We start from the raw sequence: 72,089 nt of genomic DNA, 5'->3' as shown, positions 1-72,089 counted from the left end.
ATGTTCTTCAGTCGCTCCTGAGGAAGGCAAAGCTTTTACTTACAAGTGCAGTTTTACTCAGAGAACTGACAGTAAGCATGGTGTTGTCTGTGTCTTATGAAGTGTTTTTCCAGTAACTTCCACACTGAATTTGCTTCAGTTATTTTTCTGTTAGGGCTTTATGTAAGGATTCAAACCTGTCTGGGGAAGAGTCGCTGGGCAAACATTCATTTGATTGGCAGCCTGGTCTTTTAGGACAGTAAACTGTGGTGTGATAACTCCTTAGAAAACTCAATTTTTAAAGAAACAGAGTAAATGAATGGGAGAATTGTTAGGAAACAGGAGCAGAATAGGAGAGTGTGTAGCTTTGGAAGGAAAGATTGGAAGGAAAAAGTTACAATATGGAACCTTTCTTGACCTCAAATACCTGTTTGCTGTTTTAGAGGCTGCCTTGCCTGCAGAAGAGAGAAGCTGTAATGTTTTCATCCACATCACCCTGAAAGAAAAAATGGCTGTCTGGCTGCTGGGCTACAAATGGCTCCTGAGAAGCAGAAGTGAGAGTGAAGGAAAATATCTAAATGCTCCATTAAATGTTCCAGGAAGCCTTAAATGAATAAAGGCTCTGAATGAGCATTGTGTACATGTATACATAATTTTTTTCACCCTCCAAATAACAGAAAAGTGTATTATCTTTTAGCTACTGTTCTTTCGTAATCCTGTAATAGAAACTACTGATATTATTGCTCATAAGGAAGAATTAATTCATTGCATAAGCAAAAAAAAAAATTTCTAAAGCAGATATATTTAAAAATGCATCAAGTAAAATGCATTGTTCATACTCAGAAATAAACTATTATAGACTATGCATTTGCACATCAAGGTGTAGCTGTAATCATTGCTATCAGTCTTGTGTTACAAAATTAATTTGGAGACTGTTGTATAACTTATGTTTGTGGTTTATTGATAAGGAAAAATCCTTTAAGTGTGTTGGCTGAGTGTATTTATAGAAATAGCAGGAAGTAGAAATGTATTTTTATCACCCAAATAAGCACAGAAATTTGTTCATATACAATACACATTTCTTGAGAAAGAATTAAAAAAAATTCCCAGTACCTCTTCAAGGTAAGCTTAACATTTTAGTTAATTTTATCCCTATGGGCAAGTGCAAAAGTCTGTAGAATCCTTAAAATTAATGCAAGCTTTATTTCACTTTTTAAGGAGGCCTCTGAGGGTTAATATAGGAGCCAATGTTCCTGCTCAGTTGAGACCATTGATAGTATAGGTAGGCTGAGCTTTTCCAGATATTCTAAGACTTCAGTTCAAACACATCTATTGCTAGTTCTATGTTTTCCTTCTTTTTTTTTTTTTCCCCCTCTATAGCTTTTCTGGGAATTCTTTCATCTGTCTTCATTCTTTTAACAGTTTTGTGGGCTGCTAAATTAAAGGGAATGGAGTTGCTTACCATTATCTGTATTGAAATAGAAATTTTTAAAAAGTCACTTTCAGTGGCATTTGATTTAGATTATGATGGAAGCATTATGAATATGTATTACATGAAGTTTGAGAGAGCACCTTCAGAAAAAGGAGAGTACTTTAAAAAGTCCTGTATATTTTAGGTCTTCTATTCAGAATAGTCACTGGAGTGAAGATAAGAAGTGGGAGAAATACCTAGAAAATATAATTTGCCAGGCTGTTGGAGTTTGGGTTTGGGAAGTTTTAGAAAGACACTCTACTTTTTCTTTAAGTACTGTGAAAATAACAATGGTCCATCCACTGGGATCACCTCACACCACATAACCTTTATTCTGGTGGTGAGTGTTCAGTTTAGTGTTGTTCCAATGAATGAGTAATACAGCATGCCAGTCTGGAAGAAGCCTGATGAAATACTAATGTTACTGTAAGTCCTACTGGAGAATATCTCCTGTGAATATATAAAAGACATATTTATGTTGTGCAGTATTTTGCATTAAAAAATTGTCTTCTCTGCATGCACATTTGTCTATGAGCAATAAAACTAGTCCAATACAAATCATTCTCATCTTTGCAGCACTATGAACAAGATTTCTGTATGGGGAGACTTAGCTATATGAAAAAGTGCAGAATAAATTTTAAGTCTTAGATTAGAAGTTTAATTTAGAGAAAAACAAAATCCATATATTTTTCTATTCTGGTGACAAATGTAGAAACTGAATTTATTTGAATTAGTTAGAAGGTCCACCTATGCATAAATCAACAAGTAAAGAAGACATGTATGTGGTCCTAAAGTTCATAACAACATAATTAATATAAAATGTATGACATGTGACACCACAGATGCTTTTTTTTTTTTTTGGACAGCTGATTTGGTACAAAGATTTTGCTGAAGAAGAAGAAATTATTTGTTAGTCCCATTTGAGATTTCTTTGCAAGTCAAAATCAATAAAATCATCATCATTACTGTCTGTTTTCTGGTAGCTGTCTTCTGCACTGAATATTAAAGAGCTTTCAGACTGACTGAAAAAAAAGACATTAGAATGGTGAGAAAATTCTTTTATATTTTACTCAAACATGATGTCTCTATTGATTTGTCAGAAAGAGCACCTAGAAGGTTTATTGTTAGTCAGAGGATTACATCAAATAATAAAAAGCTCTTTTCAAATTGAAGGAATTAAGACAAAGGATTAGAATACTCTAACCTTTACTGTCTGCCTTTTTAATGCTTTATGTTGTATTTTTCACATTTTTTTCAGAGACATTGAATATAAGCACTTTCTGCCCTGCTGCTTATACACATAAGGCCTTTATTAGCAAAGATTGCAGAGTATTTTTCCTGCCTGACAAGATTTCAAGGATTTTCTGACTAAAACCAGTTGCTGAAATACACTTCTACCACACTGACACCTTATTTCCATTCTCTAGCTCAGTAGCTGAACATTGTCTATGTTTTAGATAATCTTGAGTATTCTTGTTCAATGTTGGCCATTGCTATTTTCGCTCTGTTTTAAGGAGAATTATGCCCATAAAAGTGGAATATTTTGATGTTTTGCCAGTCCCAGTGAAGTAACCTTTAATTCCAGACAGACAGAAATTAAAAACGAAGGAAGAATTTACTTGCTGTTGTCTACATGCTAACAGTACAACATTAAATTTAGGAAGAAGTACAGAGGAATATAGGGATATATACCTTATAGCTATCTATTTGGCAGTCCCCAGCCCTGTTTTGCCCAGTTAGTGACCCCTGAGGATACTTGCATAGCCCAGTGATTGGAATCCAGCCTTAAAACAAAGCCTCTCCCATATCTTGGACGGTGGTTTTACTAAAGAAAATCCTGATTTGGGATCATTGATAACTTCATAACTTGACTTGGTACAGATTTCAAATTTTTCCAAGCTTCTGCTGCGATATGTAATTTAATAAGGAAGGCAGAATTAAGGCCTATAGTACCTTCATCATGCCTGTTTCCATTAGAAATATCAGTGACTGCTGGAACTGATAACTGGAGCCATCTCCTATTCATCCAATAAACTGGACTTGTTAACAATTGCTCTGGCAGTGCACTGTAAGGAAAGAAATAACACATCCACAGATTAACTCTCCTTTCTGCCTCATGGACTGTCATTCCTTATGTACAGAAACTTAGATTCAGTATTATGTATTAACAAGCAAGTATATTTAGTTAACTGTAGAAGTGAGAATAATGCAGAGACCGAGATGAGGTACAGTGACACTTATGTATTTTCAGGATGGGATCAAGTCTTTTCTGAGGGGTACCAAGGCAAGAGCATTATGTTATACATCCTGAGCTCAAGAAAAGCTGTTAATAGTGAAAATGTAAATGTTTTGCAACAAAAGCATCATCTTTGACTTCTTATTTTGGGTGCAAGAAGAAAGTACCAAATCACACCATTTCATATTTTCAGTATATTGACACCAACCAGACAGTCTATCTCTTATTCTTCTTTCTGAGATAGAGGAAAACCTATGAAGGCATGAAGAGCACGAGCAATCTACTAGATCTGCTGCTGTCTTGAAACCTAAAATGATACAATGTGCAAAACCCAGAAATGCTTAAGTTGAACTTCAACCAGTCATCAATGTTAAATGTTGATTGCTCATAATCAGGATGAGCAAAGCTGAATCTTTGATGAAATTCTCAGCAGTGACTTAGACAGCATTTTCTTAGTTTCCTTTGACAAGAAGAAATGAGGGAGGACTTTCAGGGACTTTGATTAGCTGATCAACAGGAACAGGCTAATCTAAAAAAGATTACCCCAAACCCAGTCCTGATGACAAAAAGAACAAATTTAAACAGTATGAGGATAACAAAGGGGCACTTTCTTATGGCTTAGTTGCCTCTTTGCTTGGTGTCTAAGCAACCTTGCATTCAAGGGGTACCAACAGGAGCCTTTTTTTTAAAATGTATGTTGATTTTTCTAGTGAAGAATAGACTCTTTTGACCTGAGAGGACTATTGGAGGAAAGGTATTTTAAAGATTTCCACTCAAGGGTTCTGCAGCACTGTAAATCAATTAATATGGATATATTGTGAGAGGTGCCTGTTTTTCTCTTGCCACCTCTTAGTCTATGTCTAGTTTGCAGAAGCAGCAAACCCTATTTGCATCAATGATGAAGGGTGAATGAAGATAAAATACAATTTTGAACTTGTTCTACCTCTTTGAAGTGACTCAGGCTTGCCTACGGGCATACTTTGAATCTGTGAGGCAAAGAAGCAGCAATTTGAGTGTCATCTTCCCTTCCTGTACACTGTGAGGCAAGATTTTCCACCAATGGGTGATTTTCTAAGTAAGTTTGCTAATACTAACAGTTATGTCAGTAACACATTTTTGGGGGGTTTGGAGGGACAGGTGTAATGGTATGGCATGCTCTTGTGTTCTTTCATTTACAGTAAAATTCATTACACAGAAGTGGTCCTTTTCAAATTATATGAAGTAATTTTTTATTATCGTCACAGTCATACATTAAACATATATATACACATATATACATATATGCACATATATACATACACAGTCATACACTACCTACCACAGGGAGAGGCCGACTTTTGGGACATACTACTTCTGATCTGCTTTGCTGTGACCATTAAATGCATTAAAGCTATGATATTTAAAACAGTGGATGAAATGGTTCTTACACTAACACTGCAGAAACTCTGGGTAATGATTTGCTCCTGCCATCTGTATATGTTTGCTTAATACAACGGGGCTTTCATTTGGTTTTGGCTTGTGGATGTGTTTGACATCTTAGTGTGAGCTGGAAGCTGAAATGCTGTAAGATAGTGAGAGAATGTTGCTTTCACAGCTGCATTTCCCTGACAAGTTAATCACAACCCCCCTCCCTCCAGCACTGCCTGATATGAGTAACTGGACATATCTAATGACTATCTGGTAATTAGAATTTGAACTCTTTTGCTAGACTAATTTATTAGTTAATATTATGTAAAATTTGATGCTAATATGTCCTAAAGGCTAATCTATTCAGATTGCAATACATAGATTTTAATAGTCTGGTGTGCTTTGGCAATCAGAAGGAATTATGTGATTATGGCTTCTGGCTTGAGCAATTAAAAAAGATTGGGTTTAAGTGCTCATTTCAAGGTTGTTGGGGCATTTATCGAAAGGGATTCCTATAGTCATTTTGTCTGTAATTTCAGTGTAATGTGGACCTGTCATAAATCACTGGTCTGTTTCAAGTAAACTACCACATGTCCCACATGGTTTAGGGTGGGAGAGCTGCTTAGCCCCAAATTATGACCAGTTCACTAGAAGTGAAAGGATTGCTCATCCCCAAGATTTTTTTTTTAGTTGTTACTTCTTTATCCAACCAAAGTATAAAGGTCAGAATTCATAGAAAACTGAGATAGGTGAAAGTGAAGAGGAGATATGGGATGTGTTAAAGTCATATCAGGGTTACTGGTAGGCTTTTTAGCATCATTTAGGGAGCTTATATTAAATTGCTTATCCACTATTACCCTGAAGTCCCTGGTTTCCAAAAGACAGTTCCCACTCTGTAGTACTGCCCTTCATACATTGCTTCTAGACATCATTTTGCCTTAAATGGTACAAAAATACACTTTGAACTGACTTCATTTTACAAGGGAATCTAGATTGCTCTGTACAGGTTTCTAATCTTCATTCAGAGACTTTTTAGGTCCCCCAAAATCTTATATTTTGCAAATTATAAGTGTACTTCTATCCAGATCACAATAAATAAGTTTGGGTAGCCTCAGGATTAATCTCACTCCTAGGAGAACCCTGCTGTAGTAAAGTCCATGAAATGATTGATGACTACTTAAGAGACCCATCTATTAGGTGGCTCTTAATATATGTGAAATATACTTTGCTGGCCCCACTCTAATTCAATGTTATCAGAATGTATGTGGCACCAAGGCAAATAGCTTACAATGTCTATCACATTTACACAGTTACATTTATTGACCAAACTTGTAGTCTCCTTAAGGAATTAAATCAAGCATGTTTGACAAAACCTGTTTTCTGTAAGATCATGCTGACTGGCACCAATTTTATTTCCTTCCTTTAATATTTTTGTTGACCAAGAACAGCAAAAAGCTTTTAGCTGCTTTACAGAAAGATCATTTTCCTGCAAGAGAAACTCTCCAGGCAGAAATCTTCAGACAAGCTGAGCTCTTTCTTCCTGTGCTGTGTACCTGTGAACCAAAAAATGAAGCACACAGGCTGCTGCAGTTGTGTCCAGTGTGCAAAATATCCCATCTGATTAGGATTTTAAACAGAAAATGTTCAAGTGCTAATTAGCTTTAATCAAATGGACTAGTCTGGAGGTCAGACTCAAGTACTGAGAATCCTATTAAAGTGATCAGGTGGCAGGAGTGACAGATACTTCTCGCGGGCCTATTCAAAACAAGCCTGGGGTCTGATCAGCTCAAACTTATTTAGAATGAAGGGCTACTCTCATGCAGAAGACTAATGCTGTTTCGAAAAATACAACGAGGTCTTGTACAACTACTTCCATAAAAAAATGGAGTTTTGCTTCCCATAAATACAATGATAAAATGACTGCAGAACTGCTTCAAAATTCAAAGCACTAGCAAAGCTGCTGAATGAACACAAGAGAAATCAAAAATCAAATTAAATGATGGATGAAGGATGTTAGAGAAAACACTTCAGGCCAGGTTTTCCATTGTTTTGTGCTACGCTTCATACTTTTGAAGAGTAAGGAGTGCTAATAAAATGGCTTCATTCTCATTGAGCAAGATACAGGTCTACGGGCCCATTCAGTAGCTGTTGAACCACCTCCTGAATTCCCTAGGCATCTCCAAGACCATAAGCACCTACTGCACAACATAGGGGACAGACCATAGTTTGTATCACCCATGACATGACATGTCACTGCTTCTATATTGATGTGTCTCCAGTCACACTGCAATCCAGGAACAAAAAGAAATGTGAGGGTAACGCTTCTCTAGAAAGAACATACAAATGAAATAGTAGGGTAAGCAAACTGTCGGTGTTTGGACCAATGCGTTCAGTCACCCAAATATACTTAGCACCTAATATTGCTTTTGGTACATATGCAGATCTGCTTCTCCAGGTAAGGTCTTTCAAGGGTAGGAATTCTTCTGAAGTACATTTTCCCCTTGAATTCAATTTCTATTTGCTCTCTTAAAGTGCCAGACACAACTTCTCCAAAAGACCTGCTGACACAAGGGCACAGTCCTGAAAATTAGTGGCTTTTCTTCTTATTCTGACGCAGTTCCATCCCTGCCTATAGCCTTCTTAACATCTGGCACTTTTTTCCTCATGTGTTTTGCTCAGACTCTATCACACAATCACTACCTTTTTCTTTTCAATCATCTGTTCTTTCAATTTCTTCCTGTCCTGGTTTCAGCTGGGATAGAGTTAACTGTCTTCCCAGTAGCTGGTACAGTGCTATGTTTTGAGTTCAGTATGTGAAGAATGTTGATAACACACTGATGTTTTCAGTTGTTGCTCAGTAGTGTTTAGACTAGAGTCAAGGATTTTTCAGCTTCTCATGCCCAGCCAGGGCACCTGACCCAAACTGGCCAACAGTGTATTCCATACCATGGGACGTCCCATCTAGTTTAGGAACTGGGAAGGGGGGGGGACAGGGATTCGCCGCTCGGGGACTGGCTGGGTGTCAGTCGGCGGGTGGTGAGCAATTGCCCTGCGCATCATTTGTACATTCCAGTCCTTTTATTACTACTGTTGGCATTTTATTAGTGTTATCATTATCATTATTAGTTTCTTCTTTTCTGTTCTATTAAACTGTTCTTATCTCAACGCACGAGTTTTACTTCTTTTCCTGATTTTCTCCCCCATCCCACTGGATGGGGGGGGAGTGAGTGAGCGGCTGTGTGGTGCTTAGTTGCTGGCTGGGGTTAAACCACGACACTTCCTTTAATCTATTCAGATTTCAATCTAATTTCAAGTGATTATTGTACAGTGTGACTTACCATGAGCTTGTTGTACATAGCCAATGCACCAAAACCTGCATAAAACATACTTTTGGTGGATAATTAAAAAAAGACGGAAAAGGGTAAATGCATATTTTATACCTGACAAAATTCGTCAGTGTTTTACTCCACTTAGAAGTTCTGCAGAAAGGAATGTGTATCAAGCCAATAACTTCAGTTCAGTAACACATTACTTCAACTAATTTTTATTTTGACCACATCATCTCCTCTTATTCATAGTTTATCTAAATAATAATAGTCAATTATTTATAAAATTGGAAAATCTTCATCTAATCTGTTCTGGCATATGCAAATGTTTGCATTAATTAAACTAAAAATGAAATAGCAAGAGAAGTATTTAAAAGCATCCAAATGATCTTGTTATGAACGACAATTATACCTTAAAGATTTGAAAAACCTCTGTATCTTGAGTGAAATCCTTGCCCTTCCAAAATCAAACATAACACTTCCATTGCCGTGGTAATGGGCTAGAATTTAAATTAATTTATTCAGATAATAGTGCTGTAAGCTACACAAACATTGAATGTTTATGCAAACTAACTAGCTACAAGGATGCTTTTAGTTGTCTGATTAGATGCCTTAAAAATGCTTGTGACTTAGGGTATTAAGTCCTAGCTGAAAAAGATATGACCCTTAGAATAGGGTAGTGTCATCACGTATTTGTTTGACCCAGCAGCCACATCGAATCAACCAAAACAGTCTCTTTCGGATCTCATAACCTGAAAAAAATAGGAGCACTTAAAGGTTTTTCTTGCTGAAAGAAAAAAAAAAACTCAGGCTGAAAAAAGGAAATGAGACAAAAGGGCAGATTACAGCACTGGTTACACAAAATTAGGTCTGGAGCTGCCTTGCGTTAAATGCTGCTGGAAGAAAGTGAGACTCACTGCTCAAACGTGCTTCTCCCACCAGAGCACCCTGACAACCATACCATAATACAGTCTGTGTAGTTTGCACTTAACCTCTTTGTTCAAGGTGATCTACCATAAATAATATCTATCCATATGGCTATGTCTGCATTAGTGGTTAATGGAGTGGATCAGTAGATTGAAGCAGTTGCTGCAGATGCTCTTCACGTCTCTGTCAAAGGCAGTTTGGAACGTTTATGTTGTCCTGGGCTTGATCGGCTCTTTTGGACTAAAAGTCTGTACCTCTGCAGTGGTGTGAAACTTTCAGAAGGTAAATCTGTCCTGCAAATCTCCTTCTCAAGTGTGGATTCTTCTGGGAAATACTACACTGTCCTCGTGTCATGCAGGCAGCCTTCATAGACCACTGCACCTCTCCTCAGACGTGCACTGTTGCCCAGGCTATCCATATCCATCCCTTTCAGAGGGAACACACCAGAGCAGCTCCCTGAGTGACTCTGGGGGAAGGTGTTCACCTGCCTCCTCTCCTCTCCAAAGAAAATGTGAGGATTTTTCAGAGAGTGGAATAGCTTCAATAAGAGGAACTGCCAGGAATCTTTCCCCAAATACCACGCTGCCTTCTGCACATGCAGGTTCAGGCTCCTGCCACCTGGGGACCAGGGTCTTTCTGCTCTTGGTGAGTGCTCTAACAACTATATCCCTCAGTGAAAGAGGGTAGAAACAGTACCACTCTTCCTTCAATATTTTATGAATCTAGTTCATTCACATTTTAAAAACCCCAAACTATGAGGAATTCATTGCAAAGTTGTGAGCAAATTCCAATGATCTCAATTCTAAAATGATCTTAACTACATTTTTTCACCACAGCTAGTGAGCAAAAAATCACCAATTCCTAATTAATGATTTAGCCCTCTGGGAAAGTTGATGAGAGGGGTTTTTTGAGTCTTAAAGATAGGCTCTCAAGGCTTGCAGGCATCTGTGTTTTTCAGGCTTTCCACACAGAAGAGTGATTCTACCCAAGCTCAGTCTGCATCAGGATGTTGCAATTTTTGTTTTCTGCTATGTCCAAGTTTCAGACTCTACACATTGCTTTATCTGATGGCACAGAGAGTCCTGTTTGCAATGAGGGTGTCTTGTCATGCAGCCTTTATATTGGTGCTGGTAACATCACACTAATGTCAGCTGGGTGACTGTTTCAGCTGGGACACACCAGGAGTTTCTGGCAAGTAATTTATAGCCTGCCTGCTTGGGGCAAGGAAAGCCTAAAGCCCCACAGAAACCTGAAATTGGCAAAATGATTGTGATCATCGCAAATATCCCCAGTTATGGCCTTGACAAACAGTTGGGCTGTGTGTGCTGCCCCTCAGCTTCCTTCTTAGAGTACGCATTGGAAAATTTTAGTGGGGAAAGTTTGTGCTGCCCGCACTGCTTTTCTTTCTTTACCTTACTATTTATTTACATGATCACCAGGAATCAGCTATAGCTGCTGTCAGCAGTGGTGCCAGTTCAGCCTGACCGATCACATATTCAATACTTTTGCCTTAGATAGCCTTGTATCATTTTGTAATGAAGTCCAGCTCTGAGTTTTTGCTGCTCTAGGGAGAGCTTAAAATATAACTTACTAAAAATAAAATGACCCCAATTTGATTTGTACAGTGTATAGAACATTTACTTGGATGCTCCTTTCATTGAAATCAACATCCAAGAACTAAATATGTCCTTCACACAGGTGGCATCACAGTCCTTTCGCTGTGATTCCAGCAAGCCTGTACTAAATTTCTGCAAGTTCTGGGCACATCAACAGTCCCACAGTAAAGGTTATTCATTAAAGAGCTAATCAAGTGAGGTAGGAGTTGGAGGCATTGATTTTTTGGAAAATTATAAAAAAACCTACTTTGGGTAGATGGTAACTAGCCTGGACAAAGAAATACCATTAATTGCTGGTAACTGCAGTATCGATGTATTTGAGCAATACGAAAAATACAATGGATTGGAATTTAAAGACCTAAAGGAGTTACTACTTGAAACTAGATCATAAAATTAGGGAAAGGAAAATACAGGTTAAATATCTATCTTCTAGAAAGATTAATTTGAACTATTATGTAGTCTTCTGAAGATAAGAAATTAAAAAACTTTTTTAAGATTTGTAAACAGGTCCAGCAGAATCCCATAAGATAACATGAAATGCATTGTGTATTAAGCAATTTAACATTTATATTAAAGAATTACATAATGAGATAGACTTTGCTTAGTCATTGCTAATAGAGTTGGGTGAGACAAAACAGAAATAATTGCTGATATGTGGCCAGCCAAGCTTTGTGATAAACACAAACAGAAGACTTTGCAGGGATGGGTTAGCAAACTACCTTTATGCTGAGCAATGCAAATGTTTCTTGATCACCATCAGATTTTAGGAAGCATGAACACCTGCATAGAAGAATAATAGGTTCATGGTCATTCACTCCAGTTTATCATTCATGCATTATTTCTGTTCCGTCAAAAATATGAGAACTGTTGTCAGTAGTGTAATGTATAGTAGGAGTTCAAAATCTCAGCTGAACAGCAGGCAGATCAAACCAGATACATAAGAAATGGAGAGTGTACAGAAAAATACAGAAGGTTCAAACAACTGAATCTAGGAAGCTTCTTCAAGATGTGAAGAGGAGTGGAAATCTTCTCCATTTTGCTAACTGTGCAGTTACTGCTGTTGAGCTTGATATTGATCTGTGTTGTAGAGCACAATAAAGGACATAAAAGAAGCACTTGAGTCCAGCAGTAAAGGACTGCACACCAACACAGAAAAGGTTTGAGCAAAAGGGGAATGCGATGTCCCAACTTGCTCATCTTGTGAACTTCTGGCACAAGCAGGTGAGGGGAATATGGTTTTCCCAGAAAAGCTGGAAAAGGCAACAAGCTATAAAACTCGAAGAGAAGAGAAGGTGAGGGAGCAAGTGAACATCTCCTACCATCCAGCAGGAATTTAATGAGAATATCCTAGGTCAACATCACTGTGCACATACTCTTTCCTCGTGTAGATACTGGATTCTTAAAGCACCTACCATTTTCACCAACATCAGATGACAATAAACATAATTTTACAACCATGAGATCAAAGGTCAGATTCACCCTGGTCATAATCAGATACAACTCCATTGTAAGTTACTGATGGCAGACTTACACCAGCTAATATTAGATTTAAATTTGCCTCAATTACTGGAAAAAATGATTCACAGGATTAAATTTTAGCCACAATGATGTAGTAGGACAAATAGTATATCTTTTTAACTGTGTCTTTTGAAGCGCTCTGAAAAAGTCAGCCATAGGCAGAGTTGTTTCCTCTATGCCACGTCACTCAAAAAATGTTAGGTAGAAAAAAATCCAGCAGTATCTTATACCGGTGACTGTAGCAAATTCAAGAGAAGTGACCCATTGCAAACTTCATTTGAATAAAGCTGTTTCCCCTATGGTATTCATGGAAGTGGCTTTGAACTATGAAAAATATTACCATACACAATAACCTCTGAGCATGTAATAGGTCATTAAAGTAATCAGCTAATAATTTGTTACCTCCTTTCAGGACTAAAATAATGTTTCTCATATACAGGAACAGTCTATCTTCCCAAACTCATGATGTGTAGAAACGAAAGATTTAGTTAGTTCAGTGAAATGAGTAACCAGATCACTTGCTATACAAATCAGTAACGACAGGCTTCTGTTAATATTGCATAAACATACACGTAACATGCTGAACACCATGCAAAAGCTCATAGAAAGGAAATAAAATAGGAAAAACACCTGTTTTAAAGACAGTAAAAGATAACTCTAAAGTATTAAGGCCAGGAGATGATGACTCTGATTCATAAAATATAACTGTGTAAGAGTCAAGATTGGTGCAAAAGTTGATCAAGATTTAATTTTTTTTTAATTTTTATTTTTAATTTTTTTAGTTGGAAGTGCTGTTTCATAAAACTGGAATTGTTTGTCAGACATAAATTTCATCAAAATGATTACAGGATCATCAATACTAAAAAGTTTTAAAAATTGTAAACAGGTCTTCTAATTTTTTAATTGATTTTTTTTGCTGTTGTTCAGAGGACTATTTGTTTTGAAACTTAGGCTAATGCTAGAGATTTTACCTTCATATGTAATAACTTTTTGAGACTTCAATTTATGCTTCAATCTTTAATGTGAAAAAAGTTCAGGATATTGCTAGTAATCCAAGAACAGAAAAATCCAGTTCTAGGTGACATTCTGAATGCCCATTATTTTCTACCAAATGGTAGGTTACACTTCATGGCAAGTATAAGCCTTTAATATTATTAGTAGTTACCTGTGTTCCAGGTTAATAATTTACAGAAATCTGTTTATTATAAATAAATGTTTTAGAGGAGTCTGAACTAATCATTATAAATATAATTCCAATTTATGTATATTTGTATGGCTTCATAGTCTTCCAGAATATGTATCAGAAGGCATGCAATCACCTGTGTTTTTCACAGAAAACCACCAGAAAAGAAGGGTTATTATAATACAAAATACTATAGTATCATCTTTAAAATGTTTTATGGTGGAGATGGTACTGCCAGGAACCAGGTATGTTTTCAGCCGTATGGACTTTATAAACCAAATAATACCTCATAGTAATGGTCAACTCTTCGCTCCGTGACTCTTTGCTATGTACTACAATGTGCCACTGAGAGCAGCCAGCAGCTGGTGACTCTTTATGGTAAGGTTAACTTGCTTCATGCAGATTAAGCACATTCCATATCAGCATGTTGTGAATCCATGACTTGAATTAATAGGGAGAACCTAAGACTATGAAGCTGATTATTTTCATGCAGTTTATTAGTGTCTACCCCCCCAAAAAATGGGATGTAAGCTTTTCTTTGTTGCTAAGTGCCCACAGTGGGAGTATTTACCTCTATTTCTGATGCTGATAGCGTGGTGTTTCGAGAATCAGCACAGCCTACCCAAAAATGGTTCTTTTTAAGCAAAGTAATACGAACTTTTCCAGGGTGTTAGTGGCAGCTTATTTCCTGTTACACATTCTGAGTTTTATCCCCCAAACCAGATACTTTGAGTTATTTGAAATGAGGAAATTTTCTTAGTTTTTCATACCTGTAGAAAAAACATTAAGATGCCTCTATTATTGAAGCCTTTTTTTCCATTTTTTGTAGTTTATTTCTTTGTTCTTAATTATTTGTCTTCCAGAAATGTATTAATGTTGCTACATTTAGGAAATGTTTAATTACATTCTAAATATTTATAAGTGTTTGTTGTATACCTTTAGCATGCTTTGCATTGGACAGCCTGTGTTTGAAAAGTGACTACAGAAATCAGGTTCTGAAACCTGCAGAAAGGATCAGCTGTGAAACTTGAATAATGAGATTGCAAGTAAGTTTAAAGTTGGCAAAGGCTTTATGACTACAGGCTTGCAAACTGATTGCCTAGCAATAGGAACCTAACTTCTGAGTTTCATTCCATCTGTAAGAACTTTATAGTGCTTTTTCCCTTTTCCAAAGAATTATTTTTGACTCTTGTGATTCAATCATTTTTTCTAAACTAAATGAATTCCAAAGATCTCAGCCCAAATTCAGTGACCGAGTGTATCTAAGTTCACCCAAAATACTTGGTAAGTGCAGTCTAAGGAGCCATGCAAACCCACTTACCAAAAAATAAATCACTAGAACTTGATTAACTTCTTCAGGTTCAACCATCCCACCTGCATTGCATTAAGCCACTGCCTGAGAACCAGGGCATGTTGGGAGGCAGACAAGTGGACACTTAAATGAAGAGCAAAATGTTCTCCTGTTGCATGTTGTTGTTGCAAATCCAAAAGAGAATTCACTCTTGTTTTTTTGCTTTCTTATCGACTGGGTCAGTGTTGTTGAGTGAAAAACTTTACCACACTGCTTCACTGATCACTGTAAAGCCCACAGCATAGGATTGCTCTTCTTGCGATAGTTCGTCTTAGAAAAACCTCTCTTCATAGACAAGGAAAATATTTAATTTAGATGATGTATTTTGGTTCATTTTCTAATAGCTCAGTGGTATATCAGGCAAGATTTTATCAGCACATCCAGTGAACTCATAAATAAAACTGGCTGCCTGTTTTCATTAAACCACAGGCAAATTGCCTAGTTTATTTACCTGCTGTATTTATGGTATTCAGTGCATCTTGAAAGCATCTCTACTCATTCCATAATGAAATTCTTTGCCTCTGGGTCTCTGAGGTCTTGTTTGGGTCTTCAAAGTTTTTGCAAAAATAATGGACTGGCAACTTGCTTTGCTGTTGTGTGCTCCAACTAAATGTGCCAGGATTTGAATTGCTTTGAGTGCTTAAATCTCACGTCTGCAAATGCCCTTTACAAAATTCAGCACTCAGAGATTTGTTGTTGTTGTTACAATACTCTGGGGATAGTGTTTACTTAGAACAAAACACCCTGGAGAAAAGAAATGCGCTTTTATGCAGTCTGGAGCAAAGAACTGGATTGTGCTTTGGATGCACTCTGTGCAGGGGAGCTGGCAGTCACGGCTGGCCAGTGCAAGCAGGGACACCATGGTGGCATCGGGAGGCATGGCCCTATCTAAAGCACGCCAGGGCCTCTGCAGAGCACTGTCTTGCTCACTTCTAGGGTAAATGTGTGCAAGATCTTTTGCAAGGCAGGAAAAGGGATGAGTTTTCTGCCTATGTGGCCTGTTGCATTGATTTTGGTAAAATAATGTGGAGCCCAAGTATCAAAGTGTCAGTGAGGTCCTACCAATGGCCAATCAATCATTCATTTTAGTAATAAGACTTCAAATTGCTTTGGTCTGCTGCCACAGTCACTGCTGAACATATTTTATGTTTCTTTTTTAAATTAAATAGACAGAAAAACTAGGGAAATAGTGCTGAAAATTGAAAGCTTTAATAATATTGCATTAGCCTGTTAGCTGTAAGGAGTTGTTCTAAAGAAAATTCCAAGTTTGACAATCCTTTGTGTCAGACAGCAGCACTTCAGGGCAGGGGGAGCAGAGATTTATTTATTGAAATGAACTGTTGTTGTTGCAGTAGCTGTGGGTGAGATCCGGTCCCACTGCTCATTCTGCAAGCTAATTCAATAGAGGGGTCAGGAAAGGATGTCAAACATCAAAATCCATCTTCTGCTTCTGCTGCTGATTTTTACTTGCATTCATTTTCTTTGTTGAAGGGAGGCCCAGCACAGAGTCATCATTTTCAGTCCTGCACCAGTACAGCTAAAGCACTAACCTTCAGGCAGATACAGGGGAGGGCCAAATGGCTCAGTCCCTTCTCTCTGGATGCTCCTGATGTGAAGACACCAGGACAGGTGATGACCACAAATATGTTGCAAACAAATTTTACACAATTTATAGCGGATCTTTTCAGGTTTTTTACTTTTTTTATCCCCATTTTTCTCTCTTTTCATCATCTGTATCTCTCTCCCTTGGTTTGAACGTGTTTGCTTGAAACAAATTTGGCCCACAATTTTCAGTTTGTTCTAGGGTTTGTTCTTTCATTCTAATGTTGTATTTAATTGCCTTTCTTTCTTTCCATATTTATTGTGTCTTTCTGCCTTCATTTTTGTGTTCTTGACTCCAGCTTGCCTCTTTCTTCTTTTGCAGATTTTGTTCCCCTCTGTCTGCTCTCACTGCACATTTTCAATTTCCCACGGTGAAGGACTGCCATGAAGGGGAAAAGCTTTACTTTCTCAAGGATCCTTTTCTTCTAGCAGCATTCACAGAATAAAACATTGTCCTTCACAAGGAGATGAAGAGCTGAAGGTCCTTTCCACCAATAAAAGAGCCCACAGGCTGGGCTACCTGTGGAGGACTGGATTTTTCTTCTCTTACCCATTCCCTTTATGGATATCTCTATGCAAGTTCTTGTATTTTATTTCAGGAACCAGGAAAGCTCTCATCCATGTCACCTTTGTAGCACTGGGGAATTGTAACACTTTTTTTATTATAAAAGCGTGGGTACCCCTCACTGATTTCAGCTGACTGAGAGTCAGGTCCCCGTTGAGGAAGGGACAGATCTTAAACAATGTGTTGGCACAATTTCTCTTGCTGAAACCTTCCTCACTCATTCAAGACTTGAGTGTCAACCTGTGATTCTCCATTCCTAAACTAGCACAGCTCCAGGCAGCTATATAAACATGTTCAAAGCTCAGCCACGGCACAAAACTTAATTCTCAATTAGTGCTTCTTTTTGTCAAATCTTCCTTTGCTGAAAGAATAGTCACTGTGTTACATAAATCAGAAGGAATAGACTGCTCCCAGCTTTGGCTCCACTTCTCATGGAAGTCAACAGCAAACTAACAAAAAGGAGACAACAAGGAAATCTCTTGGTCTGAGTCAGTGCTGAATGGTTGCTAACTCTAAGCGAACGTCTAGGCTTCTGTCTACATATGGATGTCTTGGTTCCCACCTGTACAATATTTCACACTAAATACTGTCATGTGTAATCTACTTTGGAGTTAAAAAAAAAAAAAAGGATATATCATCTTCAATATTTGAATGCATTTTTATTCCTATACCTATACTGTCATACAGTTTGCATCAGGACAGTTTGTTACAGGAGTTGAAAAGTGAGCTAAAACCATAAATTAATAAAGAAACTGTCTGGAAATGTTTGTAGGTTTGTTCCCAAGAACAATACAAATGGCAAGTGCTCCACTTCAGTGTGCCAAACTCCCACTCTGCAGAGCTGATATGGGATTTCATACCATTAACTGGCTGGACATCACATGCCCACCAAAGCTGCTCTATCACTGCCCTCCACAGCTGGACAGGGGAGAGAAAATATACCAAAAGGCTCGTGGGTCGAGATGAGGGCAGGGAGAGATCATTCATGGGCAAAACAGGCTTGACTTGGGGAAAATTAATTTAACTTATTACCAATCAAATCAGAGTAGGGTAATGAGAAATAAAAACAAATCTTAAAACACCTTCCTCCCACCCCTCCCTTCTTCCCAGGCTTAACTTTACTCCTGATTTTCTCTACCTCGTACCCACCAGCAGAGCAGGGGGATGGGAGATGGGGGTTGGGGTCAGTTCATCACACGTTGTCTCTACAGCTCTTTCCTCCTGAGGGGCAGGACTCCTCACACTCTTCACGAACTGCTCCAGCGTGGGGCCCTTCCACGGTGTGCAGTCCTTCAGGTGCAGACTGCTCCAGCGTGTGTCCCCCAGGGGTCACAAGTCCTGCCAGAAAACCTGCTCCAGTGTGGGCTTCTCTCTCCATGGGTCCACAGGTCCTGCCAGGAGCCTGCTCCAGCGTGGGCTTCCCATGGGGTCACAGCCTCCTTCGGGCACCCACCTGCTCTGGCGTGGGGTCCTCCCCGGGCTGCAGGTGGATATCTGCTCCCCCGTGGACCTCCCTGGGCTGCAGGAGGACAGCCTGCCTCACCATGGTCTTCCCCACGGGCTGCAGGGGAATCTCTGCTCCGGCGCCTGGAGCATCTCCTCCCCTCCTTCTTCACTGATCTTGGGGTCTGCAGGGTTGTTGCTCTTACATGTTCTCACTCCTCTCTCCAGCTGCCATTTTTGCGCCGCAGCAACTCTTTTCCCCTGTCTTAAATCTGTTCTCCCAGAGGCACTACCACCATTGCTGATGGGCTCAGCCTTGGTCAGTGGTGGGTCCATCTTGGAGCCGACTGGTATTGGCTCTGTCAGATATAGGGGAAGCTTTTAGCAGCTTCTCACAGAAGCCACCCCTTTAGCCCCCCCACTACCAAAACCTTGCCACACAAACCCAATACAGTCATACAGTCTTGTAGGACCTTTAAGTAACAGAAATGAACATGAGACGGTGTAGCTGTACAGGTTACATTATAAAGGCCTTAGCGGTTTTCCTATAAGATTTGTTTCAAAACATTATAACATAGTACCAAGTTTAGAATAAATGAGTTTTTAATGCAGAAGTCTCCAAAAAGCAAGGGAGAACCAATCTGGAGAAGATAAGATAACTACAGAATTACTTGGGGTCTTACTGAGGATGGGACTATTAGCTGTATCCAGGCTTCTTCTGCACCTGTATGGCACAGATGACAGTCTTGACTCAGTGGAAATTTAATGGGAATAGAAATGCATCACACAGCAAGGTGTTAGAGGTGTTTCAGACAGATGAAATGGCCTGACTAGTTTTCTGTGAGCTGCAGCACTATGTTCTGTTAAAAAGGAAAAATGTTTCAGAGGTGAAAAAAACAATGGTGAAGTGGCTTGCTTTGAATGATAGGTTTTTTCCTTAAAAAGCAACATATAGGAGGTTTGCAAGAGAGGAAGGTTTGAAAAAAAAAGTCACATTTGGTAAGGTGGAGGGATTTCGTCAATATGGAAAGATTACATGTGACTCCCAGACTGCATTCTTTTAGAAAAACATTGCTTCATGTATATCAAGTGAGTATGGACAGGACAAAGTGCTATTTGGACTAAAGAAGCTTTAAGGTCTACTGTTTAAGGCTTTTTCACATCTAAATTCACTTCAGCCATTTCAAAATCCTCAGGACATTCAACAGAGCACCTGTAATGTTGTAAGGTATAGTTGTATAAACTACCTCTATGAGGTATTCACAAGCCTTCTGAAGTCAAAATTCTTCATCAAATGTCGTCTCTTTCTCAGTATTTCATGCTATAACCAGATAAAGGCATTGAAACTGTTTAAAGGTTAGGACTTGTCCCTCTGTGACAACATCACGTAAAATGAAGTGTGAAAGGAATAGCAAGTGATCCTAAGGGACCAAAGAGAAATCCATGGCTTAGGGCAGGGGAAACCAGTTGAAGTAATGCATGCAGCTATTGGTGGATTGCCATTCATTTATGGCCACCTTGTAGACAAGAAAATAATCCCTCAGTCTTACAAACACTGATACCTGGATCTCTGTTCTTCTTCCCTCGTTTACAGACCCTCCTCAAGACCTTGCTTTGAAAGAGATGAAACTCCTTTGACAAGAGTTTCAGAAATGAGACAACTTTCGCAGATCCTTGGTTGATAAACCTTAGCAGGGCTGTATTTCAGAGGTAAGCACTCAACACTTTCTACAATTATAGTTCACTTATATATCTTACTCTGGGAATTCTAGATTAATGTACCTCCGGTTACTAGTCCATTCTAAAAAACATTGTAAAACCAGTGACAGATGTCACGAAAAAATCCCCCACCCGAACTCCACAAAAAGCCCTGCTCAGAGATAAAGGTACCAGCTGGGCTGAAATTTCAGAATTCTGTTTACATGGAGTGATTTGATGATGCATAGATGTGTGTATACATGTTAGAAATCCTTTTAGAAAGCTTTTGAATTAGTTTATTTAATGGCATTTTCTGATTTTAACAGATTAGCAGTTTCTCAATGTGCATGGTAATTGCAGGGTATTTAATGTGCACTTACACTATTTTATATAGAACTTATGTCTCAGTCCATTAATGTGATACATTTACATCTCATAGTTTCAGTACAACTTGTTCCAAACCTCAGGTCATTGCTCTTGACCCATTTTTCCTTCCTCTGTCCCCAGTGTTTTAATGACTTCATCTACCCACGTGAAGCCTTTCATCAGCTGTCTACGCATTCCATGTGCCTGGCCTCTTTCACTTCACCCCTCCCTTTCCCCACCTGCATACCCAATCTGTTACTGTTAAAGGTCTCAACTTAAAATTATAAAATTGAAGTGATTCCTAAGCCCACAAAGAAGCAACAGTCCAGGAAACAAGCGAGGCTGATCAGCAAGGCTCAAGAGCTTAGTGCCCTCTCCCCACTGTGCCCCTTTTTTTTCCTTCCTTCTGAACAACTGGATATCTCTAATGTCTCCGCCCCTGCACATGCCCCCAGGTATTACCTTCTGTTTCATCACTGAACTGTTATATTCAGGCTTGTGCCTATCTTCCAGGAATCACCAAAGTGTACTGCCAAAGACAGTGTGTTCCAGCTTTTTACAATGTGCTGGGTACTCTCTAAGGACACCTTTTGCCTGTTTCACCCACAGGTGACTTTTTGTCTCTGTCTGGGCTCCTGGAAGGATCTCTCCATGTGCAAGATACAAGTTCATTTTGCTCCTTTATATCCTACTTTTAAATTAATTTTTTTGCTGCTGTCACCCAGCTATACTGCAAATGTTCTTGCAACTTCATACATTTTAAAAGCCAGTCAGCTGAAAAGAGGCATACGTAAGAGCAAACACAGCACAGGCACGTGCACTGATAAGACTAATTCCTTGTCATTCCCTATAATGTTAAATCTAATTTGAATTGCAGCCCTTGGGACCTGTAATTACATTTGTCCATCTGTCAATAAACTGCCATTTTTGTAGTTAATTGTAGTTAATATACAAAGCTTTTCCCTCGCTTTTCTTCCATCCCCCCACATCACCTCTCCTTTCATTTTCAAGGTATAATTAAAGCCAAATGAAGAGGTGCAACATTGACTTAGTAAGTTATTTATTTGGGAAAAAGACAAAGGATAACGACAGATGTTATCTGCTTGGGTCTAGGAAAAAAACCCCAAGCTTAACTACAGAATATAAAGGAATAGGTATAAATGAAAACCAAGTATAGGAGACTAATAAAATAGAATGTCTGAGAGACAATAGGTTCCTAGCTGTCCTGGTTTTGGCTGGGTTAAACCACGACACTAACACATACACTTTATTTCTAATGCTTTCCTCCTAGTGCATAAAAATGTTCACTCTGTTTGAGTCCCTTGTTCCTCATTAGCATCTAGAATCATCTCGGACCCAGATAATGAGTTATAGGTAGTCCCAGTGTCCATTTCAATTCTACCCACAAGGATGGTGTGAGCCTCACTTAAATCTGTTTTCCTTGGCTTAGTCATAACTATTGTGATACTAGTCTTGTACTCTAAAGAGCCTTGTGAAATTTCTTAAATCTCTATGGAGGATGGAGAGAGATTTGAGCTTTTATTTTTGAGTACACTTGCTGCCTTTAAATTCTCTAAGCTTTTCTAGAAAATTTCTGATAAATGTTAACACATGGAAACAAGTTGGAAAATTTGAGATTTCTTGCAGCAACGCATGAAAATATATTAGGGATTAAAAATGAAATGAAAAGGATGTTTCAGTTCTTATAAAAATTTTTTTTTTCTTAACTTCTATTAGGAGGGATCTAATTTGATACCAGAATTTAATCCTTCCCTGTTAGCAAAAAATGCTTGCAGAGTCTGTTTTCTATGATCTGTTGCATATCTACATTCTAACTGACCTTCTGCTATGAATCATTATTTTTAGATTAATAATATAGGATTTGTAGATAGTAAACAAAACATGCATCACTTTCTGACTCATATATGCCCCCCCCCCCCAAAGGAAGGTGATAGTGATCCTGTTAATTGCATGAAAGATAGAGTCAGTAATCTTCCTCTGCATACTTTGCAGTACGGACACTGGATAGAGGGAGGGCTTTGGTCAAGACAGAATCAATACATCATTTTTTGCATAAAGACTTGGCTTCTGAAGATGCAAAAAGGTGTTTTGCAGTCCTTATATATCAAAAGATTATACTTAAAGCTATGCATATTGGCTATGTTACTGATTATTAAATAAAAAAGCAATAAAATTTCCTTGTGTGTAAACTAACTTATAAAAAGCTAGCCGTGTTAAAATAGGTGCAACATTATACTATTATACCCATAAATTTAAACTGATGACTGCTGTCATCATGGGAGGAGTGGCTGATATACCAGAGGGTCATGCTACCACCCGGAGGGACATCTACAGGCTGGAGGAAAGGGCCAACAGAAGGCACATGTGGGGTGTTGCTTTCCGAGTACAGGAGAGACATGAGAGAGTCCACTGAAGGACAACGAAGATAATCATATAAGGAAAGGCTGAGAGAGCTTGGACTGTTCAGCCTGGAGAGGAGAAGGCTCAGAATGGATCTCACCAATGTATATAAATACTGGTGGAGGAGAGTAAAGAAGCCCAAGCCAGGCTTTCCTCAGTGGTATCCAGTGATGGGACAAGAGGCAATGGGCACCATTTGAAATATAGCTAATTTCATTTAAACATGAGAAAAGATTTTATTTTATGCATGATCAAACACTAGAACAGGCTGCCAGAGAGGCCATGATCATCCTCGGAGATACTCAAAACCTGACTGCACATGATTCTGGGCAACCTGCTCCAGAGCAGGGTTGTGGGCTAGATGATCTCCAGAGGCACCCTGCAGCCTCAGACATTCTGTGACTCTGCAATCACCTTGTCAAGCACAATGTCCCCTTGGTAAAGAGGTTCCCGTTCACTGTTTGAAATTACCTTTTTGTCCTTTGTGTGCCTGGAAATTGATTCCAAGGGGATGTGCTCCAATCTCCTAGTGACTGAGGTGTGGCTGAGCAGCTGACAGTTCCCCAGGTTCTTTTTCTATGTTTTTTAAAGTTGAATGTTTAGTTAGCCTTCTTCCAGCTGTGACTGACCTCTTTGAATGTCACTTTAAAAAAAACCAAACCAACTACAGATAGCAGCACTTCAATCACAGTGGTCGTTTTTTTCAGCACTCATGGGTAAATCCTATGCAGTCCCATGGATCTGAACACATCATTTATCGAAGATGCCTGTAACTTGTTGTTTCCCATAGTCTTTCTTAACTGAACAGGTATGCACAGAGGTCCAGGAGCAGGCTTTGCTTGTGAAGCCTGAGGTAAAAACATATTCCTATATAGTCCTTTTTTGTATTTTACTTATAGAGAAGCTCCTTAGCAAAGCAGGCCTTTTGCCAAAACTCCCACTTGTCTTGCACAGCTAGTTTCCCCTTACCCTCTCTTCTTCACAGTGATAGTCCTAATTGGAAGACCTGAGGTTTCTGGCCCTGATGGTAGCTGTTCCTTCTCTGTGACTGAAGCTCTGACCCTATTCCCTAGCTGAAGAGCCACAGAGAGAAGGAAGCCAGCTGCCCAAAACCACATGCTCTCAGCTTCTCCCCTCCCAGGGGGTCTGCGTCCTCGTGATGTTCCTCCTTTGCCTCCATAACCACTCCATACCACTCTCCTCTGTTTTGGAGCTTCGGCTTTTGCTTTTGCAGATGCTCTATGAGGGTCCTCCCAACTGCTTGTTCATCATCCTTCCTGACGGAGGGAAGCTCTTTGCCCCTTCCTGCAGCTCCCACGCCTGATGCTGCAGGCCACCTAACAGAGCACCCCTCCAGCAGCTGAGGCCACCCTTGCCTTTGCTGGCCCAGTGGGGAGCACCAGGAGCCTGCTGTGGCCTGAGACCTCCCTGGTAGTGCCCAGCCTCAGGAGCTGCATGTGGAGAAGGGTGGCTGCACCCTGGGGGATGGCTGCACCACCTGAGTGAGGCATGACCCCTGGGGCTCCTTCTCTCCTCCAGGCAGACCCCTGCGCACCAGCTTACGCTGTGAAAACCAGCTCTGCCGCGAGCTGCTGCTTTGCCCGCTGTCGGCCAGTTAAGGTCGTTATTTTAAGTCGCCTATGAACGTTGAAAACCTTTACTACTCCAGGTTAACTAGTTAATTTTGAATGGGGGTAAGGTGGGCACGCATCCTGAACATGATCAAACTAAAATAGGATTTCAATATGCTAGAGACCTCTTGAAAATTTGTTGTTGAAAATCTCATTAGAGAGCTTTTCTTATATTCTTAAATAGATATTGATAAGAGGTTATTTTTAGACACGACGGCTTAATTTAGACATCCATGTTTGAAAATCTCAGCTAGAGTTTTTCTGCAGTTTAGTCTTTTGTTATGTTGCTCATGTCTTAAATTTTACTTGTAAAAACAAATACATGGTACTGTATCAGCGGTTCCTTTCTTTTATAAATTTCAATGCAAGCAAATTCAAGTAAATGGAAATTCTCTTATTAACTACTGTGGTGAGTAAATAGCCTGGGTATCTCTGTGGGCTTGTCTACAGACAGACACTTAGAGAAATGTGTTCAAATTAACATTTCAGTCAGTATCCTAAATCACATAATTGTACATATCTCTTTACGTACAACAATAAAGTGGCCTTAATTTAGGATTATTTTTAATTGCCTTAATTTGTTTTATTTCAGTTTATTTTGGAAGTGAGATAAGTTAGCTGGAACAAAGCAACTTGAATTCAGAATAAGAGTGTTCCTAGAGGCATTTAATGCAGTTTAATGGCTGCATTTTACTGTCCCTGTGTATTTTCATATAGTTAAGCCCCAAGCACTAAACAAAATGTGCACAGCTTGTTCATTCTGAAGAAAAGAAGTCAGAAGTGTTTTCAGGTTAAAGAGGTTCTTTTAAGATCAGTTGGATAAGAATGCTGAGACGCTTTGCATAAGTGGGTTAAGCCATTCATTTGAAAAAGTTGACTACCCATTTTAATAGTTCTAGGCACATGAACATCTTGATGGATCTTATTATGTAGCTCAATTTATTGTGAAATACAGTATTGAAGATCCTTTAATAGCTGTGAAAGATTGCAAATATTCTAGCTTGTTAAAAAACATGAAGGTCCTTTTGAAACCTTTAAAGGAGTATTTGCAATTGATGGATTGTGTAAACTTATTCTGTAAAATGTTAGATGATTTTCCTCACAAGCTTAATTCTCCAAACCAACTTTTACATACAAATTCTCCTGCACTGACTTTCTTTCCTTCCTTGCTTTAGTCATGGCAACTGTGCAGCAATGGCACTGGCAACTGGAATCACCTCAGCCAAGGGTGAGCTGACAGGAATGCATAGTGGGTACAAGGTGAATAAGGGTGCAGCCTAAGCAAACATGGCTTGGAAAATGGTTGGAAGATATGGTATGATGGAGGACATGTGCTATGACTGCATAGTAATGACATCTACCTCAACTCCTGCCAAGTTTGAAATATAATGAAGCTAAGAATTTATATGGGCTTTTTAGTCAAAGCACTTGAGGAAGAACTTGTATTTGTATTTCAGTGATGAGAAAAGGACATTTGGTTTCCAGATGGCTACAACAGAGTGATGCTTTTTTTTCATCCCTCATTGTCAAACCAGGTCTACAGTGTGAAGAGGGCCCAATGCAGAGGAGGAACTCGTCTAAACTCGGGACAAGTAAAAGTGTGTCGGGATGATGCTCTACTTCAGCTACTTGATCCTGCTGAGGCACACAGCTAATAGACTTGGCTACTGTCACAGCAATATAGTTGTACTGACACCAAGTCCTGAGCCTGCTCCTGGCCTTGGACCTCAGTGTGGCTAGCCGCCTACCCAGAGCCGGGTTGATCTCCTCATTGCTCAGGTGTGGATTTACTGGAGAAAAGCATGGGTAGGGGAAGTTGACTAAGGGAGCCAGAGCTCTCCATTTAGCACTGCCTAATACATCACACAAAGTCCCAGGAATAAAGGAACTATGAAACTGTTTAGGCTCTCCTGATTAGAGAGAGAATGTATCAATTTCTGCTGAGGAATAGAAAAGCAAAAAAGAAAGCTGGTGATAAAGCCAAGAATACAAGTCTGGCCACTTCAGTTCCAGTCTCATCCCATGAATACAGAATTTCTGTAAATCAAAACCTGTTTATTCAAGACTGTAGAGAAAGTGTTTGACCTAGAACATGCTAGGAAGTGATAACTAAATAGACATCACTGCATTAAAGGTGGTATGTTATGAGTTTTCCTTTGCTTTTTATGCATAGCATGTTTCGTGCTGCCACTGTAAGGCCTTCACACTCCTGTGTTTCATACAGCAGCAAACACTTTGTCAAGTGTGCTTATATAAGAAGATAACGGAGACAAACATGGTAGCTTGCAAGGATGTCTGAAAGAGTGACTACTAAATTTTGATTCAAAATAACCTTACAGCACAAATGAAAAATTTGATGAGCAGAAAAGAGCACAGGAAGATTGGTAACTATTGTTATGACAAACATGGAATCAGAAAAAAAAATCAAAAGAAAATAAACTGCCTATTCAAACCTTACCTTTACCATTTCTTGGTAATGTAGGAACTCTAGAATACTAGTATTTGGATGTTTTCTTCCACACCTCACTGTGTACGAGATCTAAGTAAAACTTAAGGAATTACACCCTGTTTGTAAATGGCTGACATGCAAATTTAGCTTGATCTGAATATTGTTTAGCCTACTATACATTAGCCCTTTCTTAAAGAACTCAGCTCTAGCTGCTTTGCTCTGTTGGTGCTTTTAATATTTGATGAAGTGTACTCAGTTGGAAAAGGGAAATCACAGCATTTTTGAAACAGGAATATACACAAACCTTACGAGAATTCTGTTAAACCTTAATCAATAATTTAAGGGGAAATATATTTGGTTAATTCAGCCTATTTTTCCAGTGTCTGTACACAGAGATGTACTCATGTTAAGTCAGTAATTTGCTTGCATATTCTCCCTTTCCCCATATACTGAACTGAAGCAGTTTTTGGTGAGTACAAATACTTGATACTTAAGCTCTTTAGATAGGTCAAATTTTTATATTTGAGACTAATTTGTAGTATTAGCAGTATGATCACATGAAAAAAGAGCAATTTCCCTGAGACCAAGTGCAGTATGAACATATATTTGTGGGAGAACTAAGCCTCAGAAGCTATAAAACTGAACAGAAGGGTGGGAAAAAGATGCAAACAGATGGAAAGGTGAGCAAGATAATACAAATTATAAGATTTTAGCATAGAATAGCTGAGCTCTTTCGCATAGGTTCCTTAGTACTGTCTCTGCTATGACTAACAACCCTGGCAGCTGCAAATATCACTGAAACTGAATTTTGCATGAGAGCAGTTACAGGAGACTTTCATTAACTTTGGAGTCAGTGACACTCAGCTGCCTAAATTGTCACTGTGAGCAAGTTCAAGAGGAAATGATCACTCAGCTCATGTAGCTGTCAGGGGATTTTTCCCATTGACCAGCTCCTTGTTAATATTTCTGTTGGCGAAGTTAGATCAGCCCCTCAGTCCCCACCCCAGATGCCAATTTGGCAAACCACAGTGTTTAATTCCTTTGATAATGAAAATTATTTTACCTCAAATCAGGAAAACATCTAAGCAGTGGGTTTTTTTTTTAATTAGGATGAATACATTCTTAAAGCACAATCATGCCAAAATTAAATAAACACTTAGTACATCACATAAAGAGAAGATTATGCAAACATAGAATGAAGTGCACAGTGACACAGAATCCTTTTTTTAGTATTTGGCACTAATGCATGCATATGTGACTGGGAGTCAGAGATATCTTGCAAACTCATGTATATGCCATTAAATGGATGAGAGCAGAGAGGAAGCGACAACTAGAAAGAAGAGAGGTAAAGATATGCCTGCAGTTAGCAGTATAAGAAGGCTAGCTGTATTTTTCTAAGGATCCCCGGTATTTGAGGGTGGTGCTGGAAAATGCAAGTTTAAAAAAGCTAAATTCCATCTTTTTATGTCTTTACATTTTTGTATATTGTGTGTTCCAACCCCACTGACTTAACTGGTGTTTTCACCACTTGAATCAAGCAGGTGTCATTCTGAAAGGCTTAACTATGGGTGTATGTGAAAGTTCGGTGCATATGTGATGAAATGAACCACAAGGCTGAAAAGAAAATCATGTTTTAGTGCTCTTAGTGCAGGAGCCTTTTCATGTTGCCACCTTTCTGCTTTTCTGTTACAATGGTTCAGCTTCCATTATAAATAAGAGCTCTATTCCTGCTCTTACCTTTTTCCTCCAGTGAGTAACTAAATACAGAATGTTTTTAGTTCAACTAATTCTTCATTTCTCTTCTCCTGGATTTGGTGTGTGTTCAGGCAGGCTCCCCCCTGGCTGAGTGTGGAAGTGGTGGGACTGGAATGTCCCTGCCATGCCTGGGGAAGCTCTGAGAGCCCAATGGCTGAAGCTATCTCTGTGGTCCCTTCTTAAATGAGGAACATTTTCTGTAATGACTGCAGCTCCAATTCAGAAAGACCCTGGATTCAAGATTAGTTTCTGCTTGGATAGAAGTATTTAGGGCTTTCCTGAAGTGGAGCCTCTTTCCCTCCAAATGGCCAAAGTGAAGAACACTGTGCTATAAAATTAAGTGACTAAGAACTAATTTTTGCTTGTGACTTGAAAATATCACAAAGGTTGTGACTCAGTGGCTGAACACATAGAATATGTACTTCATGCTTTTGCTTTACTGGGCCTAGATATTTGCCTTCTAAATAATGTAATACTAATATTGTGCTTTGCTATTCAAAACTCATTAACATAGCATGGCTACTAAGAAGAGGAAGTATGAACGAATTTTTGAGCAGCCACTGTCACAAGGCTGTGCTTTACTGAGCCACTTGGAAGCTGCCTTGACTCATTTGAAAGATGGAACATTCACTCTTTACCTTATATTTGACACAGTGATTGTGTAAGCATAAACTCTTTGGTAAAGCCCTTGTTGTCCTGTGCATAAGTGTTCTGGGACCATTCTTACAATAACTACAGAGTTTACTCATCAGTTTTTAAAATCAGGTTTTAATACAGTGAAGAACTAAGTATGAAGATGCATTGTGAAAGATTTTAATCTCTGAAGCTGATTGATTCTATGATTCTATGAAGACTTCTTGTTCCATAAACTTGCTCATACAGGAAAAGCATTCAAGCAGGACCGGAATAGGTTCACAAACTCACAAATTTCTGAAAGTAGAAAGGAGCCCTACTTATTAGCTAAATAGTTTATTTTATCATAACTTCCAATTTTACTTATTAATATTTAAAACTGTACTGAGCTTAGTTTGTTTCAAGAAGCATCTGTCCTAGCAATGCCTTTGTGCTCACAGACAGTTATGGAGGTATAATCTTTCTACTTTCAGATTGATTTGAAGACTGGCACCTCTTTTTTTTGGTTAAGTTTCATGGAATGAAATACCATTTTGAATTAAAACACAGAGATGTCATTAAAATATTCAGATCAATATGCAAAAGAACTTTTAAATCTGCTCTTCAGAAACGTACTCTCAGGATGAAGTATGTCACAGGCAAAATTCAGACTGAGTTATTTAACAGTTGTTTGAATACAGTTTTTCAGATGAGAGTCTTAAAAACATCCAGTAGAAATGATGATTGTATTACTTGCTCCTCAGTGGAACTAGCTGCTCAGCAACTAGTGTATAACTCTGATTTAGTGACTGTGACTTAGAAAACCCAGTTCATTATGGTGATCAATATCAGTAAGCTCATCACCAGCATGGATTCTTTTGTAAGCTTTGGTCGCTAAAACTGAATTATGTGCTAGCTCCAGGGCAGTTGATTATCCCAGAGGACAAGTACCCTTGACCTGCCACTGCCCTTGCCTCTTGTGATATACAGAGAAGCCAACAGTGCTGCAGGGCTGAGCTCTCACCCAGGCACCCCCCAGGTGCTGTGACACTGCAACCTCAACAGTTGGTGGAAAGTATGATAGCAAAACCTGGTAAAAATATTTCACACCCCCTGCCCCCCCTTTTGGGGTAAAATTTCATTATATAGATTGATTAAGATTAATAATGTGTGAACAGCCATCAGTTTCAGAATCAAGATCTAAACAAATAGTTTCAGAACATATATGGATGTTTATGTAAATGCCAATTTTATACAATAATTTCAGAAATTAAATTCCATCTTATCTGGGCCTCCTTCAGTCTGTGATGTTTTAGTATTTTCCACAGGTATATATTTGAAGTGTGTTATTGACTTTGGTTCGGGAGGTCAAGACTATGGAGATGTAATTCTACCTACTATTTATTTCTACTACTTGATTGCCATGTTTTTAGTGATGTTAGCTGAATTAATAGATAGAGGACCCGTTATGCAAAGCTGTTTACTCAACATAGCTTTGTGAAGAACATCACTGTGATATACATTAACTCATGTTAGAACTGCCTTAATACATCTTCATAATGAACTCCAATCTTAATCTTAAGCTTCTTTAAATTCTAAGACAAACATCTGTAAGGACAAATGTATCAAAGAGGAGAATAAATAGAAGGAAAGTGAGTGACAGGGTGGGAAAAAACAGAGAGAAAAGGCTGTCTGTGGCTGAAGATAAGGTTCTTGAAAGGTCTCTCATGGCTGTTGCAGAATAAAGAGCCATTTAACTCAGAGCATTTTGGAAATATCTCATTGGGAAAAAAAGATGTCTTAGAAGTCATCATGTGTACAAGACAACATAAGAGACGCTGGCAGGCTTTGGACAATACACAAATAATTTAATTTTGTCCAAAAGGGTTGAAAACTGAGTGTTGCCTCTAAGGGGTGAAACATGCTACCTAATGTTAAAACACAACTGGGATTCCTACTTTACATTAGAGAACATGACTTACCCGGTCTGTTTTCAGTGATTTTGAATTTCTTAAGATTTTATTCTATTCTAATTTAATTGTTGTGATGATTGGATGTGATTGATAGGTAACACATTGTGGAAGTTTTCACCATTCTTTCCATTGTATTTTGGAGTTTCAGTAATGTGCTGTCAGATCTTTAACAAGGGTCTGCCACAACAACTATTTGAACCACAGGTAACAGTAGGTGGTTGGAGATGAAGAGTGAAAGATTGTGGAAATGGACTGTTTGAATAAAAATAACTTTCCCTCAGCTGTAATCAAGGAGGAAAGGAGTGCTATTTGTCTAACATGCATAGTTGTTTGGGTTTATATTTTGTTCTTTTCCTCAACAATAAGGTGGGTGACAGTACAGACAGCATATGGCTTGATAATAGAGGCTGAAAGGTGAAAAACCTCTCCTGAGGTTTTCTTCCCAGTACTCTTGAAAATACCTGCCATTTGGTGCAATCTTATCCATTTTTAAAGGAAAAAAAAATGCAGTTCAGAAAAAAACAAGCTATGTCTGGCAAGGATGATTTAGCAGGGAAATTATCTCATTTCTTCCTCTAATTTGAGCCGAAATTCGAACAAAGAGCTCTCCAAGTGCCGTGATGCCTTCCAGCCCCTTACCAAATGAGCACGCTTGCTAATGTAGCCAGCCCTTCCTGCATCCACAGCAAGTTGGAAAGATATTTCTCTTTTCCCTTCAGCCTTTTGGCTGGTCTAATTGAGGGCAGTGAACTATTTTGTTCTTCTTCTGAAGGGCAATTTATAAAATGGGTTCCACTTTGTACTTCCTTTAAGGATATTCAGCTTTAAATGCTCTTTTCACAAGTTGGTGTCATTTTAATTACTCCAACACAGTCTTCACTTGGTCTGAGATCTTTAAATAAGGGAGAACTCTTAGATATATTTTATTGGACTAATAGGTAGCTCTGCAACAGAAAAGCATATGTGAATCAGATATTTTACTAGGCTTGATAGGCATATATAAAGGACATTTTGAGGAAAAAAACCAGACTTGATTATTTAGTGTTTACAACTCAAAAGAGACCTCCAACCCTCAAATCTCTTGAAGGATTACACCAAGAAAAGGAAACATGTCAAAAGCATTAACTTGTAGGAGACATTTCTTACCAAAACCAGAGATCACTTAGAATGAATGTTATTTATAGACTTTTCTTGTAGGGTTGGGAAAGAACTTGTGTCAGCTTGCTCCTTTGACAAACACTGACAATCCTTTTCTAATTTGAGGGAAGACTTGAAAATAAAGTGTCATGCTGGTATCCACAATACACTTTGGAGGAGACGGAGAGATGATTCAACGGACTGGAGTCAGACGTCAGAGATGTATCTGACTTTGAGCTGTTTTCAAACTAGCTCCAGCAGAAGACTTCTGGGTCTACAGATTAAGTGTTGCAAATCATATTTGTGACCACTGATATTGAATTCAAATCCCACTTTGGCAGTCTGTCTGCTAAATGAGGAGAGCTAGGTGTCTGAGGAAAATGATTTTTAAAAAAATAATTTAGAAGGCACTCAAGGGAAAGACACCGAAGACAGGGGTGGGCCTGAAATCCCACTTCTTTCTAGACTTAAAGCATCTGTCTTACCTGTCCAGAGAGCAAAGCTCTCTCTGACTTTTTTTGACATTCTTAACTGTTACATTTGAAACAGTTAGTAGTTTATGCAATATAAAACAGAAAGAATTTAATGATGTCTTCCATGACTAGTTTGAGCAAACTATGTAGCAGGATTAAGAACTGTGTAAGGTTTTTGCTCTAGGATATACAACAAAGCCAACATATGCATTCAAGAGTTTCTAATTTCTGGAAAGTTCTGGCTATTTCAGGCATTTTTTGACAAGTTTGCCCACTCCTTGTAAGCAGAAGCTACTTCTGTTTTCTGGACTAGAGGGTTACAATAGTCACGGAATGTCTAAAGGTACACAGCTGATTACGCAGCTGTTACTTAGTATATTTCATGAGCTCAGATAAAGTAATGATGAAAAAACAGTCCATGCTGTCCTTATCTCTGCTTGTACCACCAAGGGCTGCTGCCCCAGGAAACATTGCCTGGTGACAGGACAAGTGCTAACAAGTCATTCAACCCCAAACAGGTCAGTATGACTTTGCCTTGAGAGTACTAGTCATTCCTCTTGGCATGTGTGGTGGGTTGACCCTGGCTGGATGCCAGGTGACCACCAAAGCCGTTCTATCACTCCCCCCTCAGCTGGACGGGGGAGAGAAAATATAACAAAGGGCTTGTGGGTCGAGATAAGGACAGGGAGTGATCACTCAACCAATTACTGTCATGGGCAAAACAGACTCAACTTGGGGAAAATTAACTCAATTTATTGCCAATCAACCAGAGTAGGGTAATGAGAAATAAAACCAAATCTCAAAACACCTTCCCTCCACCCCTCCCTTCTTCCCGGGCACAACTTCACTCCCAGATTCTCTACCTACCCCCCCAGCAGCGCAGAAGGATGGGGAATAGGTGTTACGGTCAGTTCATCACACATTGTCTCTGCTGCTCCTTCCTCCTCAGGGGGAGGACTCCTCACACTCTTCCTCTGCTCCAGCATGGGGTCCCTCCCACGGGAACTTCTCCAAAGTGTGTCCTTCCCACAGGCTGCAGTTCTTCACGAACTGCTCCAGCGTGGGGCCCTTCCACGAGGTGCTGTCCTTCAGGAGCACACTGCTCCATCGTGGGTCTCCCATGGGGTCACAAGTCCTGCCAGAAAACCTGCTCCGTGGGCTCCTCTCTCCATGGGTCTCCAGGTCCTGCCAGGAGCCTGCTCCAGCGTGGGCTTCCCATGGGGTCACAGCTTCCTTTGGGCATCCACCTGCTCCAGCATGGGGTCCTCCCCGGGCTGCAGGTGGATATCTGCTCCACCGTGGACCTCCCTGGGCTGCAGGGGGACAGCCTGCCTCACCATGGTCTTCACCACGGGCTGCAGGGGAATCTCTGCTCCGACGCCTGGAGCATCTCCTCCCCCTTCTTCTTCACTGACCTTGGGGTCTGCAGGTTTATTGCTCTTACATGTTCTCACTCCTCTCTCCAGCTGCAGTTTCTGTGCCCCCTGCAACTTTTTTTTCCTTCTTAAATCTGTTCTCCCAGAGGCACCACCATCGTCGCTGGTGGGCTCAGCCTTGGCCAGTGGCAGGTCCGTCTTGGAGCCGACTGGTATTGGCTCTGTCAGACACAGGGGAAGCTTCCAGCAGCTTCTCACAGAAGCCACCCCTTTAGCCCCCCCACTACCAAAACCTTGCCACACAAACCCAATACAGCATGACACTTTGTATAGGTCCACGATGGGCTTGAGAGCTGACCCCAAGGCTCAAGACATCATTCTCTGTGTATGTGTTTTGGTCAACAAGGCAAAACCTGAAGGCATGTGAGGGCTGTATCACAACATGCTGGAGTAGTGGGCGCTTTTATCGCATTATGTCAAGGCAGTGTTTCATGGTGTAGGCCATGGTGTTAGAGGATGCAAGAAAGCAGCGGCTCCTGAAAGGGTGCTGGAGGACTGTGGGGGCTTGAGGGAACCCAGCCTGGACTGGAGCCTTGTGGAAGACATAGTATTCAAGGAATTAGTGACCTTGAGCAGACCATGTCTGCCCCACTGGGCCTTGTACTTAGGGCTTGAGAAACCCATGTTATTAATGTCGTCTGTAACTTATCTTTGCTTGTTAGCCAGAGCGAGCAAAAGGGAGAGCTTCTCTCCATGGGCAGGATCTGCTCCGTGCAGCGTGCTGTGGGAAAATCCATCTGGGCTCCATCCAATGCTACACGAATTCAGGGTGCCCAGTATCTGAAGGCATGTAAGATTTACTCACTGTCTATATTCCCCTTCTTACCCTGTCTCATTAAAACAGTTATCTAATTAAGCTGTTTGCTGCTGGACCTTTCTTACTAAGATAGAGTAACAGCCCTGCACTGTGTGTCTCTCTCACTCCCCTGCTCCCAGTGCAGAACAAGTTTTTAATATAGAGCAGTCCTGGGGTGAACTATCCACATAGCTGTCTGGGCTTCATCTCAAAGGCAGCTAGTGTTGCCCATTATGACTAAAACTATATGAGGCACAGATAATCAGGGAGTGGGATCTTGGAATTAATCATGGGGCTAAGTTATTTAACAGTGGAAGTATACTCATTGTTTAATACATGGCCATAACCTATTTCAAAACATTTTTTTATTTTATGGGAGGAAATGTGAGACCAAAGTGCAGTAGGTGATTTTAGTAGTACCTTTTGTCTGCTCGAGCAGTGCATTTCCCAGCATAAAACCCCCTTGTCTTTCCATTCACTACCTCTAGAAACTTTCACTTCAGATGGGAAGATATTTTATAGACAAAAATGTACAGGAATAAAAACAGAAAACAATTTACCTTATATTAAGACCTGAGAAAGTCATATAACCTTTTTATACAATTCAGGTTAGCACCAGCTAGGGTTTAGTTTGATGCCTTTTAAAATGCATTGCTTCTGACATATAAATACTAAATCCTGCACAAGAGAAAAGTCTCAAGATGTTTACAGCACGGATTTCATGAAAAACAAAAATGATTTCCACTTCTGCAAATGCTTTTTTAGTTCTGATTTTATGTGTCTTAAAAAGACTCTTCTAAAAAACCAAACTATTTGTCTACATGATAAAATTGCTCAATTGCACAGCTGAGACTAGTGTTCATAGCATGAATTACAGACAGCAGGTAAGTCTTGACAGCACTGCTTATTGGAGTGTGGATGCTTAGAATCCCAGTCCGAGCGTTTGAAGTGCAGTCGTTTCGCTTGCTTGTTATTACAGATTCCAAAAGGGGTGGTTTCAGGTATCTTAACATTCAAAGTGTAAAATAAGAGGCTATTGATCATCACTAAATGTGAGCTAAGGAGAACCTAGAATTAGTTTTCCTTGAGGGCTCCTCTGTAACATGAGTGTTGTAACTCTGCAACTGATATGACAGCTTTCTCCATTCACCAAGAAGAGGCAGAGAAGGTTATTTTCCTATCTGGTATTCAGATTTCCACAGGTAGAGAATGAACTAATAGTTAGATGTACAGTTATGAAAAATCCTGAACACTGCACTACATCGGCCATCTTCTTTCCTCACAGATGCTGTTAATATTGTCTTTCTGGAGTAGTGTATATATGAATGTGATAAAGAAATGCTAATCACCCTTAAGATCTGTGACCTAGGAGACATTTCTGACATTTTTCACTAAACTTCTCAGTGATTACTTGCTCCATCAGCTTATGACACTCTAATACCATTGGCCAACAGTAGCCATCATAAAAGCTAACTGGTGTTTTGTTGGGACAACAAATGATGCTTCACTTTTTATTCAGTGCATCACTGCATCTCAGAAAAAGAAACAGGAATTTCAAAAACCACAACAATGTTTAATCTTCATCAGAGATTAAACTTTCCCCTTCCTTATCATCCTACCAAAGAACATGTACTGCATTAAGCATTCATAAGCTTTTTGGCTTGTATAACAATATTTGGCTGGTACATCTTCTTGTCTCAGAGAAAGATTGCATCTAATATAAGTACTCACCAAACCAGCTAACAGAAAGTCTTGTTATGATTACACCAAGAGATGTCACCATGCCAGCCAACATTAAGTGCTACTGTGTCCTGGCAAGATGAAGAGAGGAGTAATGTATTTGGAGGGTGAAGGGAAGCAATTTCAGGAATTTAGAAGTGGACAATTACTTTTGCAATTTCATTTCCAAATATTAACATATTCATGATAATTAACGTCAAAATAAACCAACCCGAACTTCTCTTCTGCAGTCTGAGATTAATGAAGCTATGAAACAAATTGGAAGTGGTAATACAAGAGAAAAATTGCCAAAGCTTGCATGAAACAAGAAGGCATAATTCACTTTTTCATGGCTCATCGATGAATTAGGAATTTTCATTAATAGTGCCCCAAAAGAATAGAAATGGATTTTAAAAAAATTCTTGTAGAAGCAAGGCAGGACTGATAACAGATCTATTTACTTTTCTTGCATTGCGTCATTATTTTAGTGTGAGTAGTCCTTCAAAGGCTGCAGTCTGGATTGTATTTTACTAAATGTGTTCACTGGCAAATGCTGTCCCTGGCCTGAAGGGCTTCAAGTCTACAGCTTCAGTCAAGTGACTTCAACAAAATGGAGAAGAGGATGCCTGAGAGTATTATAGCCATGGTTTAGATCCCAATGCATCTTGAGACCCTCCTATGGAGATATGTTTTTCTATTAGAAATAAACAGTATCTGCTCCCCCAGCTACTGTTGGCTTTAGCCTGCATTAGGTGGGTTTTACCACCTGTCAGCTCTTCCCGACTGCTATGATTTTATAACTCCCACAGCCCCTTTCTCTGCTAGATGTGAGTACAGACAGGAGAATTTGGGCCTGACATACTCCTCAGGACATTCTTTTCCAAGTTTCTTTCCAGTGCTCCACAAATGTAACTGCCCTTGTCCTTCCTTGGCTATTTCCCCCTTTATGCTACTGTGGCTTTTTCCTCAGTTTCACATACATCTTCCAGCAAAAGAACCAGCTTTTAATTTTATGTCAAAAAGTCAGTTTCATTCAACAGAATTTGTTCATCATTAACATGTTTATTGTGAAAGCTCAAAATGCAAACAGCTAGCACTGTGTATCTTTGAAACTTGCTGTATCATTATATTCTGAACACCTTCACTGCACTTTTGCTTCCTTAACTGGGCCAAACCAACCACTTTACCATGATTTTCAGTAGGTAAAATTTACCCTTTCATATTCTGTTTTGTGTTTGTATGGGTGAATTTTGCTTGACCCTATCAAAGGCGTTATTTACATGTCAAATGTGTGCTCAGTAGCCTCTCAGACCAGAAAAGGGAATCGTTAAAGCTATTCCAATCCCATTATTTAGGGTTTTGCATTCTTGACTCCTCTATAACTTAGAAAATTACCCCTTCAGGCATGCAAACTTTGTCCAAATGCTCATGCATGAGCTTCTCTCCCCACTTGCTCATTCTTTGTCTGAAGAAAATTTATGCAACACCCGTATGACTAATTTGTTGTGAATAAAGCCCAGAGTTATAATTTGTGCCTGTTCTCTAGAAGTGGACTTTTGAGGATACTCCTTGAATACTTTATGCCAAACAGGACTGTTTGGATATTCATGCAAATAAAATGGGGGCCTCCAGTGCTTCTGGCATCTCTGTTTATAAGTCCAGCTGCATTTGGCTTGCTATTAATGCTGTAACCTCATTTTGCCTCCAGCTTCTCTTCCTCTTCTTTTAAAAGCCAATAAAATAACTGAATGAGACAATTTAAATGATCTATGTATTTGCCAGTAATTACATCTATTTCTCCAATTAATTTGCTTTTAAATCACATATTGATTACTGTCAATTTTATCACTGACCTTAAAATCTGATCCACTTTCCCTTTGAAGGTCAACATTTCAAATTCACCAGCACAGGTAAATAGTGGAAGGTAGCTGTGCTTGATGGCCTGAGATTACCATGTATTGACAAAAGAAAATGATTTTAAAACACTCTGGTACATTCCAGCAATAAGTCAGTAAGCCAAAGGGAAACAAAGGAACTGTTGTTTGTGTGAAAGTTGTGAAGATCTCATATAAGGAATCTGGTGGTTGTTTCAGTGAGATTTTTGCTGTAAGATTTCTTGTGTGTCTTGCATACATGATTATACATGTATTCCGTTCCACAGCGTTAGCATTAACGTGGCTAATTTGTAAGAGCTTTAAGGCAGACTTCACCGAAACGCACAGCCCACCTCTGCATGGGGGGAGCAGCTCACGCTGCCTTTGCACATGTACCGTGGGGTCCCCTTTCCTGGGAACATGCAGTCTGGCCTTTCCACGCATGAGGTGTTCAGTGATGCTTCCCTGGACCAGTCCCATGGCATGCTTGCAGGGAATCTGGAGCTTCTGGGAACTGCTGGACTTCCCAGGCTTGTGCAGGAGGTTTGGTTATGGGCAGAGGCCAGGCTTTGCTGGCTGGTTTTAGTGGAAACTTATGACAAACAAAATCCTTATGGAATACAATGGTAGGAAGGGAATGGAACATGAATCCATCCTAGACTAGTGCTGACAGCCTTACGGTATTGGGTTTGGCTGCCTGCTGCTCTAGGATAAGCTCTTGAGGTGAATTTCACACAGTTCTGCCCCAGCCCCAACCTAGATTAAGAGCTTCCCTAATTTGTGATCCCTCTTCTTTTGACCTCCCTGGTATTGGGCATGCTTGGAGATCTGATTCCCAGCAGCATCCTGATTCCCAGCATGCTACTTACTGTTGTGTTTAACCATGCACACTACTGTGAGACCCGGTCAGAAAACTATATTATTAATAGTGATACCCTCCTTTCCACCTTCTCCATCTTCATCTTAGGTATAAAAAATTGATTTGCTTTCAGGTATTTTGGCTTCAAACCATCCACGGAGAAAACTGTGATTACCTACTCTAAGTTCCTGAACTCTTTTAAAATGGCTGTGTATCCATCTGAGGATTACCGAAGGCCTTTGGTTTATCATCAATCAAATGGAAATATTTTGTCTTCATTCTAGTTCTTGTCTCCTGCCTCTGCAGGACTGTTTTTCCCTTTTTTTTCCTGAAGCCTTTATCCTATCATTTGAATAACTCCTCTAGTACAGCTATGCAGGGACAGCCATACATACAAACTGGCCTCCACTGTTCTTTACACTGCTAATACATCTATTTACTTATCACTATATTCTTTAATGATCTGGAAAAGGGATGAATATTGAGGTGTCAAAGTTTGTGATGATAAGTCATTCAGGATAGACTGGGCCAGACTGCAGTATTACAGATGTATTCTATAACAATGAGCAACTGGGCAGGTAAAATGAAATTCACTGTGGCTAAATAATAAGGTGACAAGCATGGCAAACAAAATCTCAACTTCACTAATACAGTGATGTGTTCTGAGCTGACTGTCATCACTGAGAATGCAACCTGAAAGATGTTTCTATGGAAGTGTTGGCACTGGTCACTAGCAGTCAAAAAGTATATAAAGCATTAGGAATGATTTGAAAGGAAATAGGAAACCAGCAAAAAAATAATGATGCCAATGAATAAGTCTGCCACGTGTTCATATTTGGAGTAGTGCATGCAGTTCTTGTCCCCTCATCTGAAAAAAAGATACAGTGAAACTATCCAGTGCAGAAGAGTATTCTGTAGGACAGTTCCCATTGAACAGTTCCTGGTCAAGCTACGGCTATGACACGTGCAAAATTACAGTCCCTTTCTCTGTCTTCATCCAGTTTGAAACCTACAGTGTTCTGCCGTAATATTTAGCTTGTGTAGATTACATTCTTGCATTGTAAGTCTTCTACTTGAAAGCAGAAACTTTTAAAACTTCTTTAAAAAGAGAGTTTTAGTGGAATTTACTGCTTTATTTAGAAAGATTAAAGAGCAAATGAAACATCCACTGAGACATAAAGGAATGAGAAAGCAAATTTCTAGTACAGTATACAGAGAATACTTAAAGGGAGCGGGAGATAACATAGCAAACTAAAGAACAAAACGGAAAAAAAGAAAGAAGAAGGTGGTGTGGACACAGTCAGAGCAGCTGCACGCTGGTAAGTAAGGACTCTCCATTAAGCACTGTGTTTGTTCGGGTCCCGGCCAAGCTGAGTGCTGAGAGCTGATCTGCCCTGGCTGAGCAGAGGAACCAGGGAGGCACACAGCAGTCAGGGAGATCACTCAAAGTGGCCAGTGTTTTGTGTTATCCCTTATCAACTCGAGTGGTGTCCCTGGGCATCCTCACATTTTAAGATGCTGTCTCTACTTTATTCTTTTCCATTATTATTTTGATACATAGCGGACTGGATTTCACATTTGGTAAGGAGCTACCTGGGGTAGAGAGGAGAAGTATGATCAGGCGGTGATCAGCACCTTTGGTGAACACAAGTCTCCCACATGCTTTCCAGGAGGAAAAGTTTTTAACTGCTTTTTTCTCTAGACTGTTGCATGTCTGACGTTGTTGTGAGGTGCTATGATGTGACATAGGAAATCACTTTCTCACCTTGTTTGTTTACCTGTGGTTTTTTTCCTCCATTATGCCTTCACTTTGAACAGCTTTGCAGATATAACAAGTCTCCTTTCTTAACCCCTCAATTACAGCCTTGTTGCTACATGTTGAGCTACATTAAACAGGTGGTGTTTGGGACCTAGATCTGTACAGGATAGTATTTATGAATAGCTCTCACATTCTCACATTCTGGTCACTCCTTACACAAATATCAGTAAAAGCACAGATGTCTGCATAAGGAATGAACCTGTGGTCACACAAGGACCCAGCCATCACACTCTGAGCTACGCTGTTCATGTACACTGCTTATGTACAGACTTTGCTTGGATATACAATCTGTTGGCTACATCAAAATAGTGCAAAAGGAGTATTAACATTCTGGTTTGAAACTCAGAATACAGCCTCATTATACAAACCTTAATTACAGCTTTATCAAAACATGGATTTGGGTTGTTTTAATGGGATAGGAAATACACTTTCACTGTCCCCAAGGTGATTATGTAAAATTAACACCTGGTTGTAAATGCCCCTGCAGACAATAGGAATGCCAAGTTGGGAGTCTATACAAAATGCTGCCTGAGGAATACGCTAGCTGCATGGGGTAAGCTCTCACTTTGCAGCATTGTGCTGTGGCTTTGATGGTTTCCCACTGTGACTTAAAATTTGGTAAATCTATGGTAAAATTTTTAGAGAGGCTTTACCCACTTAGAGCTTTTATTCTGCTCAAACACAGTAGGATTTGGGGTCTTAAATCATAGAGGACTTCAATCTCAGCTTTGCCTTGAGGGAAAGAATGAGCAGGACAATTGCAAGCAGCACAGAAAGAGTATGACAGAATTTAGGATAGGACAGGATGTTGTTTTAAGTGCAGAACATGGGACTTATTCCCCTTCCACCAGAAGTGGTTGATACATGATGTTCACATATTATACAGCTGATCAGGTGTGGTGGTGTGGCCCCTGCCCCAGCCACATTGCGATGTCAGAACCAGCCAACATTGTGTTCTTGCACAGTGAGTTGGGACAGCCTGGTACTTTCTCTACCCTGGCTATGGCACAGTGAGTCAGGACAATTAGGCACCCCCTAACTGCACCTGAAAATCCTGTTGCCTCAAGCCATACCTCAGACTCCTGCTGCTCGGATCATGACTCACTTTTGTGGTTGCCTGATAAGAATTATGGCCGGAATGAAATTACACTGACCAAAGTCGATCATCTTGCTAACCTATAAACAGCAGTCCCAAGTGAGGTCCTCTGAGCTCTCCTGGACTCCAGCGGGCTGCGACCAGCATCTGCCTCTGAGGGGGACGCCTCTCAGAGCTCGCAAACTAGAGAGTTTGTGAAATCAGAGGACTGTCGCCGAAAGCCGACGATGGGACCTGGGCTGATAACCTTTACTCCTTGAGGCTCAACCCTTCGCCTGTTGAGAAATGCTGAGACATTTGATGTGAATATTTCACTGAACTCAAGGGGAGTTTTTAACAAGTATACCTCTGTTTATATATGTATCTCTCCTTTGTATCTGTGTGCGTGAATTGACCTAGGTGTATTCTATTGAATCGCTTTGTAAACGTGGAATTAATCAGTGATTAGTTGTTACTAAATGTTGTCATTTACCTCAAACTATAAATGAACCTCAGACTGCGGCTACATGCATAATCCCTTAGATATAAACCGTTGACCAAGTCTGGGACTGCCAGTAGATCCAGCCACACCTAAGCTCCAACTGGAATTTAGAAAGCAAGGGCTTCTTCTCTGAACCTCGTGACTCAACCAGAGGCTCTCCCCCACCTTTCTGTATCTCTGATCTTTGTACAAATCATGAAAAATCAATTCTAACTCAATTTTCTTTGTATGTTTCTCCCTCACTCCTTTGCGTTTTCATTCTCTGTATAAATAATTTTCTTTTGATCCTAACTTGATTCTCCTTTGTACACTTCATCCATATATTGAGTAATAGAATGAACCTTGCCATTGAACTTTGTGAAGTCACGCTTTTATAAATTCCTATTAAATCACATTTGTTAATACTTTTGACGGTGATTCTTTAAGCAGTCCAAATCACTCATTTGTGACATCAGGTTATAGAATTTTTTTCTTAAAAAACAATGGAAAAATAGTTATTGTGAGAGTGATGGAACTATCAATACTTTTCTAAGTCATATTTTCAACATATGATGGAATTTAAATAAATATTAGGGGATGTTAATATCTTTTGAAGTGAAGCATAGAGGGAATTTGTCCCTCTGTTTTAGCAAGACATTTTACATAAATAACTTCTTTTCAGATAAATAATCTGGAAAGATTTATATTTTTCAGCTCAGTCAGAACTACTGGAGGAATAGTTTTGTATATACCAATTATAAAGAGGAATCTGTGTCTCTCCTTTTACACACACATACGCACACACATATGCACATGGCAATGGTTCAAAGCTGCACCAGGGGAGGTTCAAACTGGACATTAGGAAGCATTTCTTTAATGAGAGGGTGGTCAAACACTGGAACAGGCTTCCTAGAGAGGTGGTTGATGCCCCAAGCCTGGCAGTGTTTAAGAGGTGTTTGGACACTGCCCTTAACAAGATGCTTTAACTTCTGGTCAGCTCTGGAGTGGTCAGGCAGTTGGACTAGATGATCATTGTAGGTGTCTTCCAACTGAACTGTTCTATTCTATACACACACACAAAACCTAGAGCAGGGAAAGCAGTGCAAAAGTTTTGCTGTTATACTGAAAGCAGTTGGTGGTAATTAATGAGAACTTTAAAATATTGGGACAGATGTATTCCTCTTACTATCTTGCTTAAATTTATTGCAGTTTCTTATTTCACTTTCAGGCCATTATAATAACAGTAGTATAAAGTGCCCTTAAAAATGCAAGAAGACCCTCAAGCACAGTTGCCTGTATTGCTTCTCTGCTGAGACCTCTGCTGACCTTTTGCTGTTTGCACAAATCCAGGGGACAATTAGCCTTGCATGAAGGGTTCATTCTTACTTTCGTTCTGCAACATTTCACGAAAGACATTAAATGGTGCAGTCTGGTGGATAGGAAACAGGAGAAACAGTACAGGTAGCTGCATTTCTAACATTTGTCTTGATATCTTGGGCAAAGTATGAGATGAAAATGGTACATAAAATTTAAGATAATCCATTCCCTCTTTATAGCCAAAAGTTTCCACCTGCATCTCAGCCAGCAGGAGAAGGTAGATGAGCACTCCTTATCACCTTCAGTGCGGAGTCAGCTGCTTTCCTTCTGTTACCCCTGGGTGCTCTTTGAAGAAGCTCTTGCAGCCTTAAACAAATCCCTTGAGGAGTATTAGGAAGTTTGTTCATCTGGGTGAACTGAAGGAGCAGCAGCCAGCAGCTGGGTAAGTGGGGATGGGGGAGGAGGGGGTGGAAGAGTCACAGACACTTTTGCAGTGTTTGTCTAGTGGTGACCTGTACCTCTGCAAAGCAAATACTGTTTGTGTAATACTTGCAAGAAATAAAGTACTGTAAAAGCCATAAAAACAGAGCACTTAAACCTCAAGTGATTTGAATTTGTAATGTTCTCCGTTATGATGGCTAATGTGAATTTTCTTTAGCTGCATAAAAGGATTCACACTTTTAAAGGCTTTCATTAAAATATTTATCTGCTGTGCAATAAAACATGGATGGACCCAATTTGTTAATCTCAGCTTCTAGATTCAGCTTTTAACTAATTTGACAGTTGCTCCTAAAAAATACTTCTGGGAATCTGGGTATGTCTTATTTGGTTATCATCATCAAGTAAAGAATTCCTTACAGATAGAGGACCTGGTTCCAGTCATTTGTGTTGCCTTGCTGTCATTATGCTGACATCAAACAAATGATTTCCAGTTTATACCAACGTGAAACAAATTAGTCTCTTCCTAAAAGCTGTGAATCCTCACTGTGACCACAAAGTCTATGACAAATTGACAGCTTGGGAAATGAAGATTTGGTGTGTCAGATGAGATAAAATATATTTTTTAAGCATTGTATAAAGGTCATGATTTTAAAATACTTAATATCAAGATATGAAAAGTCAGAAATTCAAATAATATCACTAATTGGTCTGTCTTGAATTTTCCCTTCCAATGTGCCTGTACTTTGCTCACATGTCCCATTTTTCACCCAACGGTGTCATAAAAGACTGGAAGTCAACAGCCTGGGTCAGATCACTCATTTCTGCCTCTGGCAGTTGTCAGAATTGAATATGTCACAAGGCCCCACTAGAAACAAAGTTTTCCCATCTGTCAAATCAGCAGCTGTGATTGTGCCAAAAGAAGTCTTTCCACTCATTTGATTGCTGTGGTCTGGCATTTGACAAGCATTCAGCCACAATTCAAGGCCTGTGCTTATGGCATCTGGGAAATCTCCCGGCCAAAAACTGCATCCAGAACTGTTTAGTTTTCAAGATCAGATGAATTCTGTTTGGTGTTAAATGAACATTTGGACAATTTATTTATTGTTACAAAGGAAGAAGAAGAATATTTCTGACTCCTGTCAAGATGTGTCAATGCACTAAATAGGATGTACTTTTCCAGTGATTTTAATGGGTTGTGTTAGGAATATGACAAAAATCTGTGGTCATGAAGTACCCTTCTTTCCTTAACGTGACTCTGGAGGATCTTTTTGCTCTGTTGCCCTCCCTTCCCTGGATTAAATAGTCCCCACATTTTTTATCCATTTATACATAAATTTGTTATTATTTCACACCTCAACTTTTAACCTTTATTGCATTCCTTGAATTTACCTTATATTTCATATTAGCTTCAGTGAAAAAGAAACAAAGGCTCAACAAGGGCACTTGGACAGCAGTTCTTGTGTTCTGTTACTGTGATATCACCTGTGCTAGAAGTATTAGGAAGCAAACAGGACACGCTTCCTACCCTACTCATAACATGTGCCCCAGACTGGGAATGCCAGCTCAAGAGACCTTAGGAACCCCATCACCATTAAAATTCATGGAGAGAGAGCCAAAAACATCAAATGGCTTTGGGATTAGGTCCTGCATGTAGCACATTGAGGATAGGAAATTATTGTGGGAGTATTCTGCTTTTCAAAATATTCAAGAAATGTATTCTTGATTATTTTGAAACATTAACAAAGGATTTCATAGAAAAGGAAAAAAAATTAAATTAAATTAAATCTTTTCATCCTTATCCATTGATTTGTTGCTTAATTTTGTTATAAATCTAAATTTTTCTTTCCAAATTCTGCTTTCCAACTAATTTATTTTGGCACATACTGAGCACGTATTGCCATACGATCATTGCCACTAACAATTTTACTATTTAGTGTTATACACCAGCCCCCTACATAAACCTCCTTTAGGAAGAACTTTCCTGAATTAAAAAATAATTACTTTCAGTATTTTCTTCTGCTTATCAATCTTGCTCCATTTCATTACATTTATTTATTTTATTTCATGTTGCCTCCATAGGATGTGACCTCCTCCTCCCTCTAAATTTGTCATGACTTCACAACCAAAAGATTGTTATCTTGGCTGTTTGTCTTTCTGCTTGATATTCTTTCTTGTAAGTACCCACATTTGTTTTTGTTTCATCTGTAATCAGGCACATCAAAGTTGTTTCCCTCTAATTGGCAGTGCTGCTATTTGAGTTTTGTGATCAAATATTTGGATGCACTTAAGGATAAATGAAATAAATTGCTAGGGAGAAGCAACAGAGAAAACAAAAGCTTTTATGGAATACAAACAGAGGAAAAAAGTGGCAGAAATGCCATGTAAGAATACAAGGATGAATTATTTGTACTCATGAGTTAAAAGAATTCAAATTATATACTTTTACTTAAGTGGATTTTTAATGAAAATTGATGCAGCTTTACAGGCAATGTGTCTTTTTAAATGGAAATCAGTAGAGTAGCAAATAAGTTGCATATCCACCTTTATCCTTAAATGTTTTGTACAAAATCCCAGCAAGCCTAATAATTTAAGATTACTGATGCACTGACATGAGACAGCACTTATATCAAAAGCAAACAATAGTTGTTCAGTGGCAGGCAAGAAAACAAAAAGAAGACCCAAAGTATAAGCCATGTTTCCTGTTAAGTTAATAATTTTACCCTTGAACTGAATTAAATTTGTACTTAAATTTGCAAACTTGGAACAACAAGTTTTGCACTTTGCAAGAGAATGAGCATGAAATACAGCCTGTGGTTGATTAAGGCCAAGTTCACACCACATTTGTAAAGAAAACCATTAGAAAATGAACTGTGCATAGAAAGAAAGAAATCCCTTGGTCGGGCAATAATTCCAGTTCACGTTGGCTATTACAATAATCACTTCTCAGTATTTGTAAGCCCACATGGCCCTGCATTCAAGGTGCAACCCTAAGGAAGATGGACAAAACTTTTAGGCACATTAGATGAACTTCCATTTGATTGAACTAATGTCGTCTTCTGCACAAAGCATAAAGGATTAGCTTAGCCCCATGCAACAAGGAGTTATATCTAAGTGCGGTAGCTGATCTCCCATGCAGATGGAGTCACCACATGTCAAGAACTATCACTGTTTTGTTCATGTCCAACAGAAGTAAACTACTAACTTTAGGCTTTTGAATTTTATTCCACTTTAAACAAACACAGGCTATTGACAAATAAGAAAGTAATGGAAATAATCAGGTCTGGAAAGTGTGAGGAGTTGGAAACCACAGAAAACCCCAGGAGAGAATAGGCTGAGAGGAGCTCCAGAAGACTGTCTAAACACTTCCTGGGAAGGAGGAGAGACTTGAATCAAGCAGATATTTTTCCCCAGCTGTGCTGTATCTCTCACATTTTCGTTCTGAACTAGATGAAGTATCAGGCCTCTAGGTGTTACAGGCTCTCCAAAGGTGACCCAAAATATCTGTGAGAGTAGATACTGAGAAAAAGTGTCATGTAAGATGCAGCTTCTGTTTATGAGGGTTCAGCATTATTTGCTGTCTGACTGTGTGGGATGCGATCAGGGGCTGGATTAGCTGGGTAAGGGAACCACATGTTCTATGAAGCAGAGTTTACACTGAAAATTTCAGCTTTGGAGGATGCCTGAGGTGCCATGGAGGTCTACCAAGATGTTTGGGGAACGGCTGGAGCACATGACATACAAGAAGAGGCTGAGAGGAACGGGTTTGTTCAGCCTAAAGGAGAGGAGGCTCAGGGGAGATATTATTGCTGTCTGCAACTACGTAGTGGGTGGTTGTAGGGAAGATGGAGCCAGACTCTTCTCAGAGTTGCACAGTGATAGGATGAGGGGGAACAGACAAAGGCTGTAAAAATGGAAATTCCCATTAGACACTAGGAAATATTTTCACTATGAGGGTGGCCAAACACTAGAACAGGTGACCCAGAGAGTCTGTGGGATCTCCATCTCTGGAGATATTCAAGACTTGACTGTATGTGGCCCTGAGCAACCTGTTCAAACAGGCCCTGCTTTGAGCAGGAGGATGGAGACGGTGGCCTCGGGTGTCTCTTCCAACCTACATAATTTGATGAGTCTTTCTCTGATTGTCTGATTCTGTGCATGCAGAGATGGCCACTACACTGCAACAAAAACACCAACACAGCTGCCACAATATTCCCTCTCCCCTCCCTTCCATGCTGTGAGATTGTGTTAAGGTTAGTGTACATACCATTTTGAGAATACTGATAGTGCACAGGACACTACAGAATTACTCATGCCATCTGTTTTTCTATTGTTAAAGATTAAAAATAAAACTCTGTGAACATTTATTATGTTGGCAGACTAAAAAACACAAATCGGTACTTTGTATTCCCTCACTTAGGTAATTATCAAACGTTCAAAAAATAAGTAAGTGGAAAAGGAGGAGAGAAAAGGGGAGACAAAGCCTACCTTGCATCACACTAAATGGTAATTTAAAAGTAATTTCCACACAGTTTATCACATTCCCTGTCACCCTAACCAAATCCTGCCGTTCTCAGCCTGACTTTGTGCCTTAAAAAACTAGGAACTGATCTTCTCAGGAATGCTTGGGAGAGATATGGGGAATAAAAAGTCAGTCATGGGAACTGAAGAATACTGTGTTCCCCTATAGACGATGTCATTCAGCAGTGAGGAGCCGTTAGGTCACTGCAATGCCAGCCATCTTCCCCACCCTTCCAGCAGAGCTTGCTGCCTGTGCAGCAGAGGGGATGGAGCAGGATGGAGGTCTACCTATATGCTTCCAGTGCATAGCATACTTGTGCTAACAGCACATTGCGCAGGACAGGCAGCCAGTGCAGGGGCCAGCAGTACTTTTATTCCCACATGCCAAAGGTTTCAGCTCTTGCCTGTTAGCACTCTAAGGAGTTTTGCCTGGTAAGTATGGGCAAAAAGGGAGCTTGCTTGTAAATTTGTATATTTTCAACAGCAAAGACATCTCCCTGAGTTTCTGACAGAGAGCTAGTTCATTCAAGGCTCATGCCTCCGGTGTTCAGTGTTTGCAGTTTGTCTGTTCTGCCTGATTTCTTTTTAGTTAAAAAAACTTTGATTCAGCACTGCTTTTTCTTCTTCCCTTTGCCCTCCCATCTCTGGAGTCTCAGTACATTCATCATATAGGATGTGAGCCCAGTTAATGATGAAGTTTCCTAAGTTCACAGTACCGTATGCCAAGAGCAGACATTTACAAACAAACATCTTGGAAGAGTGGGTCACCCATATTAATGGCATCCTTTCAAGGCTTGCCTCTAGCTACTGGCAGTGCACACACTTCAGAAACAATTAGATTTCCTGTCTTTACTCCTGTCTCAGAGTAAAGAGTCTTCATCCTGCATAATGTGCAGCTTTTCATTGAAATCCCCACCTTGGTAAATCACGCCTTACGGGGTAACCAGGTCTTTGTTCTTTATACAGATACTGTATACAGCCCAAATACCTTCAAGCTGAAGGTGTATAACAGAGCTTCCCACTCTTGGGAGCACCTCCTGCCCTCCCTTCTGCTTTTTACCTGTGAGCAGCCACTGTTTCCCACGGCTCCAGCCCTGCCTGATTGCACTTCAGCATCCCAGTGCACAGTCATGGTGAGCTGATAACCTTGAACCCTTTCCTGACCGTCAGCAATTGCTCCTTGCATTGTTTTGCCATATCAAGTAGCTGGTTGGCCATCCAGCAGCTGATGTTAACTGCACCACAAATAAAAGGAACAAAATAATACCTGGATTAATAATTAATACCTCTGTCACTAGTTGAAATGCTGGAGACGTGGTTTAACTCTAGCCAGCAACAAAGGACCACACAGCCGCTTGCTTACTCCCCTCACAGTGGGATGGGGGAGAGATCAGAGCAGTAAAAGTGAGAAAACTCATGGGTTGAGATAAAAACAGTTTAACAGGTAAAGCAAAAGCCACGCACACAAGCAAAGCAAAACAAGGAATTCATTCACCACTTCCCATGGGCAGGCAGGTGTTCAGCCATCTCCAGGAAAGCAGGGCTCCGTCACGCCTAACGCTGACTTGGGAAGACAAATGCCATCACTCCGAATGTCCCCCCCTTCCTCCTCTTTCCCCCACCTTTACATGCTGAGCATGATGTCATATGGTCTGGAATACCCCTTGGGTCTGTTGGGGTCAGCTGTCCCAGCTGTGTCCCCTCCCAACCCCTTGTGCCCCCCCAGCCTCCTCGCTGGTGGGGTGGGGTGAGAAGCAGAAAAGCCCTTGACGCTGTGTCAGCACTGCTCAGCAGGGACGAAAACATCCCTCTGTTATCAACACTGTTTCCAGCACAAATCCAAAACAGAGCCCCATACTAGCTACTGTGAAGAAAATTAACTCTATCCCAGCTGAAACCAGGACATATTGTTAGATTATATACGTGACTAAACACAGGGTACTTGAAGTAACATCACTGCTTATCTTTTACTAAGATGAAGTTTTCCCAGCCCTCTCTTCAAAGCAGAATAAGAATTTAAGTTTGTAAAAAATTAATTTTTATCCCTCCCTCCTCTTTAACTTTCTTACATACATAACATGGTATACATATTCCTGTTAACAAATTGTGGTGCTGTTTTATCTCACTAAGAGCTTTGAGGTCATGCTTTCAAATGTGTTTTCGTAGCACACAGGTAGAAATTTACACTCATTTGTTTCACCCATCTGCATCAAGAACAATGGAATTTAAGACTCGCAAAGAAAACTGAAAATGCTGAAGTATGTTCATCTGAATTTGTTAAAAAACCGCTTCTGTACCCTTGAAAAGTATCAGTTTAAATATGCTAGGAGTGTAAAACAGCTAGGAATTTATTCCTTTAATATACTTTTATGTATTTTTCTTGTGATTACGGCCATTTTATTTCATGGAGGTCTGAAATGAAGACTCTTTGCCTGCAAATTCTATGCAGATTTGCTGTAATGATCATCTAGGAAAATCCAGGAATGCATCTAGGAGTACTAGGAGCTATCTCTGCCAGCATGGCTCCATGAGGCCTTATTTCTTTTTACATGGAGCCCATGTGAAAAAATAGAGACACAGGTGTTGTGGTGGAGACAGAGTCTTTGCAGAAAACCTGTGACCTCTGTTTCCATGAACTGAACCAAGTTGTATTTGCTGTTTGTAAGAGGAGTATTTCTACCTCTTGGACTGTCGTGGTTTCAGCCCAGCCGGTCACAAAGGACCACGCGGCCGCTCGCTCACTCCTCCCGCCCCCCTCCGGTGGGATGGGGGGAAGACGGAGGAGAGGGAAAAAAAACAAACCTGGAACCTCGAGGGTTGAGATAAAGGCAGTTTACTGGAACAACACAAAGAAATTGCAACAACAACAACGGTACTAATGAAAAAGTATACAAAAAGAGTGATGCACAGTGCAACTGCTCACCACCCGGGACCCGACGCTCTGCCACTTCCCCCACCCGAAAAGAAGAGCCCACCCGCCGGCCCGCTCCCCCTTTATATACTGAGCATGATGTCCCATGGTATGGAATAGCTCCTTGGCCAGTTCAGGTCAGCTGCCCCGGCTATGCCCCCCACCTCCCAGGTTCCTGTAAAAAAATTAACTCTATCCCAGCTGAACCCAGGACACAGAGGTCACCCTAAATACTTTCTATTCATGGTTTAATATGGGTGGGGACCACAGCTTTTATAGGCAGCAAACCATCAAACTGTACACTGTTGCTGAGAACTTCTAGCCTGGAAAAGAAATACTCTGGTGATAGAAAATTCACTGAGACTTCCAACTAGTTTACCCCTATTGTTCATTATTGTCTTTTCTCTTAGGCTGAAGTTTTATATGAGCCATTAGATTTTGATACGTAAACTAAATTGAAGAAGTACTTGTCAACTGAATCAAGTACTTATATATTTCCATAAAACATGTATCCTTATTTATTCTCATATTCTTCTCCAGTGCTTTCCTACATTATCAACATTTTTCTTGAACTGGGTGTTTCAGTAGCAGTTACCACAGTAGTAAATACAGAAGCTCCAACAATACACTTCACTGTTTAAACACTGGAAGACTGCATTAACCCTTTTTGCCAGCTGAATATCGGTCATCACCTCTGGTTCATTTCAGGATGTCTCTGCAGATCACGTTCTCTATTGAGCAAGTGTGGTCATATTATTTCCTTCTGACTTTATGCCTTCAATCTTTCCTGTTCTACTGATCAAGACATCATTTTATACCTATTAAAATGGTTTACACTGTTCTAGGGATATTCCATCAGTTTCACTTGTATCTACTGAGCTTATAAAAGTGATGTCAACATAGGCTGATGAGACCTATTTTCTGGATGTTTTTGTTATTTGTTCTACTCTTCCAGTTTTTTATTGTCAGACTGACATGTTCTTTATATGATTCAGATCAGTGTCAGATTGACAAGCCTGGAATTGACTGTGTCATTCTATTTACTTGTTTTAAATTTCATAACAATTTAATCTTTCAAATTTCTAAAGCACATTTGAAGTCAACATAAATTACTTAGAAAGTTCTTAAGCATTTTTAAAGCTCCTAAATGGAAATTGTTTGTATCTACTATTTTAAAATGCCTAACATTTATTGTTTTGGCTTAACATAATCTTTGATTAATATCATTATCATCAGAGGAGAGGAATTAATGATCTATATTGCATCAACCACCAACTAGAAAAGTTTAGCAAATACTTCTGCTTATTCTGCATCACTATTGACAGTTCTACCATATTCCTAATAATAGGCTAAAAGTATAGTAAGAAATCTTCCCATCATCAGTTCTTGTTCTACTAGATAATAGAAGCCTCTATTATCAGGCTTCTCCTCATAAAGTTATTCTGACACAGTAATTAAGCCATTACTCAAGAGTTTCAAGATAAGCAATGGAGCTCTTTAAAAGTTTGAGCACACAATCCCAGTATAGAAGCTTTTAATGCTTTTATTCTGCAATCAAGCTCCAGAAGCCATACTTGCCTATGTTCCTCACACTCAGCAGAAACACTGAGGTATTGTTTAGCTTAAACCTCCTTCAGTTCCCTTCTGCACTAAGTGGAATTAGTTATTGTAGCTGAGCTGATTTGCAATAACTCTTCTGGTTTTGAGCCCCCACATTCTCACTTAGGTCTCTTCCTCCACATTGATACTTGGCAGATATTTCAGCCAGAGGAAGATAGCCCTGTTGGAAGCCTGGGCTGAATGAAATACAGCTATAGAAAAGCAAATGGCAAAACAGAGGAAGGAATATGTACATGGAGAAAAGTAGGAAGACTTCTGGGAGTAGCTGGAGGAAAGAGCCAGGCAAATTGCATGGCTCCCCTTTGAGAAACAGGCTGAAAGAAAAAACAAAGGAGACCATGTTGCCCTGGAGTAAAAGAAATAATAACAAAAACAATAATGCTAAAAGAAATAACAGGTGATGAGAAAAGGAAGAACACCTGGTACTTCAGAAAACAACTTCCAGCCTCTGCAGTTCTGCCTAAATCATTTTATATGAACAATGATTATTTAGAATTCCTTATAAGGCTGCTCAAGAAAACAGGACTTTGAGGGTAATTAATGTATTCATCCCAAGTGACAGCACTGGTCAGTTGACAGTACCAATGAACATATGATCAAACTTGGCTTCCTATTTCCTAGCTTCAAATTTCCCTAAAGTAGTGAAACTTTGAAATCCAAATTACAGAGGATACCAGGCTCTTTTAATTTTTACTCAATACAAATGTTACTTTCTAAAAAAACTTGTAAAAGGCTTTTCCCCATGAAGATTTGGGCATAATACCTCTGCACTTCTGCTGCATCTTACTGTAAATCACATAAACATCACTGGGACCAGCAGAGGCAATAGGCAAGCATCAGTCAGCTACAGCCAAACTGCTTGGGGTAAGCTCACTTTGACTCATAAAGATTGTCAAATTAAGTATGCAGGAATTGCCTCTCTTGAACACCTTTGTTCCACAAAGGGAATGCATGAGAATATAAAGGAGAAGAGTAGCCCTGGATTTTCCATAGGTGTTATTTAAAGAGCTTTGTTTAAAAACTTCTTTAAGGTCTTCTAAATCAGTTAGGCACCATGCAAGATGAAGTTTCCAGGGGAGGGATGTGCTACGAACCTGTTACTTGGGTTGTGAGGTTAGATGCAGGAGCAGCTCAGGGGATAGACATCAGACTCATTACTAAAACCCATCTATGGATGTGCAGAAGGTACGCTAGCAAAATCCCTCCTCATCCACCAAGTCTTGTGCTTAGGCTGCCCTTGGGCAGCATGGAATCATAGAACCATAGAATGGTTTGGGTTGGAAGGGACCTTAAAGATCATCTAGTTCCAACCCCCCTGCCATGGGCAGGGACACCTTCTGTTAGATCAGGCTGCTCAAAGCCCCATCCAACCTGGCCTTGGTATGAGGAAGGTCTAGCTGATATGCCTGGAAGGAAATTTCCAGAATACCCAGCCCTTATGAGGAATTTCAAGAGGCTTCCTCAACCAGGAGTAAGCAACCCCAAGATTGATTTGATAGATGGAAATCTTGTGTTTGACAATACAGTATAGCACCACCTATGTGCCTAGACTTCTCTCGTCACGCTAAGGCTCCTGCTTGCCTCCCCTTCACCTCCCAAGCTCCGCACAAATAAGAAAACCAGCTCTCTCCATTACCATGCATTTCTAGGCCATAGAAACCTAACTGAAAAACACCTGTGATGGAGGTAGTATTGCAAAGGGCTTGCTCTAATGTAGCTTGCATTACATTTGAGCCTCAGCTCCAAAAATTATCCCTGTGTGCACTAGAAGAACACTAAGCAAGACTGATGGTCTCAGCTGTCTGGACCAGGTTTTCATCCTCCCCTGTATTAAGAGGTGCTAGTGGATAATAGTGTATGTAAATCAGGTGGTGCCTATTTTAGTGGTGGGATACCACAGCATGGATAGAGCAGACAAATGATGGTGGACTGTGTGCTAGATGTGCAGGAGCTGTGGGTTAGGTGCCATGAAGAATGGTGTCCCAGTCTTGGTTGTGATTGGACACTGGGGACTTGAGGTCAACCTACAAAGCAGGCAAGGATGCACTCTTTCAACTTCGGTGTTATTCCAGGAATAGCATTCAGGAGCCTACTGAGAGGGAGCAATTAGTGCCAGACTGCAGAGAAACCCATAGGGCACCTTCTAGTGTTGTCATAGCCATACTGCACAGCAATTTCATTGCAAAAATCTGCCCAAGTCACATTCCTCCTTCTCTACCCAACCTTTATGCATCTGTATTGCTAGAACTTTATCAGAAATTTATGACTGAGTGAAAAATATACAAAATTTCCAATATTCAGTCTTTGTCTTCTGTCAGGCTGAGGAAGAAATTAAATGTTCCCTGCTTCATCATTTATTCTGTATAGCTTAATCATGAATACAGAAGGCTTCTTCATCTCTATACAATTGTAATAGGAAATTATACAGCTTCTATCTTTCTGTACACAGTCTAATGGCACTTAAAATGCCTCATTATAATGATGCAGAAAAGCACCAAGTTTTCCTAGATTGTTATATTTGTCTACTTATATTTCCTTATTCTTAGAGACAAAGGATAAATGGAAAATTCTGTTTCAAGCCTATATAGATCATCTGTAATGACTTATGAAAGCAAATTCAAGTTATTAACCTCCAGTGCACCACAAATGTTTCTGCAAACAGTAAGAGTAAACCGTAAATAATGTTCTTGTTTTCCTTTTCTTGGTATACAACTGCTGGTGTTAGTATTATTTGAAATTCCTTATGAGAACGGTTGAATCCCTCCTATTATTAAGATTAGGCTTGTAGACATTTGAAATCAATATTCATAAGAACTGACATTAAATAGAGGAAAAAAAATGTGACTCCAGGAATGCTTGTCAACATGGCAGTTTTTAAGATTCTGGTAGACATTTTTTTCTTTATTATAGCATCCCCTGCCCCATGCATATAAAAAATCCCAAAATATTTTACCAACTGGCTTGTGCTGTATGACATGAACAGATGAAAAGTTAAACAGAAAGTTAAGTACACATGATGCACTTTTTTTCTGGCTTCTCCAAGTTAAATTCTTCATTAATTTATAGTCTGGAGGAGATTCTTGCCATGAGTATGTAGGATAATGAAGAATTTGCATTAGTGTGTGCTCATATTAAATCTGACTTTCTATATTTGTTTTTAAATAAGCAAGTGAAGTCACTGCTCAGATTTATGAAGAACCAAGCAAGTGAGTTTGCCCTACTGTTGGTGATAAAACTGTAGTTACTATCTTCAAACCGGATGGTTGTGTGTTAGTAGAGTTTGACTGTCAGATGCTGTAAAAGCTAGAATTTTTTTTGTTTATTTCCAACATCCTACTATACCATTCCTGCTACTACTTTAGTTTAATGCTGGGATAGTTTCCTTGCTCAGTTTGGCTTGTGCAGTGCAAAAGAAATAAAATCAACCTTCAGGTCTAAGACAGGGTTTCTGGCTCTCCTTTTTGCACATTGGTCCTCAGAGAAGAGGTACAGTGTGAGCCAGAACAGCCTCTGCCCCAATCTCGCGTGGGGGGGTGTGGGAACTGATGGGCCCTTCCCACACAGGCTGAACACAGCCAAGGTCCTGGAGCCTGTCATGGACCAAACACAGAGCTGGGGAGGTGAGCAATAAATTACTGCCCAGTGTGTTTTGGGGACAGAAAACAAATGTGTCTGGAGAGAGAAGGTGTGCTTTGGTGCCTGGAAGCAGCCCCGGCAGCAAGGCTGATTATAAATGCACTGCTAGGAACCTGGAGGGTTAGTGCAGAAGCCGGTGTGCACAGCTTCAGTCCCAGGGCTGTCTCTTAGTTTAAGAGCTGGAAAAATCTACGTCGTTTGTTTAAAATACTGCAAGTTAGATGTTCTAGAAAATCCACCAGTATTTCAGTCAACTGCTGTTATTATATGTTTACCCATTTGAAGCATAGCTTTTCCCTGCTAGTGGCAATCAATTAGTGCTTTTGAGAAAGCTATTGCCTAGACTAAATGTTACACTTCCCACCTTCAAATATTATTCCCAAGGAAAGACATATGCAGATGCTTTCCTTTGGGTGCAGAGTGCTGCTAGTAAATTGAAAATTTGCGATTTGTCAAGTCTGATGAGGATGTAAGGACGTACTAACTGAAATCCTACATAAACAGGATGAAATAGGTACTTTTAAGATAAGGACTAAGCATAAATCATCACTGTATGAGTCTATACAGAGGCTGAAATGCCATTCTGAACAGAGATACTTTCCCAAATTGGAGTCTACAGTGAATGTTTTAACTTCAAATATATATTTAAGTGAAAAATGGTAGATGTGAGTTTTTTCTAACCTAAGGCCTTGTGCTACAGTTTCCATAGTTTCCCAGCTTTCCTTAAATATCAGTGGTAGGTTGCTCACTAAGAGCGTAGTTTGAAGCTGATTTTGCAGTTCTTGGGGTAGATTTGGAAACTGCTGGACAAAAATTCATGACCTGTCTCAGGGAAACAGAATAAACAATCACAATTGATCCTTTGGTGGCTTTAAAATCTGACTATTTAATTACTTTAAGAATAGCCTAATACATATTAATTAATAATATTTGCTTAGCTGCAGTGCAGTACCTTGTTTAGCCACTTATTTTTATTCCATCCAAGTATTCCTTCTTGTTCAACTTAAATAAAAACCTACTGCAGCTAAGCTGTACAAGTGACTGTCTATACAACTAGCAGAGGAATAATTATAGGGGAACAATGAGATTTAAAACTGCTGAGAATTTCAAAGAATAAAATGTTAACACAAATGCATAAAGACTTTATAAAAGCAGTGTATACACACCACATCCAGATGTGAATGCATAATGAGTGCTAGAGGGTGATACTGAAATACAGCCAAAGGTCAGGAAAGAAAATAAACAAAGAAAACCTATGCCTAAAGTTTAGGAAATTTCTGTAATTTACATTTCAAAGTGTCTCATGCCAATGATGAAGCTGTATTTTAAATTTATAGATTATCAACTTGTGCGTGGGCTTTGGCACTACTGAGTTCATCTCCTGTTTGTCACCGGGATATTGCGTGGAACCAGTATTTGTCAGGAAGCTGGTGTGCCACATCTCAACAGGGTAAGAAACTTTGCTTCAGTCTCAACTACTGTGGCACTGAAATGATATATTCTTCTGGGCTGTTGTTCAGACTGAAACAAAACCTAGTGTGTGAGTCTAACACTGAGTGCACAAAAGGGAAAAGTGAATTTCTCAGCAAGCCACCAAATCTCTGTGAGGCAAATTAAAAGTCAAGAAAGACTGACAATCAAAACTTAACAAAAGAAAATGCAAAACTTGAATGGGAGAAACACTTCCTAAAGTTTCTGTGGAATATTAATCATAATTCTTTTGTCTTCTTCCCTCTTCTATCAGTTACAAAATCAGATTAGGAAACCGAATTAAACAGCAATAAAATATGCAACAACCCTACTGCAGTACTCCTTTCCAGATACCAGAATAAAATTTAATCAGCATCAGTTTCCATGCCTATTTCTCTGACCTGTTTAATACATTGATGTCAGTGATGGCTAGAATGTGTAGGCCACTCCAGAAAGAGAAGAAAGAAATATTTTATGTATTCACATCACTTGGCAAATTGTTTACCTGCACTGAGAACCTGAATAAAAACATCTTGATTCAATATTAATCTGATTGTCATTTTCTCCCTCACAGGGAACACGTTACATTTTTCATGAGTTTATCTCAGGTTGCCAAGGTGACATTTAATTTTTCACCTCACCATCCCCGGACTGATTACATTTCTGCCTGATAATGCAGTCTTGATTCCTCCACAGTTCTGTTCCTTTTGGAACAGTCCTCTTTTCCCCTTTGGTACTACTGGCTGCTGTGTTTCCACAGAGTCAGAAAGGCAAAAAGTATTTTGTGGGAAGGGTATGAAAGTCCACTAAAATCTGCCCCACCTCCTTACTTTTGTTTTCCCATCCATGAATGGGTTTTTACTGGGGCAGCCTCTGGGAAAGGGAGGTCAACAGCAGCTCCTCTCCTTGCTAGAGTTTCTTTTTTATCCTTGCAGGTCTCGACTGTCACCTGCAGAGCACTAGTGCCTGGCATTCCTCCTGCAAGCATAATGTGGGATTTTTTTTAATTAATATGCCTATTCTTCTCAACAATTTCTCACTCTTTGATAGCCAATATAGAAACGTGTCTTCATATTTTGGGGAAAACTGACTCAGCAGCGGCAAAACTGGAGTAACTTAAATTGCTGTCCTGTTTTGGAAGCTCTGCTCGTAATTCTGAATCTCATTCACCATCGTGCATCTCCCAGGCACTGTCCAGTCTCTGCTTATCACGAAGAGTCAGGTTTCCCTGATGAAAGGAATGGTTTTTTTATTTCTGTATAGAACTCTCAAAAAGATTCTAGAAATCTTTGTATAGCTCCTAAAGAGGCTATTAATACCACTGTAAATTTACTGCTTTCAAACAGATTCAAGAAGGGAATAACATGCTTTTGAGCACTTGACAAAATTTTAACCTTAATGTATACTTATAACACAGCTGGGAAATTTTTCAGCTACCTCCTCACAGACAGAAATTTTCAGGGTCAAGTTTGTTTTCTTGTTTGATTGTAGGATCAATCATGGGGTACTACAGACATTTTCAACTTCTTGTAACAGGATAAACAGCATTCAAGGAACAAAATGTTGTACCTTGTTAAGAAGAGAAGTATCATGGAGTGTTTATTCTTTCTTCAAAATAGCTGCAATAAGTGCAAATAGCACAAGTAACACTTGAGCCCTTTAATGCAAAAGCCTAGTTTATATTTTAATTTTAGTATCCAATTGTCTACAAAGGCAGCTATTAACTTAGGTATATGTTGGATTGTGCACCATTTTGTGCTTAGCTTAGCTTTGTTACTTATTCACATTAACAAGCACTTTATTTAGACTAGCAGAAGAAGAGTGACCACTGAATCACTGAAAATTATGTTTTTTTCATATAGTTATGATCCTAAGTGACCTCTTCCCATTAAAATTAACCTGGGTTCAAGATTCTATGTAGTGGAATCAAGCACTAATAATGGTGATGCTGAATACTGTAATTGATAACAAAGTCTTTTACAAGTGGGAGGTTATTATAGTATTTTCTAACTAAGGTGTTGCTTGCTGGCTGGCTTTGGAGATTATATTTTAACTTTTATTCATGTCTCTGCAAATATATGAATTTGGGAAGGTGGGAGGCAGTAAAAGAGGAAATTATGTGTTCTGCTGTAAAATCTATTATCCTGTGTCCATCATACTGTATACAGAAGGATTTCTCCCTAAGACCATATTATTCAAGCTTTATTAAATGATGAGAAAGAATATCTAATAGTCTCAGAGTGTGCATCCAAAAACCTTTTTGAGGGTATTAGATTAATATTGACTACTAATTCTCTTATTTCTGGGATTCTGTTCCTTGGTAAATAGCATAATCATGTGACTCATCCTAGTATGATTTCACCAACAATTGCAACTTGTACATACCTTACTTCAGATGATCTCTATCTGTGGACTATCAAAGTATTTAAAAATTTGAGGCGATACAACTTCACTCCTTTGGCTTATTAACAGACATACTTCCTGCCCAAATGTTCATCTCTTTCATTTTATAGAGCTGCTCTGCTAGGAACAAACTGATTCAGGAACATCTTCATGAACCAAAGCAGCAAAAGAGTAGAAGTTGAACTATTCATATTTAGCCCACTGTATTCAGAAAAATCTTTGTGAATTTTGAAAACTTCACAGATTTCAGTTCTCATGTTTATTCATTTGAAAATTTTCAGTGAAAATCCATTATCCACTAGTCCCTGGTTTTAAAATTGCAACTATACTTTTTTGAGAGGAAAAACAATAGTGTGGGACCTAGCAGATGTTGCTGAATGAAAAATGAATAGTTGAAGCAAATGGTACACAAACAGCCCAAACCACAAACTGTTCAAACACATTGGCAAGTAGCTGCTAATAACAAAGACATTTGCAAAATACTATTTGAAATTGCCATTTAATTTGATGTCCTGATAGTAGCACAAACTAAGAAGAATAAGGGAAGCAAATAGATTACATGAATTTAAACTCATTATGGCTTGGTGAAGAGCGTTCCTTCTGAAAACGCATTGGCTAAATGCTAAGACACACAATAGCATTGTACTCATTTTATTACGCATTTGTTCATTAAAGTTGTCAGTTTACAGCCATGGGAAATGCAGAAGTTCTAATGGCAGAAGTGGCACAAAATGGGAATGTGCACATGGCTGTATCAATGGCTTTTCATCCTGGCTTCACAGAGACAGTTTCTCAGGCTAGGAAGATTGCCAACCCCCTTCTTATTTGGTTTTTCTGTGGCAATAAGTAGCTGCAGACTATAGTGTACTCTCACTTTTTTTGTTAAAAACTGGGATCACTAGTTCAGCTTTACATAACCCACCAAGGAGAAACCCTAAGTCATGGGGAAACCTCATGTGGACTTGCAGAACTAAGCTAGAGCCGAAACATTTCTGAGACACCAGATCCATTGAGTTCACTCTATATACACTGGCATGAAATTAACCTTTACCCTATGGAGTTCAAAATCACCTATTTCAACAAAGATCTGAGGCAAAAATATACATCAGGTAAAGTGAGATTTTTTTTTTTTTTTTTATGTTACACACAGCTAAAACTTTAGTGTGATATCATCCATTAGATACGGAAAACAAGACACACTGTAAATCTGTTTTTGTGAAAGTTGTCCTCTCTCTTTACCACACAGCTTATGTTTTGTTGCGTGGGATGTATAATCACATGTTCAAATAGTGGTTTTCAGGATCCTGTCTGCTATCTCAGATACAGAACAATCTTCTCCGCTGTGAGACTTTGGTGCTTTTAGGAAAGGATGGTGGAAAAGGGATTCTGCAGTCACAACTCGAGTTTTGAGTTTTAGCTGTTCATTTTTTTTATTCAGGTCAGACAGGAGCTTTTAACAACAGAAAATGTTCTTGGGCGCTTTCTCATCCATAATTCGGAGATGCTGTAGAGGTTTGAAATTTTTGAACAAAGATTTTAAGAAGAAAACAGAGAGCCTTTGATAAGGAAGTAACCCATAATGTGCTTGCTAGAAGATGAACAAAGCAAAGTTGTTTATTTTTGAGGAGAAACAGTACTTCTTGGCCAACATTACATTTCTACTCTTTCATTCTTGTGAAGAGCAGAAAGAAAAATATTGTTCTAAGAGTGTCTTCTTTTCTATTGTCTAAATGAGACAAATCTGTTTTCCTAGAGAAGTTCAGAAGAACAAATTAAAGTTAGTAAACTCAATAGCTAGAGGTGGCATATTTAAGTTCTCTGGGAGTGTAATTTTTCAATAGTCCACACTTTAAGGGAAACTGTGGCAATGAGTAAGTTTTCAGGATATGTCTAGGACTGTTAAGCCATACTTCCATCAAATTTATGAACAAGTACAAGGTTTGTACTTCCTTGTGGTCCATCTAATATATTTTTAGCAAAATATTGGCTAGAACAAAAACATTAACTTGAACCACAGGGCAATATGGAAGTAAAAGCTGCAAAAAATTATAGAAAACAAGGTTTGTGTGTTTCAACTTTGATGTGGGCTGAATTTGCTTTTTTGTTTTTCTTCATATATGGCTTAGGGATGCTATTGTATATTATCTAACATTTTATTAGGCTAAAGTCCATATTCAGGTGGAGCTTATTTGTCTTGTCTCTGCATTGCAATTCACTGGAGCAATGCCTGCTCTTGGGGGAGGTAGAGGAAAACCATGTGCTAATAATTTAAACCCAGAATTAGGGCTGCGGTGTTACTATGCCTGAAAGAAAAATCATGTTCAAGTGGCAGATGCTTATGACTCTACTATGACAACAGTTCTTGCTTCTTCGTAGCTCTATATTTTATACAAGATTAAATATCCAGAAGAGTCTAAAGCTATATGGGTCGGCTCACCAGCTGCTTGTTCCATTAATTTTACAGCAGGATCTGGATGTGTTCTGCTTCCCCACCACACAAACACAATTCGTGCTATCCCACGTTTGCTCTGGAGCCTGGACATGGCCTATTGCCTATGAGACCTGGGACCTCTTCCAAATGCATTTAAATCATTGGGGAGACTTCTACTCACTCGCGTAATTTCTGGATTAGTCCTGCAGGCTTCTAACCATACTACAATATGCTGAAACCCATGTCTGAAATGCAAAGGATGGGGTTTAAACTCCCGAGTAACTCTGATTCCTTCAGCAATGCCTCTTAGTCATGTAACACAAGTTTTAAACATTTTACACTTGTTTGTTTCTTCCTAACAGAATCTCTGTGCATATACATTCATATACATTCAAATCAGAACATTAATCTTTTCCTCCTAAAAAGATGCCTAACTGGGTCTTCATATTGTATATGCAGCACTTGCAACTTGCCTTGTCTCACAAGTCGCCCTCTGCTCATCTTGCTGCTCTCTCATTTCAACAGTGCCTTGTGAGGAATTCTGCAGGGCTGGACTGTACAGCTCTGCTCCTACTTAAACTTCCTTCTAAAGGAAAACAATACACTGCTGTCTGCAATGCATAATGCTCCAGATGTTCAATATATTTTGCTGTTTAATCTGAATTTGATCTGCTACCCATGCACCTTAGCCAGCAAGCAGCCTGTATGTACACTGGAGAATATTAATTTCACACATTCTGCTTCTACTCTGGATCTGAAGCCCTGATATCACGAGAACACTGATTTAGATGTTCCCAACCAAATCCTAGCCTACTACAGTTACTTTTAACTATTCCTAGGCAAAATGAAGGGCAAGGTTCAGCTAAATTTATGTTGACTAATCCCCACTGAAAACTATAGGACTATTAGTCCTAAATTATGCATACACAAATGGTGGGATGAAGGAGTTCTTCCAAATCCATTTGTATTCCCTTCAGATTTTGGACTCCCTGGCCAGTCCTGTCCTTACATTTCTGTGGGCTGCCATGCTGCCTGGGAACATCCCTGTGTTACAGCCCTGCAATGCATCACCTTGCCCTGGCTCTCCTTGGATTTACCGACCCTCTTCACATTCTCCATGCAATCATTCCCTGGCTAAATTTGGGGCTATTAGGACTCTTTGTTGCTGTGGCCCATTATCTGCTAATGAAGGAATCCGAGCAGTTGAAATATCTTAATTATTATGAATCAAGATCCTGGAATTTGGTCCCCAAAAAGCAGCCATTAAAACATTTCTAGCAGTTAACTTTTCAATCTACATTTAATATTTTTAGGTAGCAAAAATTATTTTCTGGCTACAGTATGTGTGAATTATGGTGTTTTTTCAACCAAAGGGGATTAATCTTAGCTTATTTTAACCTGCAGTGCTTGAAACAACAATAATTAAAAATTTGTTGATATGTGAATACATTTTTCAAAGTAGGTCATTGTTTAGAAACAGCAAATCATTTTCTTGAGTTTAAAAGAAAATCCTCTGGGTGTAAAGTAAATTAAAAAGAGCAGGGAAGTACCTACTGGGTCCGTTGCAGATTTCTACAAATGTTTTGGAGGAATGTGACTGCCCTACCCTCCTCTTGCAGCCCTTGTCCTCTGCCCCCCTCACATTAGGCTTTAGCTGCTCACAGTGATGTGGGTGCTGCTCAACAGCTGCTTTTCAGTTTTCTTCCCCATGCACATTCTCTTGACTGTCAGTACAGACCACGTACTTACAATGCATAATAATTTAGAGATGGAAAGATTGTTTGGGAGCCTTTGACCTGTATCAAACTGGTAGTCCAGAAAAGGAAAGTTAGAAACCCCTGGTGTACCAATACCAGCCCTAGTCTGCCTTTATGTAAAACCTAGAAAAGAAAACGTCTGAAGGGACATTACTGGAGGTCATGCGGTCCAAGTTGCTCAGGAGCACAGGGCATGAATTCCAGCCCCCTACAGCTCCCAGGATGCTCATTTCCATCAGCTTTCAACTTGAATCTGAACTGATATGTGAGCTAGCAGCTTTCTGGTGTGCCAGTGAAGCTTCTTCACCCCGACTACCAGGACTAATTCAAGCTTAGTATTTCAGAAGCAAATTTGCCTGTCTTACAAGCACATTGTGATGCCTTCGCCTTATCGATTGTTTTCAGCTATGGAGATGAGAAAGACTGAATCTTTTTAACAAATCTTCTTGAAAAATTCATCCACTATACATGTTCCTGTCCCTAAATATCTCAAATAGCTCTGTGTCCCAGTTCTGTATGTAATCATCATCATCACCACCTTCAACACCCTGCAATAGTGAAGAACTCATTGAATTGAATACTCTGTGTTTTTTAACTGTCTGCAACATGGACATCATTTCTTTGTGTGCTATTTTCCTTCCCAGAAAGCAGATTCCTGCATTATTTAGAGAGACTTCATCCTACAGTCCTACTTCAGCATGTCATCCTGGGACACCAAAACATGTTTCTTGATTCCTAAAGGTTGTCTAACCCGTATAAAAACTATAATAATAAATATGGTGACAAAGCTTATTTCTCTAAGATACTTGCAGTTGTATGATTTATTTTTTAAACTTCAGCATCTGTCATTTTTTATGTGAAATAAACTATTTTCTATCAAAATTTTATTGGAAAAACATAGACAGCTCAACCTTGTATTCTGTCTGGCATTTTTCTTCTTACTTTCTTCTTTTGTCTTCCCCCCCTTATCAGATGCTGTCTGCCCCTCCTTGTTATAAATTTGTCTGAACTGATCTGATTTTTAACAGCACAGATTGCAATGCCATATAAAAATTACTCAAGAGTAACAAGCCCATTTAACATCTCTATTTTTGCTATTCTGCTTAAGAGCTTCATGCAGTATTCTTGCACAACCAAACCTGAAAAAACTGATCCCCTTTTCATAGTGCATATTGGGGTTCCAACAGCAATACTGGAGCCATAAAATGCAACAAATACCATCTAAGGACTTGTGGTGTATACATAAGATCGCTTCTCATTTCCCCCCTTCACCATGTTTAGACATGTTTATATCAACTCACAGAATTTGCATTACGTTTCCAATATAAAGTTTCAACTTAAGTGCAGTTCTTATGCTTCTGAAATGAACGTTTCACTTACTTAAAACTGTATTTATGAAAAATTGTCTTTGTTTCTTCCTCTTTGGCTTATGGGTAGTAAGAGATATAATGGAAGAGTTATAAAATATGGTACTAGATCTTAAAAGGAGAAAAAGATGGGGAAGCCTTCCTACTGACTGGATTTTTCTAGAAGGGTAAAAAACCAAATTTAATACTGCAGAACATTTTTAGAGGTAAGGGAAGTGTTTTCTCTTAAAAAATTATTTCTCAAAAGTTCCAAGAAAGTAGTACTTTTGTGACTTAATCACAAAAAATTGATAAATTTTTATCTCTCAATCTCAAAATAATTTTCATTATGCTGTTTTGAGCGGCCTGCCATTTTCTGAAAAGATTTAGAAAGCCTATAAGGTCATTCATGATCATTGACAACTGAGAATCAATTGCAAGCAATCAAGTTACTCATCATATAAAAAGGATAATTATTACAAATAACAAAATTATTTGTGATTTCTGATGGCCATTTTAAAATTGTCCTTCTCAGAAGGGTTGCTATTTTAATCTAGAGTAACTTGAATATTTCAGTAATAACACAGTAATTCTGATAAGCTAAGGCTAGCCAAAATCAAGTCAAAATGTTTTGGTATGATTTCATGAGTCAATATTGTCAGTAATGAGAAATAGGAAATGACCTGATAATCTTTCAAACCTGGGTCAAAGACCAATGGTAGATTTAGGAAAAATTAAAGATCTGTTTTGTCAGTAGTGACTAAAGAAATATATTCTCAAAAATGATGCTCTCCTGCTCAAAAGACAATATTGTAGGAAATAACTTAATCAGTAACTTATATTGTTGCCAAAAGGAATATATGCAAGCAATTGTGACAGCACTAATTTACATTAATATTTCAGGTCCATTATATAGTTCTACCATATGAGAAGACTGCAAGTAATTGTCTTCACTAGTGGTATTAAAAAAATAAAATCCCTTCAACACAAAAAATGAATCATTCATATCCAGGTTTTATTTTTTAGAACAAAAATTGAATTAACTAGCTGTCAAGGGGTTATGAAGTATTAACTATGAGAAAGTTAAGCATTGCCTAAGTCATTTCAGGACCAGAGTCAACCTCTTATTATACTGTGTTTGTCTGTTAAGAGTCCTCACCAGTAAAACAAAGTCTTTTTTATAAAAAAAAAAAAATACATGTCAGGATATGTCAATATTTAAACAACCTCTTAGAAAACCAAAAGCCACTAAAGATAAACTTTCAGATTTCAGTGAGTAACTTATCATGGCTATTTTGAAACAGCTTAATTTGAAAAGAACTTGCAGTGTTCATATATTGTGGGAGGACGCAAGCACGCGGGCACTGGGGAACGGCAGACATTCAAGCTTTGACAGCTGTGCTTGAAACCCCCATTGCTTAACCCTACCTGCAGCACAGGTCTGTTTAATCCCCTCTGAGGAAATGTGTTTTATTTGCTTCAGTCCTGTTTTTCTTATCACGTGCTTTAGAGAATTGTTTTTACTGTCAGGTGGAAGCTATCATCCTTTTCCTGTTGTTTACATGATTGTTTTGCTGGTTCCTTTCTTTTTTTCTTCTGAGAATATCACTGGTGACATTTGTGAGAACAACATCTATCAGAAAACTGAAAAAAACCCAACAAACACAGCAAAATTCTGTATTCCAGCACAGAACTAGTGGGTTCACATCCTCTGTTGATGCTGTCTCTATCACAGACTCTGTCTTGACTAAGCTGTTAGTACTATTATCTCAGAGAGAACGCAGGCTTCTTCAAACACTGCTGCGCTGTCCCACGCAAAGGGCAAGCAAGCTGTGTCTCCTTTCTTTTGATACAGCTGCAGCATTATGGGCAGAGCAAGACCTTTCTTGTACAATGCTTGAGTAAGCAGACTCTGTGTGGACATTGCTGCAAGAGAATAAATAACAGTATTACAAACCTCTCTCTGCTGTTATATCAGTTTGTAGAGTTGAAAGAGAGACAAGGTTTATTTTGAGGGGGGTTCTGCAGTGGAACAGATGCGATGCAGACCAGTCGGAACTGACTTTCCCCTGCCGCTCTTCAAGCACTTCCATAGCCTGGCCCAGGAACTGGTTATGGCTCTCATCAACAGGGTGGGGAGAGGCAGTGACTCTCCAGGCAGTGGCTTTCCTTGGGGTCCTGAGACTGGAAACTAGACTAAACCGGGGTAAAAGTAGCAAATAATGACACTGATAAAGGAGCCATGCGAACCCACCACATCCCTGTCCTGGTTCACTGTACTCTCTGCTTGATGCGTCAGTTTTTAATGCCTAGTAAAGAGGTATGGGTTGGGAAGCTGTAACCACTAGAGAGCAGCTGGCCATTAGGCCACTCTCTTCCTCCCTGACGCGGCACAGCTATCGGATCTGGAGGGACTGGGAATCTTTGGCTGCACCTGTTTATCTTGTAGTGCGCACCAGGAGTAGAGCGAGGCCGCTGGTGTTGCAAAGGGAAGACCTGCACCGGGCACAGCAGTGGGTTTTGCTGCAGGCCAGCTCCTCTGCAGCCCCTGTGCCCCCACGCCCACGCGTGGCTGTGGTGCTGGCTGCAGTGCTGAGATGCCTCTCTGGTTCGGGTCATTTGAGAACAACTGGCTCGTGTGCTCCAAGGCACTCCGGGGGCCAGCCAGAGTGGGTCATCGAGGAGATTCTCTCCTCCTCAGAAAAAAAAGTGCTAATGAAGACTGCCCATTTCTGTCCAGTTGAGCCACTCCTCCCATGACCTGTTGGTGCAATGTACAGCTCTAGGGGCTGCTGCAAGTCACCGCAGAGTTAGTGCTGAAGCCTGTGGACCAAACCTTTATGTTGCATTACCTTCTTGTCTGAACACATATTAGTCAGTGGTCTCTCCTGAAGAATTTCCTGCTGGTGAGGATGGAGTAAGATGCAATAACTGATTGCAGGTCTTCAGCAGCTGCCAGAAATATTTCCTATCTCTCAGTATCAAAAACAAAGTCTCTCAATAGATTTTTTCTGGGGATGGTGAGCAGTATGAACTATTGTTGAAAAATCCCCCGCAGTTTGGATCTAAGTCTTTACTGCATCAAAATCTTGTCATGTGTTCTACAATTTGGGTAGAAGTCGATGTCCTTATTTCCTCAAGTTATAGCCAGTGAGCAGGTGGTATACCAGGGTCCCTCTGGGGTGGTGAAACATAATGAGTTTATCAGCATGAACCCAGTTCTGGTTTTCATTTCAGAGCTGGTCAAATCATCAGAGAATGGTGGCTTGTAGGCTGCTGGGCAAAGGGTCTCCTCATTATACTGAGAGTCCTGGAAATGCAGTCCTAAGGAGTTTTAACTAAATGTCTCCACATTCTTATGTGCTGTCATTTGAGAGGATCTCTGGTAGTGCTCGTCATGCCCAGAAGTAAATTTTTAACTGGATCATCTGCATAGAGGTCCACTAAAGTTTTCTGAATATACTCAGCATTCTTTTCCCACTCAGTGAGATGAAGAAATGCTGCTTATCTTTTCATTTGCTTAATAATAACAGTTTACGTTTTATGTAGTGTTTTATGTGTTGTATGTGTCATGTAGAATCAGTTAGCAGCAACAAGAAAGCTCAGTTAAAGGGTAGTAACTACTATACTGTTTGCAGATTGCATGCTCATTTATAGCATTCAATACTGAAATCAGACTGGAAATCAGATCTGTTTACTTATGCTTTCTGTTTTAACAGTGTGGGAAGAAACACAATTCTACCAACTAAAGAAAAAAAGGTAGCTTACTGTCATGCTGATCAGCTTGACCACAGTGTATCCTGTGGAGCCAGCACTGAGACAGTCACAAGAAGCCACCTAAGTTTTCTAGAAAAAGAGCATCAGAAAAAGTCTTTTCTGACACATCAGATACATTTGAATTCCTGAGCACAACAACTGGGTAACAAAGTTGTCAAACACACTCTGTCTTTAATCCAAACTGATTTTTTTGATTACTCATGTGGAAAATTAGCAGAGAGAAAGGGAGCAGTATAATCACCGTAAGCAACTGCATAAGACCTTGCCAAGTTTGCAATCGATAATGTGCCAATTTTCTTTCTAATTGCTTTGCCACAGGTTTGGAAAGCTCTAATGTGCTGGATATATGTTATTTTCAAGGACGAGTTGCATGCATGTCAGGAAGCCAACAGTTTGTTAACTGTGAGACGTGGAGTTGTTCAGCTGCTCCAAATGGGAAGGACAGATGACTTGTTCCTTTTGTGACTGAGTATCCTTTCCTCTCTGAGCACTAGGCTTTCTGCTCCTCCTTAATTACCTATAAATGGTGTGCTGTATTTTACAGTAGGTTTTAAATGGGTTTCAACTGATATTGAGAGACAGTCTTTCTGAGTGGAAGAAACATTAGTTTATAAATCTGTAGAAAGAGGTACGTTATCATGAAAATGCCGATTTTCTCCACTCTTTGGACATCTTGAAAATGAAGGAGATTCCTTGAAGTATGAAGAGCATGCTGGAATGTATTGCACTCTCTTTCTTTCCAACTCTTCACCCTCCCCCCTCTCCCACCTTCTGCAGTGAATTTTTACCTCCTCAAGGTCTGTCATCCCTCCTGTGTGTCTTTTTCAGTCTCCGCCATCTCACTCCTGAATTGGTCATCACCACCAGGTCATCTCTGCTATTTCTCCAACTCTTTTTTTCGGTTCTTTCCACCTTTTCCCCTTGCCTGCATGGGCTCTGACCTCTCCTGCACAAGGTGGCCACCACTGCACTGGGTGCTTCTCTGCAAGTTGCGTGTGGCCAGCATGGGTGTCCTTCCTGTGTGCACCCAGTGCACCAAAAGCCCCACTTGTCCCTCTGAGGGAACTTGCCTGGCTTCTTCATTTTTGGACAGTGCTGCCTTTTCCTGCACCTCTGCACATGCTTGATGCAGATCAGCTCCCCCTTCCTCCTCCTTCTTCTCCTCCTCCCTTTCCACCTCCCCCTTCTCCTCCTCCTCCTCTTCCTCACCACCCTGTCATCTGGCAGTTGCCTTCCCTTAGCCTTTGCAGGGCCTTGCCACAGT

The sequence above is a fragment of the Haliaeetus leucocephalus genome, unplaced genomic scaffold (assembly GCF_000737465.1).
Source record: "Haliaeetus leucocephalus isolate CR32 unplaced genomic scaffold, Haliaeetus_leucocephalus-4.0 Scaffold858, whole genome shotgun sequence".
NCBI lineage: Eukaryota > Metazoa > Chordata > Aves > Accipitriformes > Accipitridae > Haliaeetus > Haliaeetus leucocephalus.
This window is presented reverse-complemented; position numbering follows the sequence as displayed.